We start from the raw sequence: 59,773 nt of genomic DNA on the forward strand, positions 1-59,773 counted from the left end.
GTCCTGCTTACTGGCTTGCTCCCCATGGCTTGATCAGCCTGCTTTTTCATAGAACCCAGGACCACCAGCCCAGAGATGGTACCACTTACAATGACCTGGGCCCTCCCCCACCAATCACTAATTAAGAAAATGCCCTACAGATGGATCTTAAGAAGCCATTTTCTTAATTGAGTTTCCCTCCTTTCAGATAACTCTAGCTTACGTCAAGTTGACATAAAACTACCTAGTACAGTGTCAAACTGCATTCTAAATTCTTTTTTTTAAATTTTTATTTTTACTTTAAAACGTTAATCAAGGCTTTATAAGTTTGGTAATGCTCAATAACAAGATGCCCATACAATCAGAAGTGTAACCCAATACCCAACCTAGATATACCAACTACCTTTGACTGGTGGAGACATGTGAACATCCGCCTCCATCTTCCCCTCCCTACCTCTCTCTCTCTCTCTCTCTCTCTCTCTCTCTCTCTCTCTCCCCCCCCTCAGATTTCCTAGCTCCTTCTCCTTACTCCTCTTCTCCTTACTACTCCCACCTTAGCTCCTCCTACATATCACCCTTCCTGTTAAGATAAAACTTTTCTCTCAAAATACAATTAGAGCATAACTATACCAATTTGTATAAGTAAGGTACAAGATAGACCTAATACCCAGTCCATCATTTTGTTGACTAACCAGAACCTCTGTCATCTCTCCTAACTAAATGACTTAGTTCTGAACCTGGCTTTTTTCTTGGCTTTAGAATGAATGTCAGCTGAGAACCATACTCTCAAGTCTTTTCTCTCAAGGTAAATAGCCGGGATTGGCTATGAGACCATAAGTCTTCAACCCCGTCAGAAATCCAGAATGATGGAATTAACTGAAATTATGGGAAGCACAAAGCATAGCTTCTTTTTTTTTTTTCAAAGCATAGCTTCTAAAACTTAGCCAATTTATAGAGACTGATGAACACCTGGACAGTCCCTATACTACAAAACGTTGGAGAATCCGCTCTTCAGCCTTCTGGCCCAGGATCATCTGACAGACCTAGTGATGCAGAATTATAAAGGGCAGATTACTCTGTCTTGGCAGATATAATCAGTCGACTATTCCACAAGTGTGTCCTTTTCAGGACAGTAATTTGTCTGTAGATGAAAGGAGGCAATTCTTGCCTATTGTCTGTCTCACCACAACTGGAGTAACTTCAAAGACGCTCAATTTCTTCTTAGAATCCAAGACAGGAAGCTGTCAGGAGCAGATAGGTCTCTAATCAAAATGAACCTTAATGCAGAAATGTTTGTAACGTCAATTCTGTGGACTTCTGACGTTTTGAAAGCCAACTATCCATATAAGGCAATCTGGACTGTTGTCTGTTAACTCCTCTCGGCTATTTCTAAATAAAATATAGAAAACACCTTAACAATAAACTCAGAGCCATGAATTTGCTATAGGCCCTTAACTTACAGGCTAACCATCTCAAATCAGTTAAAAAAGGACTAAAAGTTAAAGAAGGACTAAGCCTTGTATTCCTAAATGTGTTATATAGACACAATGCCTATGAGATTAACAATATTAATCTCACTTCTATATCAATTAGAAACTCGTACCAATGAAAACCTTAAATTTGAAATCAAAGTAAATTTTGTACCATTTAAGAAATTATAACTTCAGCTTAATAATAATTATACAGATTTCTACCAATAGGTTATGGCTATGCAATAAATCCTAGCTATTTCTCCCTGTTCTAACAAAACCACTACTTTTCCCTAGAAAGACAGCCCAATATTAACCACCTCAATCCCCAAGCCCAAGGAATAGGGGGGCTGACTCTTCATTAACTTCTTCAAGGTGATTACAGGCTTTGAGATATTAGAAGAGGGGCAGGGGGAAGAGTAAATTGATTAGCCTCTGACATCTGTATCTTCACTGCATTCAGCTGAGATTCCAGGACATCAGAGGTTTGAGCAGGTCTGCTCTGCTTGCTTGATGAGTAGATACACCAAGGCTGTGTATTCTGCAATATACAATTCCCAAAACAAATTTTAGAATCAAGATATTTTTTGTTTGAATTCTGGAATCTAGTCTTCTGGTGGCCTGTCTCTATCATATCTAATCTATATAATTCTGGGAGTTTCTATGAGGGTGTGCTCCCACCATCCTCCCGTTCCTTCCTCCCTGCTCTCAAATTCCCCAACACTAGGGAATCCAAACTATTGGGTACCAAGGCCCTCCACTTCCACGGATCCCTGACAAGGCCACCCTCAACTACCTATACAGGTGGAGCCATGAGTCCTTTCCTTTGTGTTCTCAGGCTGGAGGTTTTAGAATGGCTACTCCAGCTTGTTTCTTAGGACTATTTGCTTGAAAAATTGTTTTCCAGCCTTTTACTCTAAGGTAGCATCTGTCTTTGTCACTCAGGTGGGTTTCCTGTATGCAGCAAAATGCTGGGTCCTGTTTACATATCCAGTTTGTTAGCCTATGTCTTTTTATTGGGGAATTGAGTCCATTGGTGTTAAGAGATATTAAGGAACGATGATTGTTGCTTCCTGTTATTTTTGTTATTAAAGGTGGAATTAACTTTGTGTGACTATCTTCTTTTGGATTTGTTGGAAGAGGATTACGTTCTTGCTCTGTCTAGGGTAAAATTTCCCTCCTTGTATTGGAGCTTTCCCGCTAATATCCTTTGTAATGCTGGGTTTGTGGAAAGATATTGTGTAAATTTGGTTTTGTCATGGAATATCTTGGTTTCTCCATCTATGGTAATTGAGAGTTTTGCAGGGTATAGTAGCTTGGGCTGGCATTTGTGTTCTCTTAGGGTCTGTATGATGTCAGTCCAGAATCTTCTGGCTTTTATAGTCTCTGGTAAGAAGTCTGGTGTAATTCTTTTTTTTTTTTGTTTTTTTTTTGTTTTTGTTTTTTTGAGACAGAGTTTCTCTGTATAGCCCTGGCTGTTCTGGAACTCACTCTGTAGACCAGGCTGGCCTTGAACTCAGAAATCTGCCTGTCTCTGCCTCCCAAGTGCTGGGATTAAAGGCGTGCACCACCACCGCCTGGCGTCTGGTGTAATTCTGATAGGTCTGCCTTTTTATGTTACTTGGCCTTTTTCCCTTACTGCTTTTAATATTCTTTCTTTGTTTTGTGCATTTGGTGTTTTGATTATTATGTGACAGAAGGTATTTCTTTTCTGGTATAGTCTATTTGGCCTTCTTTAGGCTTCTTGTATGTTTATGGGCTTCTCGTTCTTTAGGTTAGGGAAGTTTTCTTCTATAATTTTGTTGCAGATATTCAAAAGGGGGCGTTGCTGTCTCCTTACCTAAGATACTGCCTGGGTTAGAGCTCCTGGGAGAGCCCGTTTCCTCTGAGTTTTGTTTATTGGCCCTTTAAGTTGGGAATCTTCACTCTCATCTATACCTATTATCCTTAGGTTTGGTATTCTTATTGTGTCCTGGATTTCCTGGATGTTTTGTGTTAAGAACTTTTTGCATTTTGCATTTTCTTTGACAGCTGTGTCAATATTTTCTATGGTATCTTCTGCACCTGAGATTCTCTCTTCTATCTCTTGTATTCTGTTGGTGATGCTTGCATCTATGACTCCTGATTTTTTCCCTAGGTTTTCTATCTCCAGGGTAGTCTCCCTTTGTGATTTCTTTATTGTTTCTACTTCCATTTTTATGTCCTGGATGGATTTGTTCAATTCCTTCACCTGTTTGGTTGTGTTCTCTTGTAATTCTTTAAGGAATTTTTGTGTTTCCTCTTTAAGGGCTTCTACCTGTTTACCTGTGTTCTCCTCAAATTCTTTGAGAGTGTTATTTATGTCCTCCTTAAAGTCCTCTGTCGTCATCATTAGAAGTGATTTTAAATCTGAATTTTGCTTTCCTGGTGATATGGGGGAATTCAGGACTTTCTAGTGTGGGAGAACTAGGTTCTAATGATGCCAAGTACCCTGGGTTGCTGATGATTATGTTCTTGCGCTTGCCTTTCACCATCTGGATCATCTTAGAGCTACCTGCCCTGTCTCTTACTGGAGTCTATCTTTCCTATTATCTTGGTTGTTTCAGAACTGTGTGGGGTGGGTGTTACTACTAGGGTTAGAGCTGGGGCCCAAGATCTGTTCAGTGCTCAGGCCCAGACCAGAAGGAACCAGTGCTCTGGGCCAGGAGTGAATTCCTGGGTCCTTGTGGGTCCCAGTTACTCCCTGTTTGGGGCAGGTGTTGCTGTCTCCTTACCTAAGATGCTGCCCGGGTTAGAGCTCCGGGGAGGCCCACTTCCTCTGGGTTTTGTGAGATTGGGTGCAGAACAGCCACCTGGGATCTGCTCAGTGCTTGGGCCCAGACCGGAAGGAACCAGTGCTCCTGGCCAGGAGTGCATTCTAAATTCTTATATTTATTCCTATCCATCCCTGTTGCATTCAGCCTTGGTCGGAGAAGCTTCTTTTTACAATGGACTCACAGCTGGTCAGACTAAGGAGAATGATTGTTGAGTGCTCTACCCTACAGGAGATGTCTATATCATCCCTCCAGAGGCTCAGGAAACGTGTGCAAGTGTGCTGCGAAGGATGTCTCCTACATATGACAAAGCCGCTGCACTCATGAAGTCACAGCTTTTGTGGGGACCTGTGCAGGGTGGAACCTGCTAACAAGCCTCCACGATGGAGAAGGGGCTTATGATGTCCCCCGTCATGCAGGACTGTTGGCAGTTAATAGTCTATTCTTGATTTTATATATATGTTTAAATTTTATATTTATATCTTATATTTATAGTTATATTTCATATAACTATATAACTATATAACTGTAATATATAATATATAAATATATAGATTATATATAAATTTTTAAAAAATGATTTATTTATTTTATATAAGTACACTGTGGCTGTCTTCAGACACACCAGAAGATTCCATTACAAACATTTGTGAGCCACCATGTGGTTGCTGGAAATTGAACTCAGGACTTTTGAGAGAGCAGTCAGTGTTCTTAAATGCTGAGTCATCTCTTTAGTCCCTCACATACCCTTTTTAATTAAAAATAACCCACTGGGTCCCGTTTGTACTTTCAATATACACACAGCTGCAGGGCCAACCTACCAGGGGCCAACTCCTAAGGAAAAATGTCTCCACCCTAACAGCCACCAGTTGTCAATGGCTTTACATAGGGGTGGGGGCTCCTTGGTCCTTCCTTGCTCCATGCCAGAATGTTGAGTGACTTGATCTTGTACAGGTGCCTTTTATTCTCTTTTTGAGGTTTTAATACAAACCGCCACTGCTGCGAGTTCATCAGCACAATGGCCTTGTCCTGTCTAGAAGACTTTGTCCAGTCGTCCCTAACTTCTGCCTCTTACAATCTTCCTGATGTAGATGTCCCATCTGTGGCTCGCCACAGACACTTATCCTCTGAAGTCTGATCAGTTGTGAGTTTCTGTATTGACCATCATTCACTGCAGAAGGAGACTGCTGGGGAGGAAGGCCTGAGAGCCGCACTAATCTAGGTGTCCATTAACAAATGGTAGTAGGTTCACTATGGGTTCCTCAGGTGGGTTCTCGGTCAGATTTATGCTACTAGATATGCAGTTTTCCTGTGGAGTACACCTTAGATCCAATCACAAGGCACTTAGTCACTCCTGCTTATGCCACTATTGCATATCTGTGGAGACATCTTGCTGGGATACTCATTGTTCCGGTTCACAGGGTTCACAAGCTGGAAAGATAAGACCGTTGATAACTTCTCACCCAGAGCTTACACAGCATGCCCTACTATTATGAAAACTAGCTGTCAGGGAAGAAGTATCCTGGTCAATACCAGGTTGATTTTTCTAAGTCCTGTGACCAAAGTGTATGGTGTCTTCAGTAATAGGGTCCCATCCTCAAGTTCTGGCAAGCACCCAGAAGCAATGGCAGTAGCCTGGAGCTTCAGGACATCTGTGACCAGCAACTGGAAGGAGATGTCCCACACCTGGCTTTGGGCATTTTATTTGACAACCTGTGGCTTTTTGCCCACTTCTTTTCTAAGAACAGGACATAAACTTCCTTTTGCAAAGTGACAAAAACTTCTCTTGTGATAGTGTCCCCTTCCTCCATCCTAGGAGGAAAATGATTCTTGTTACAGGAGAGTCAGGCCCAAGTTGCATATGCGTAGGCACAGCCCCATGGAAATAACCTCTCTATAGCTCCTAGTTACATACACTCCATGGTTACTTTGAAGCTCAGCTTTGTTAAATGGTATATATTACCTAATCTAACTGCTTGAGTTTACTTTTTTTGTGAATTCCCACGCACATAAACATGGCTAAGATGGTACATCTTTTCTCCTGTTAATGCTTAATGTAGGGTTTGTAGGCTTGTATTAGTTGAGCCCAGAAGAGACGAGGAAATCTTTTTCTTGTCTATCAATTTGCATCTCATCTGATCCCTGCCCTGCAGTGGGCCCTATGATTATGTTGTCTTTTTCTCACTGATGACGAAACAGGCATAGGTAGTATAAGAATACTATTTCAAGGCTGGGCGGTGGTGGCACACGCCTTTAATCCCAGCACTTGGGAGGCAGAGGCAGGTGGACTTCTGAGTTTGAGGCCAGCCTGGTTTACAGAGTGAGTTCCAGGACAGCCAGGGCTACACAGAGAAATCCTGTCTCAAAAAACCGGAAAAAAAATACTATTTCAAGTTTCACATTGATACACAAGACACAGTGACAGTCACACAGTGGTCCTCATGCAGTGCCAATCTCTCAATGGTCATCGCATAGAGAACAACACACAGTGGCCGTTACACTGTGACTATCAAACAATTATCACACACGGATGCCATTACCCAGTGACCATCACATAGAGGCTATCACAGAATGACCTTAAAACAGTTGGCCATCACACAGCGCCCATCACTCAGTGGTCATCACAAAGTGGCCATCATGAGGTGATCAACACAGAGTGGCCATCACACTGCGACTATCACACAGAGGCCATTACCCAGTGGCCATTCCACATTAGCTATAGCACAGTGGCCACTAATGGCCGTCATTACTCAAGGATCATTACACCGTGGCTAAAACTAATAAACAGTATCGTTAGGACATGATACATGTTAGCATATTTAAGTCAGATGAATTAAGAGGTTCTTTTCTAGTACTCTGGAGAAATTTTGGGAAAAAAAATCAAACCCAGGATCCCTATGCCCACACAGCTCTGTCTCCATCTTACATTTAACAGAGACTGAGGAAGTCGCTCTCCCAAGTCATTACAAACAGACAAAACCAAAACCAAACACATGTCCAAAACTTACAGGAGCCGGGTGTGGGAAGGCATGCCTTTAATCCCAGCACTCAGGAGTCAGAGGCAGATAGATCTCTGTGAGTTAGAAGCTAGCCCGGTGTACACAGGAAGTTCTGGTCCAGTCAGGGGTACCTGAGAGACTCTGTTTAAAAAGAAAAACAAAAAAAAAAAAAAAAACCAAACCAAAAAAAAACAACAACAGCAAAAACAAACTACAACAACAAAACTTTGTTTTGTTTTGTTTTTTGGAGACAGGGTTTCTCTGAATAGCCTTGGCTGTCCTGGAACTCACTCTGTAGACCAGGCTGGCCTCAAACTCAAGAGATTTGCCTGCCTCTGCTTCTCAAGAGCTGGGATTAAAGGTGTGTGCCTGTCAAGTTTTGTTTTGTTTTTTCTTTTTTTTTTCTTTTTTTTAAAGATTTATTTATTTATTTTATTTATGAGTACACTGTAGCTGTCTTCAGACACACCAGAAGAGGGCATCCAATCTCATTACGGATGGTTGTGAGCCACCATGTGGTTGCTGGGATTTGAACTCAGGACCTCTGGAAGAGCAGTTAGTGCTCTTAACCACTGAGCCATCTCTCCAGCCCATGTTTTGTTTTTTCTTATTAGACTTGAATTCTCATTTCACACATTTTTAGCAGTGGTTTCTATTGATACTTTTTGATTTTTCAGAGACAATCTATCGCAGGACACAAACCGGCATATAATCCTGTTGCCTTATGCCCATGTAAAGTAGAGAACTACTACTGCTAAGATTTCCCTACTTCCAGGGTCATAAAACCTCACACAGCACCTCAAAGCTCTGTCCAGGACATATGAGGGAACTATGGCCTGAGCGTCTGGTGCAGTTCGCCAGCATGGACAACAGAGGGCGCTTTACCCTTAGGAAGATGAGCTCTTGATTAGGCCAAGACATAACTCTCCCTCCAAGGGAACCAGTGTGCAGACGTGAGAACAAAGCACGCAGAAAGAAAAAACACTGGTAAACTTCCTCCTAGGAATGTCAATTTCATTATAATCTCAAGAAGGTCAAATGAAATTATAGGTGAAAACAAACCAAACCCACCAAACAAGCCATAGACTTCAGGGATGGGACACTGGAGATACATTTTAATAGTTGTATCTATCAAAGGCAATCCTTTGTTGAAAACTGAAAGTCAATCCTTGTTGAAAACTGAAAAACACCCCAAGCTCCAGACTGTGATCCTTCATATGTGCATGCTATGTGACCCTCAGTTACTAACGTCCTATTGACGTAACTAGGGTGTGCGTTGGTGTGGGAGGGTGACGTCTCTGCCTAGCAGCCCTTCACCTTTAGAGAGACAGCAGAGGGTATGATACCTTAATGGCATCTCTTGGGGAGATACGGACATTCCTGCAGTCATCAGCTGTTGGAGTGAACTCACAGGCAGCTGGAGAGCTTCTCAGCACCCTGACATTTTTTTTTTTTTTTTGGCCATAGTTCCAGGAAACCAGGCACAAGCACTGGCTGCGGAAAGCTCCCCAATGATGCTGGACAGACAGAAGGAATGTCTTTGCTGAGACAAGTCATGCTCCTTTCTGCTGATGATCCAGTCTTGGGGGGTTAGTGTGGTTGGAAGATGCTGTACTTGACCCGAGCAGACTACAATCTTGTCTCTCCCCCAAACACCCAGGGATTGGCTTACCAATATGGCTTTCCCAATGTTGAACATGTCTATGTATCTGGAGCACACTCGGCCTAATGGCACCTGGAGAATGGGGTTATCCCGAAGGCGGCCCATCTTAGCTCACTGTAGATCTGAGACACTGTGAGACTCCAGCTTTCTTTATGTATCTATGTATAAGGTCTTTCTGTTTGAGAGGACACGCCTATCATATGACTGACAGCATTCTCCCCCAATGGCATTGTACTTGCTACCTGGGAGCTCCTGCTTCTTATAAGCATTTCCCTGTCCCACGCCGCGCCTTTCCTCCCTCACCACCCGACGGCCTGCTCTGGGTCCACACCGAACCCCACTCACAGTTCCAAAGTCATCCACACGGTCACTATGAAGTCTGATGGGCTTGCCCGTGCTGTGTCCTTGTCCAGCTTTCCACCATGTCCAATGCCTCACTGGGTGCTGTGAGTCTGCAGACTCAGCGGCTGGCTCCTGGGGTTGTGGGCCCATGAGAAGTTGGTACACATCAGGAGCCACAAGCAGAACTTCCAACAACAAAAGGTTCCAGGTCAGGCCATACTTAGCATATCAAGCAGTATCCTAAACTTCCCCAAGGTGGGTCTGCATCAGTTCCATCTCCACTTTTCTTCAGACACTCACTCCGTTTGGACTTCAGGTTGAGATGCTCTTCGGTCCCCTCAGTGTTGAGATGACTAGACATGAGCTGCCACAGCAGCGACTGGGGTGTCTGTCCTGCGTCTTGGCTTGGAAACTGTGTGCTGTAGACCTTGTTTTAATTCCTTCTTTCTTTCCTTCCTGTTTTTGGTCTTTTAAGATGGGGTCTTACTATGTAACACTGGCTGCCCCAGAACTCACTATGTAGACCAGGGTGGCCTCCAACTCAGAGCCCCACCTGTCTCTGCCTCCTGAGTGCTGCAATTAAAGGTGACCCCCCCCCCCCACACACACACCTGCTTTCTAACCTTAACTCTCTCCCACGCCACCCCACCCCCGACCTATCTCACAACCTCCCTCATTCTGTTTCCCATCTGTCCTGGGGCAACTGCTGGCATGCATAGGTTGAGTGGTGCCAAGTGTTAGCCCAGGCAAACTGGACACACCATGGCCCTGTCTCCCCATGCTGGCTACATCATAGCCTTGACAGGCAGCTTTTCCAAGTGATTCTGCATCATCACTGTCTCAAGTTACTTTTCCACTGCTGTGATTAGACACGGTGACCAAGGCATTTTGTAGAAGAGTTTATTTGGGGTTTACAGTTTCAGAGGGTTAGACTCCATGACCATCGTTTGGGAAAAGCATGGCAGCAGGCATGGTGCTGGAGCAGTAACCGAGAGCTTACATCTTGATCCACAAAACAGTTAACTGGGAATGGCATGGGCTTTCAAAACCCCAAAGCCCACCCCTAGTGACACCTTCTAATTCCTCCCAAACAGTTCCGCCTAACTAGAGACCAGGCAAAAAACTGTCCCAATCTCGATCCCTTCAGATAGTCGGGAAAGTGATTTGTGGGGCTGAATTGGGAAGCCTGGGAGAGAAAGGTGTGAAGCAGCCAGGACAAGAAGCCCTGATTTTGGGGGTGGTTTCCACAGTGCCTGCCCTTCTTAGAAGTCTGTATTTGATGCACACACCTCTCCTGGTCCCTACTGGAGCACCATTTAATCTGCCTATAGAACCTCTGCTCCCAGCCAGGCAGTGGTGCACACCTTTAATCCCAGCACTTGGGAGGCAGAGGCAGGCGGATCTCTGAGTTCGAGGCCAGCCTGGTCTACAGAGTGAGTTCCAAGACAGCCAGGGCTACACAGAGAAACCCTGTCTCGAAAAAACAAAAACAAAAACAAAGAACCTCCGCTCCCAAGCCTATAACAGTGTAAGCACCATGGTTAAACTGTATCCTCACGCACAGCCCTGCCCATCCCATTGAAGTCTCTGAAGGATTCGGCTACAGACATTGGATCTTTTGATTGTGCACCCTGTGTGTGTACATGGAGGCCAGGGGTTGACAATGGGAATCTCCCTCAGTCACTCTCCACCTTAGTTTTTGGGACAGTCTCTCTCTGAACCAGAATGTCACCAGTTGGCTGGAATAGCTTGCCAGTGAGCCCCAGAGGTCCTCCTGATGTTCTTCTCCAGTGTGGCAACTCAAAGCAGGTCCTGATGCTGCAGGCAGAAACTTACCAACCGAGCTACCTCTCCAGGCCCTTCTTATACTTTTAAACATGGGCTCTAGTTACACTTTGTCTCCATAGGAGAAACAGAGATGAATGTTGTTTCCTGCTTAGGAGAGGCATGGGCAGTATATTATGAGCTATACCAAGAACCTGGAGTGCAGAGTGTAAATGGTTTTTTACCCAGTCTAAGCTGTGGGGCAGCCCAACAAGACATTTCTGGTTTCCTCTAATAGGTGAGGCACCCTATTGAGCCATGGGAGATGTTACAAACTTTGAACTTTTAAATAATAATAATAGCAAAAAAAATTAGTAATCAATTCTGCACAGTAAAGTGTCTGTCTATAATGATTAGTATCATATACTTTAAAATGCTAGAACAAATCGCTTGAATGTTTTCTCATAAAAGAAATGGCAAATCACTGGGTAGGCTTTACTGACTTAAACATTACAAAATGCACAGTGAAATATTACATATTTCATAAATATATAACTTTTACATTTTTATGTATCAGATTATTTTTAAAAGAACAGACAAGACAGCAACAGGCCATAACTTTGATAAAATGTGACAGACTGATGCCACTGTTCTTTACCACTGGATGGACCAGTGGCTTCCCCCTCAGCTTCACAGAAGTTGGTCATTCTGACACAGCACACCCCAGTGAGAATGGAACTACAGGTTTGAATTTGTGCAGGACACCTCACTGTAGTTGTTTGGAGAATTTTGGAGATAAATTCACTAAACACAAAGCAAACAGCAAATCCACCTGATGCTTTGCACTTGTTGGCATTCCCATAATGCCCAGTGATGTCCCTCGAGAGTTCTGATATAAGGGTAGGCCAGAGGCAAGAGGCCCATGGCTTTTCTCAGGACACAAACCAGAACACACAGCCTTACCTGACTGACCCTCTGCTATGGATGGCAGGGCATTTATCATTTGGTTAGTTGACAAAGGCAGATCTTTCCTTTATGGCAGTGGTTCTCAACCTTCCCAATGCTGTGACCCTTTAATACAGTTCCTCATGTTGACCATAAAATTACTTTTGTTGCCATTTTATAACTGTAATGTGGCTACTGTTACAAATCATAATATAAGTATGTTTTCTGATAGTCTCAGGTAACTCCTCTAAAAGGGTTGTCTGATTCCCAAAGGAGCCGAGACTCACAGGTTGAGAGATCCACTGCTTTACAGGATGCTACCACAAAGCCGTTGAGTTAGAGAGGGGAGTTATGGGAAAGTGTGTGGAAACTGATCAGAATCCTGAAGGGATAGACTCACTGACCACCAGACAAGATCGATGCTGTTTGGAACAGAAGAGTGTCCTGAGTGGGACATTGGGAGGGTAACCTGGGGCAGCACAGAAACAACCGACTGGCTTTGTTCCTGGAAAGTCCTTCAGGGAATGAGTGAAACAGCAAATAAGCAAGGGTCCCTGCCTGGCCCAACCTTGGGGGCTTCCCTGTTCCCCAGAGCTTTCTATTTCTCTTGAAGTGATGCAGACACAGCTTGTTTAAGGACCCAAGGACAGCTTGTTTCTGAGGACTTATTTATTTGAAAATAACCCTCACAACCATTCAATCCAGAACTTCATAATTAAGCACATCTTAAAATACACATTGAAGAGTCTGAGGAGTTTCTTGTGTATCTGTATATATGTTAGGTGCTGTTTTGAGTATATTCTGAGAAAAAAAAAAAGAGAAAGATAAAAATCTAGGCCTACTAGGGTAAATCAGAAAATATCTTCTTGCCAGGCAGGGTAGCACATGTCTGTAATCCCAGCAGCGGGGAGGTGGAGGCTGGAGTTCAAGGCCATTCTTGGCTATATAGATTCATGAAATCCCTTCTCATAGAAATAAAACAATTCACCTATGGAAAAGTGCTACCAGAATGAATATGTATAAACAATCACTCGGATAAAGCAGCTTCTGGAGATGAATCCAACAGCCATCTCAAAATGGCTTAGCTGCTTTTGAAAGTATTCAGTAGCTTGAAAAGACAATTGATCCCACGAAGATGATGGATGGAGAACTTTGTTTTGGCAGTGTGGCCACAGGTGATAGACAATTCCCTCAAAGAGAAAGGGTACTTGACAAAGCACGGAGCTCTACGTCATAGTCAAAACAAGGGAAACACACAAACTTCCCACTAATTAAGAAGGTATTTTCTGGCACAAAAGGGAAGTGCTGTATCTTTTTCCCTGACAGCAACTGTAGCAACTGTAGCCGATTGTAGAACTGACCAGGTTTACAAGATGGAAAAGCCCTTGAGGCCTTGTTAGTACAGGTATTTCAGAACCATCTGGGCCTGGTCTACAGTCACCTGGCTCAACAGTCTAGGACCCCAGCTTAACTTGGAGCCAGAATTCTGGTCCATAGTGCTGGGATCTAGCTCAGTGGTACAAAGTCTGTCTAATCTGCATGAGAGCCTGTGTTCTACCCCAGTGTCTTCCCCTGTCACCCCCCCCCCCAATCCTCCATTGTTTAAAAGGTTGCAACTCCTAAAAGATTTTATGTTTACAAAAATGTTTGCCACAAAATATTTTAGCATTGTTTTTCAGTTTCTCATTTTTTTTTCCCCTTTCAATACATGTGGGCTTCGATAAAGGTTCTGTATACAGCATTTTAATTTATACAGTCCACGTACTCCCTGAAAGTCAACTGAGGGCAGTATAAAAAATGGCTAAAGATTATCTATGTGTAGTTAAATAAAGCCTGAAGATCAGGAGACTGATGTTTAGGTAAAGTTTTCACCATTGCCATGGTCGGGGTGCCAGACGTCCAAGCTGAGCAGAGATGCCCTGTGGGGTAATAGCAGTAACCGCCTTGCCTGAGAACCAGAGGCTGGAGGAAGACCCAAAGCAGACCACTAGAATTCTGATTTATTGCATTCTGTATTACCATGGGCAGGGGAGCGGGCCTGAGAGCACGTTCTAAAGCTTTATTACCTGAGATTTGCATTCTGGACAGACAATCAGGATGGATGACTAACACGCACCTCACAAGATTTGGGTTTGGCTCTGGTGAAAGAACATGTACCGACCTGGAAAGGGGCTACAGGAGATTAGAGAGGATCAGCTAAGCACCGAGGCCCGGGTAGAGCTGTGGTAGACTGTCCCAGGGTTCAAGACACTGGGACAGCTCTTTCCCAGGCTGCTGCTGCATTTCAGCTTCTGAGCTGTGTGTGCGGCGAGCTGTGTGTGCGGCTCACTTCTCATCATCCCGGCCGTAGTTAATAGTTTGTAGGGCCTGAGCTATGAGCACTGCCATCTCTCTGGTGCCAGCAGCCACGACTCTGCATGACATGAGGTCAAGGGGTCCACCTGTGAACAGAGAGGGGGGCGGGCATCTGGGCTATGGGAGCCTGTACGTCGGTCTGTCAGTCTCGTACAGCATATGTTTCACATATGCGTGCAGAGGAAAAGAGCCCACAGGCCAAGGTGGAGTCCCTACAAGCAGCCAAGAAATGAAGCTGGCTGTGTGGGAGGTGTGGTAACTCTTGATACCTACCATGCCCTAGTGGGAACGTAGCCAGGGCTGCACAGCACTGAGCACCGGAGCTGCCCCATCTTAGAGTTACGATAGCTCTGTGAATGTAACACTGGGAGAGACTAGGATGGGAACGGAATATCCTGTATTTTGCCACACAGCAGGCTGCTGTGGCAGAGAGGGATGATGTACTTCCCTGACTCAGTCTGGGAGGGCCAAGCCTGCCTTCCCACATGTTCTATGGACCTTCCTGGGTGCATGATCAAAATGCAGATTCAGGCCTCAAGGTGCTTTTTAGTGTGAGACTGTCCTGTACAGCTCCCTGCCAAAGGGCCAGGACAACTTTACTTTTGTACATTGCTAGGAGATTCAAGTCTTGCAAAAGAGAAATAGGAGAGAAGTAGAAAAGCCAGACTACAGGAGATCCACTTCCTATACGCAATAGTTAAAAGTGGGACAGAATTTTCATGAGGGGGCTGGAGAGGTGGCTCAGGGGTTAAGAGCACTGCCTGCTTGCTCTTCCAGAGGTCCTGAGTTCAATTCCCAGCAACTATATGGTGGATCACAACCATCTGTAATGGAATCTGATGCCCTCTTCTGGTGTGTCTGAAGACAGCAACAATGTACTCATATACATTAAATAAATTTTAAAAAAGAAAGGAAAAATGAGTCTAACCATGTCTGTCAGAACTCAGGAGAGGGGTTTCGAGCACTAAGTGGATGAGCAGATGCAAGTAGGGCTCAGGTATGTCTATAAAGGAGGACCAGTGGCCAGGACTTGGAGGCGCAAAGGCAGAAGAACAGGGCAACTCCTGCTGGGTATTGGGCTGTCCCGGCTCTGGGCTGCGATGTTGGGGAAGTGTCTGCTCTGTCTAACTCATGGGACTGTTGCAGAAGCCACAGGAAGCTGTCAGTGGTGGTGAGTGTGGAATGTTGCTGCTTCTGTAATTAGCCGAGTGACCTTAACTTATGTGTGAGAAAGGGCAGGACCAAGGCCCACCATGGACAGCCACTGTTTGCCATGCACCCCAGTGTGGTCTCATCTGCAGAATCCAGAGGAAGTAGAGTAATCTAATGTGGCTCTGGCCTTGGGTACACTCTGTTCAGTGTCACCTGTTTTATTGTCTGCTGCTGGGTACAGCGAGGGGAGGGTGGCCAAAGGCCATAGAGCTTACCTGAGGTGTCAATCACAATGCCACCTGCTTCTCTGATGATGACTGTGGCAGCTGCCAGGTCCCAGCAGTGAAGGCCAAACTGGTAGTAGGCATCAGCAGCACCTGAGGCCAGGTAGCAGAGGGCCAGGGTAGAGCTGCCAATTACTCGGACCCTGGGGGGCGGGGGAGGAGGACAGATGTGGGTGAATGAGGGGACACCTGACATGGCATAACTGACCCTTACCCCTCACCCCTTGCTGGGCCCACTCAGCTCTCAGAAATGAAGTCACAGGATTCTACCAGCAGCTCAGGGTGCAGAGGACAGGCCTGGAGCGAGTGGCCCGAGCAGATGACTTTTCCATAATGATATTAGCATGCTGTACTAAGACGGGTCATGAGGGGCTCCTAAGTGAACTGTGCCCAGTGCAGCCAGAGGCCTGAAGTTGTTACTCTACTGAACACTAGAAGGTTACACGTAGAGCCTTCAAGTGGCTGGCGGTTACCACACAGATGAAGGGGAGGGAAGGGTGAAGTAATTTTGACTTAAGCACATAGAAGAAGTAATTAACCAACAGTTTATCTAACAGGCATGCTCAACCTGTGGCCAGCAGATCACATTTGTCCTAGGCTAGGTATGAATGTGACCCAACGTGTTTATAAATGAGGACACCTGGACGGAACATCAAATGGCTGGACATGACACTGATCTGAGTGAGTGAGGACAGCCCCTGTAGGTGCATCTATTTCTGTACGTGGTCCCCAGCTGGTGGGACTTTTGGAAAAGATCGGGAGGTGTGGCCTTGCTGGAGGGAATGTGTCATCAGGGGTGGGCTGTGAGGCTTCAAAAGCCCACCCCATTCTCAGTTCTCTCTCTCTTTGCCTGAGCTCTCAGCTGTTGCTCCAGCACCGTGCCTGCCTGCTGCCACGATTCCTTCCCATCATGAAAGTCGTGGACTCTAACCCTCTGAAACTGTAAGCTCCAAGTAAACTCTTTCTTCTGTAAGCTGCCTTGGTCACGGTTATCTGACCAGAGCAATAGAAAAGTAACTAAGACAGACACTCCTGGTCTAACGCGAGGCCACCGAGAAACTCTAAAGACCCATCAGGTTCACTGATGGAGGGAGCCACGCTTCGTTACTTGGCTTTCAAATATAGACTAGGACACGGGACCCATCCATTTCCTGACACCCGGCAGCCAGAGTGTTCCGTGGATGATGGCGCACGGTGTGCCTCAGCCTGGTGTCAGCAGCCTCCTGTCCTACCTCTCGGTGCCTCCTCTTCACATCCCTTGGGAGTGTTTAGCCAAGAGCACTTTTGGTTTTCAACCTACTGGCTACGGGACTGAGGACCTGTACCCGTGAGCCTTGGCGTGCAGCAGCCTCTCCATGTTGCTCAGGAATACTTTCAGAGTATCAGGGTCACGTTTGGGCCCGATTTCTGTCAGAACCAAGGCCTTTGCAAGATCTGCAAGAGAGAAGTTCCCATCAACCAACATGAAGACCGAGCCCTGGTTCTAATGGCATCATCTTGAGTTCCCTCAAGAGCGGCTGATTCTATGAGGTCTTTCTGCTGGGATAGGCCCTGGGGAGCTGATTTTGTTCGGGACTGCCTGCTGAAGAACCCTCTCCAGTCTCCTCTCAGAGACACTCCACATACATAGGAACACAAAGACCTCAGGAGAATCCAGTAGTCTATAAAAATAACTGTCAAACAATCCCATACTGGCAGTGTACCATGATTGAAGATGAGAAAACACCTTACCAGATATATCTTTCTATTAGGGTTTGAAAACTTGTCTGTCTGCACTGATCATGGGGATGGGATCTTCCCATGCAGAAGGTGAATGTGATCTGTTGTGATCTGGATGAAGAGGGGTTAAGACCTGGAAACTCATGGCTACCTTCACCAGGGGCCAATCATGCTCACACCAATGGCCCAGATATATGAGAGGTGACAACACCTGAGCTGGAAACCTGGCTTGTGGGTCAGGAACATGACTGAGGCTCACTGTGGCAGGGTCAGGAGCAGTTTGTCCTTCCTTTGCTACAGATGCGAAACTGGTCCTGCCTCAGCAGGTCACACCACGGGCAGGATGGAGCCACAGCTATCCAATGGTAGCTGGGGGGAACCAGCGCCTACTATGGTATTTTATCTGGCAGCCCTTATTCGGTGTAACACCTCCAAAAGAATCTTCCACATTCCAGATCCTCTTGCCTGCCCCTTTCTATACAAGCAAATACTTGTTTTATACTATAATGAATCATGGTGAAGTCTATACACAACGGTACAGGGGTAGACAAAACAGGCAGAATTACATCTCAACAGTCACTGGACACTTGAAGACCTGCCCATGAAACAGAAAGAGCATGAAAAACAGCAAAACTCAAACTAGAGGGCAAAAATCATAGGAAAAAAAATTGAAAATATTTCAGATATTAAATAAAAGGAACATAAACTAGGGGGTGGAGGGAAGGATGGCTCAGTGGTTACACATCTTGCTCTTCCAGGGCTACCGTTTGCTTCCTGGTACCCATGCTGGATGGCTCCTAATGCCGGACTCTGAGGGCATCTGCAGATAACAGATTTAAGTAGAACACCAATTTCCTATTATAGATGTCCCAAAAGACAGAGCACAAGCCAATGAGCTACGAAAAAAACCATACTATGGATTATAATTCAAAATTACTTTTTTGAAGTGAGAAAAGATAGGAAACAGTCAAAGAACTATGTCCCTAGGAGAACTGACTTGGCTGTGGAGTCTGGAGACAAAACAAACAAAAAACATCCCACAACAAAATCAAAAACAAAAACCCCTAAAACAAAACACCAAAAGGTCCATGTGCATCCAGGAAGAATAAGAAAGTCCCTTACATGTGGAAGAAAAACAAACTGTCTCAGGAACGGTTGCTCTTTTGTAATCCCAACTCTCAGAAGGTGAGGCAGGAAGACTGGGTTTAAGGCCAGAATGGGCTACACAGTGAGACCCTGTCTGAAAAAGAAAATCCGATTTAAACTGTTTACCAACTCTGCCAGCACACAACAGGGACATTTTAGAGATTCTACACAAGAAGAGGTGAGTCTTGGATTATTGCTAGAAAAACAAACTTACAAATAGCAAGGACAATGCTAAGCCGTAAAGAACACAGGAATCGGGGGCACCAATCCCACTAACCTGCCCTGAGATGTCAACTAGGACTCTACTCTCAAAGTGTGGTCCTCATCACTTCCCGTGGGCTGCTCCATTAGGAACACTTCCCAAATTAATCAAGATACTTATATCAGCCTTCACTATGCTGCCCTGTGTGCCCAGATGACAATAGCAACCACAGGAGGTGGGTGTCTCCAGCAAGGTAACCTGTGCCTCACTATCCCAGCTGGTGGTAGTAGGCATAACGTTCCTGTTCTAAATCACACACAGTAGGAACCAGCAGCTGTCCTTCACAACTATAAAGCTGTGAACATCAAATGCAATAAACCTTGAATGGTGAGTAGATCTTTCTTTGGAAATAACCTTTACAGTAAGGAAACAGGTAGCCAGAGGATTTTGATGAATTAAGGTTGTTAGGACTTGAGTATTTGGATGTGAGAAAGGAAAAGTGAGCCGACCACTTCCGTTACCAATGCCGCCAAAACTCAAGTGCAGCTTGGGACCTGGGAGAACTCGTGTCAGGGGAAGTAGTGCATGCCTGTGGTCCAACACGGAAAAGGCAGAGGGAGAAGATGCTGCCGCTCAAGGCAAGCCTGGTCTCCATCAGTGAGAATCCATTTCAAAAGTCAAAACAAAAGAGGAAAACTTTGGACAGCTTGTATGTTTTCCAACAGTTAAAGACTTGAGGTCTCCTGGTTCCGTCTCCCATGTGCTGGAATTATAGACATACACCATCACACCCCTGCTACCTACAGTCAGAACCCTGACCATCCTGGACTCACTTTGTAGACCAGGCTGACCTCAAATTCACAGAGCCACCTGCTTCTGCCTCCTGAGTGCTGGAATTAGAGGCATGCACCAACACTCCCAGCTAATGGTTTTTTGAGACATGGTCTCTCTAGTATATAGCTCTGGCAGTCCTGGTATTCACCATGCAGACTGGGATGGCCTTGAACTCACAGAGATTACCTACCTCTGCCTTCCAAGTATTGAATTACAGCCCTATAAGACCATGTCCAGCCTCTACAACTAACTCCGTCTTCCACCAGATTCTGCTTTTGAACATGTCAGCTTGAGTTCTGAGAGGTCAATCTAACTTGCACTAGGCACTGCCTCAGAAGTCAGAATAGGGACCTGAAGCCAGTCGGCACACGGCCTGAACCGCTCTGACGTCTGTGAGCAGAGGTTAAAACAGCTCACTGGACTCCAAGTCACGATCGTGCTTTGCTGAGGTGAGGACATATGTGGCAATGTGTAGAGGCAGAAGGGAGGCAGGTGACCAGCAGGGGCGGGAGCTTTAGAGACGGCAGCAGCTTCTTTCTACCCTGTTCCCTGGGTGCTTCCTGGGTCCCAGCAGAGTGGAAATCAGACTGAGTCCTGGGCCCAGAGCAAGGGTGGGTGGAGCTATCAGGGCGGGCAGTCACCACCTGACTGAACGGTGAAGGTGGCCAACCAGGAAGCGGGTGTGTGAATACTTTCTCGCAGTCATATCAAATGAAAACTGGAGCAAAGTTCACCCCAGCATGTTTAATGGCTGGCTTCCTCACACTGCCTTTCCCAGCTAGGTTTGGATGGATGCCTTTTGCCAGCATGGCTGGAATTAACATCACTCCACAGCCAAACTAAACACTCCAGCAGAAGGAGAAACGGGGCAAGGTGCTTTTCCTGGCCTGCTCCGGGTCCAAAGCACTGACTTGCCAATTGTCCTGTGGGGCTGTCTTACAGGGCTCTTGTGAGTTCCCTGATCTGGGCCCGTGCGGACTCTCACAAGCAACCTCTCTTCCCCAAAGGCCTATGAGAGCATCCACACAGTGCTTTCACACAGTAGGTCAGCTGCTCACAGGCTGGCTCAGCACACCAGCATTAACCAAGGAGGACTACACAGTGGGGAAATGAGAGGAAGGAACTGCAAAAAGATAAACCAACAACAGGCACAGGAGAGGCTGTTTGTTAAAGAAGGTAGACCGGCTAGGAGCCAAGCGCTGACATCTTGGGACTGCGGCCAGTGTCAGCAAACAGAAAGCAGGGACTGAGGCTGGGACACTTGATGATGTGCAGCTTCTGACACGTAAGAGCTGCGGTTGCCATCCCCGTCCTGCCCAGAGCTGCAGAAAGAACTAAGGCAGGCTCGGTGAGCACCCCACAACCAGCTCCATCCCCGGCCCTCACTGCCTTTCCAAACTCAATTATGCGGCCATCCAGGGCCTTTTAAAGTCTTCCTCTTCGACAGCTGCTGCTCTTCTAGGATCTCTTTCCTTCTCCTGACTGCACACTGCCATGTCTCCATCTTGCCAACATACACAAAAATCCTGGTGTTTCTCTGTTGCCTACCACACCTATCCTATACACAATAAAAACTACTAGTTTAACCACTGTAGGACAAAGGGCGGAGGAGAGAGAACACCCAGCCAGCACATCGTCAGTGGCGGGCAGTTCCATGGTTTACCCCCTGCAAGCAAACAATGAACAACCTCTACATTTAAGGCAAACAAAGGACAGTCATAATCCTGGTGGCAGGCCTGGGACACGTGCAAACTCTGCTTGTCTCCACCCTTGCAACATCCAGGTCAGAGGCCAGATTACATGGCTGTGGTCATGGGTACAACCAAGTTGTGCCTGGATGCTCTGCCAGCCCTTGTCTAAGCTGCTCTCTTAGTCCCAGCAGACTGAACTGCAACCAGTAACTGCCATTTTAAAGATGATAGATACATACAAGAGGATGTAATGATGCATTCAAACCTCCTGACCACACAGTGGTATTGCCACCTATACAGAATAAATGTTGTCCATTTCGACAAGGGACACTGCATCCCTAAAAAGAGCTAGAACTCCCTGAAGAAGATGACCACCACTATGTGTAATAGTCACCCTGGGCATCTATCTATGTCTAGCTGAAACAACCCAAGAAGAGCTGAATGAACCCCACCTGTCTCCCTGGAGACCTGGAGCCGCTGGCCATTGCAAAAGGCACCCTGGCCCCTCCTGCCGGTGTACAGCCGCTCCTCTGTGCAGTGGTGAATCACTCCGAATTCCAGCTAAGGGGGGCAGGAAGAAAGCAGACAACGTCATTCCTTGACACAGAAGCAACAGCGTTCTAAAGATGAACACTCCTCTTAGAGCCGGAACCAGAACCATGACAAAGGGACTGAACTGCCTTCCAAAGAGGAGTCAAGAAAAGCTGGCTTCAAACTACATGTGGACATGAATCTGGCAAGCCATTTCTTTTTTTTGTTTGTTTGTTTTTTTGTTGTTCAAGACAGGGTTTCTTTGTATAGCTCTAGCTGTCCTGGAACTCACTCTGTAGACCAGGCTGGCCTTGAACTCAGAAATCCTCCTGCCTTTGCTTCCCAAGTGCTGGGATTAAAGGTGTGTGCCACCACTGCCCGGCCTGGCAAGCTGTTTCTTAAATGACCGTATCAAAACTATATAAATAATAATAAAAATATTAAAATTATCATAACAAACTCTCTCCCCTCTCCACCTGTTCTCTGGTAAAAAAGTAATTATGACTGAAAAAAACAAAAAACAAAAAAACAAAAAAAACACCTAAAGGATCCTCCAGGTTACTGGTGTGTGAAGAGCTGGGTGCACATCCACAGAGCCAACAGACCAGGAACCCAGGGACATCCCCAGGAAGCATGACCACTACCCAGCAGGAGGAGGAAGAAGTCAACATGTCCAGCACATCCTGTCTCTTTCTGCCTGCTCACCTGGGGTTAATACGTGCCTGTGCCTGGTACCATATGCCCACCTTCAGGGTGGTCAGGTGCCTTAGCAGAGACTTAGGTAACCCTTATAAACGTAGACACTCAACCTATAGAACAGGTTTTATATCTGGAAGGACTTCCCAACAGTATGTGGCTCTCTAGCAATACTTACCTGCCCCACCCCCACCCTCGACCCTGGCCACAACATGATACCCAAATTTAGGCATCACTGAATTGTGTAGCCACCTGTGATGAGACCCCAAGATGAAGGGAAATGTCCTGTGGGCTGCAGGAAAGGGAGAGTTGCTTCCTAGATTGGGGGGAAACTGAAAGCAGTATTCCCATGCTCTGGAACTAGAAATACAGGACAGAATAGGATGGCCCAGTCTGGCCAAGGACCCGTCTGAGCTCTGTGGTCCCCAGTTTTCTTTCCTGGCAGCCCTGACTCTTGTTATGATAACCTGGTGGCTAGGAGAGAATTAATGCTCACTGGTCTCCATGACAACACTGAACAGAGAAACCAGTGGATCATCAATTCCTTACCCAACTGGCAAGATTGAAAAGTTTTACCAATATACACCAAAAGTGCTTTGAGATCTGTGCAAACTCTTGTTCCCATGAGGGGGATATTGACATTGCTATGCTGTTCTCAATGGGGGCAGTTGTAGAAGACATGGTACCCCAACTCTGCTCATGCTACAAGACATGAAGGCTCTTGTTGTCTTCCTGCATAAGGCTCCACCCTCTGCCTTTCCTTTAGGTCTCATGTGACGGCTTAGTTCAGAAGGTCCCTGGGAATCCTGATAGGGCCACATTCTCATACTAATAGCCAGGAGGAAAAGAAGAAGAATTAATAAAATATTGAGATGAAAAAGTCATCCAAAAATAGGAGTTCTTTTGTTTGTGACTAGGTCACACGCTCTAGGGGTCAGATGGAGACTCATTCGGACCATCTGCTCAGAACACTGCTGTCCACAGCAGCTGTGACTAGACCACAGCCAAAAAAGAGCCAGCCCACCCCAGGAGATATAAGCCCCAAACCCACACCTCTACAAAATTCCATCTGTGGTTCTTGACTTTCTTGGATTTGAAAAATACATACTTGGACATACTAGTCATGGTTATGGTACATGTCAAAGAGCAAACGCAGAGGCTGAATGAAACCGGGCAAGGAGGGCCGCATTACCTCCTGGTGAACAGCAAATCCGATGCTAACTGCCACAGTTGGGAATCTGTGAGGGAAGACAGGAAGGGTTACACTTAACACTGGCTCTCAAAAGCTTCCCTCCCCCACACCAGGACCTTTCTGCACTCTGGCTGGGCTTGATTCTCAAAATGACTTCCCAGTTTCACTCACTGCTTCCAATATAAACAGGCTCGGCTAGCCATACTGTTAAGTAGCTAACTTAAAGCAGCAACAGCACTCTGGAAGACTGGTGCTTACATGGTAAGACTGAGGCAATTTAACAGCGACCATATAAAAGTAATCAAGATGAATGTAATAACCACAATCTAAGCAGGTAGAGAATCCGCAAAAGGCCAACCTCAAATTCAGAATGTATGTGGAGGACCCAGCTGATGATGTCACAGCCCCGCCCCCGACTGTAGCCACACCCCTTTCAGCAATGCTAATATCCCCATCCTGTTTCCTGCTTGAGCTCTCAGCAGGCAACAGCAGGGTGAGCCAGTGGTAGAGGGATGGTTTTGATGCCACAGTCCGACCGTGGTTTTAATTTCGTCAGTTTGTTGCTGTGTTTCAAAATAGTCTCTCCTTTGTGAGAAGATCATAAGAGCTTAAAAAACAGGAAGGGACAAGGAAAGACCGAGTACTGTGAACTGGCCGGGGGAAAATACCAACCCAGACCACGAGCGGGCAGAGCCCTGCGCAGAAACCCTCAAAGGCAAGGTCAAGTCTCCCTGCTTCAGTCAGGCGCTTCACAGCCTTCCCTCAGACATGTTAGCTATGGCCCAGGACTGCAGGCTTTCTTATGGCTCAGGTCTCAGGCACAGCTGTAGCCTGGACACACTGGAACTGTCAGGTCAACATTAGAGCCTGTTTCTCAGAGGGCATTCTTTCCAGCCCGAGATTCCCCTGAGGGCTGCAGATCAGGAAGTACTGGCGATCGCAAGGACACCAGAGTCATAGGACAACTTAACATGAACATGTGGCCTCTGGCTGGAATGTGGTGTAGTCACTACGTCCCCTTTATGAATACCTTGGATGAGAAATGGCCCAGAAGTGAGAGGTGTCTCACTTAGCAAAGCATACCGAGACGAGTGGTTATACTTTAGTGAAGTGACAGCCTAGTGGCAGCAGATGGCACTACTCCACAGCATCAGAAGGGTCCCCTTGTTCACATATGACTGGATTCTCAAGGTAACAGTCACTACAGTGGTCATGCTTACTGTGTACCTCTTAGCATGTCAGCATAGCATGGAGACCAGAGAGCTAGGTCATACCTGGCTCTGCTCAGCATGGTGTATACGTAACCATAAGTCTGGGGCTGGGGGAGTACTTGCAGCATAGAAACATCTATAGGGAATGGCAAGTTAAAATATCTGCCCTCCAGGGAAGCCACGTGGCCTACTGTGCCTCTGGGTCTTTGGTTCCGTCTACATGGCTGTTGGCAAGTATACACAGCTCCCATACCTGTCCCTGTCAGGGACCACTAACCCTTCAGCTTCACTCCTCTAAGCCCTGGCTGCAGTCACAAGGTTGGCTTCTGAAGGAGTGACTCTCAAATCTCACTGGCACATCTTGTTTCTGTACCTCAGCCCCAGGCTTCCTGTCCAAATTCTACCTCTTTTCCAGGGGCAACTTCTTAAAGGAGCCGCAATTCAATTCAATTTAATTTAACTCAATTCAATGTCTTAGAGCTGTAAACAATCCCCTAAATTAGTTTCATCTATAGGCAATTATGTTTTTAATTTTTAAAGTACAGTAAAATATTTAAGTATAGGGAAAGCTGATCTCAAATTTGTGATCCTATCTTGGCTTTTGTGTTATAAGTCAGTAGTAACCAAAAACATACTTAGTCACCCCCCAAACACGCACGCACGCACGCACGCACACACACACAGGATCCTACTGTATGGACCTAGCTGACCTGGAACTCAGAGATCTACCTACCTCTGTCTCCTGAGTACTAAAATTAAAATTAAAAGCCATGTGCCAACACGTCTTGCCAAAAATATTTTCTTTACATATTCTTTAGAGTCATAAATGGAAAACCTTTTAAGAATGTCAAGATTTGATTTTCTCTTACAAGACTAGAAATCTACCATACATGTATGTTTACAATATTTAGGCTATTGAAAAGAAAACCTAGGGGCCACATGGAGCCCCATAACTACATGCTTCCAATTCCTGCTCACCTGTGCACGAAGTTGCAGGTGCCGTCGATGGGGTCGATGATCCAGGTCGGGCTGTGGGTGAGCACACACTTGGCCCCGGAGGCTGTGGCCTCTTCTGCAATGAACCTGCTGGGGCAGGGGGCTCAGCCTGAGTCAAGTCCAACACTCAGCAGACGAGTGTATGTAGCAGGCACAAGGGTCTGGGTTTCAGTCCCAGTACCAAAACACCCCCCAAACCAGACTGACTGCTGCAGTTTTGGAGGCACACAAGGGAAATGGAGCAGGCCAGGCAGAGATGCAGGAGTGCAGAGCACCTGAAAGAGCACAGAGGCAAGCAAAACTTGGTTCCCAATTCCGCATGGAGCTACAGATGGATGAGAGGCAGCAGAGGCCCAAGAGGTCTTGCTAGCATGCAGATCAGAACCTGGGCTATAGAAGGGAAACTGCCATCTACAGCTCCCTTCTCCACCTGGACCCTGGACCCTTCCCTCCCTGGTTTCTGCTTCACTTTGGGAGAAAAGAAGGGCTGGACCAGGAAGCAGTGCAGTTAGCAGGATGCTTCATCTCCCCCTGTCCTGGGTGTCAAAGCAGACTCCTGTTCTCATAGTCTCTCCTTGACTTCAGGGCCACACTGGCTGTCTCCAGATTAGAGATTTTTGGTAGGAGGCTCTGGGTCTGCCCCTCCCTTGTAACAAGGCTCTGTGTAAAAAAGGCTCCTTAACTCTCCTCAAGAGTGTGTTCTCTGGCCGACTAGGAGCCAAAGCCGAAAGCTGAACATGTACAGGTGTCTTAGTTAGGGTTTTCGTTGCTGAAGACACCATGACCAAGGCAACTCTTGTAAAGAACACCGTTTAATTGGAGCTGGCTTATAGTTTCAGAAGTTCAGTCCATAGTCATCATGGCCGGAACCAGGCAGATAAGGTACTGGAGAAGGAGCTGAGAGTTCTACATCTTGAATCGAACGCAGCCAGGAGAAGGCTCTCTTGTCAGTACTGGGTGGAGCTTGAGCACTAGAAGCCCTCGAAAACCTGCCTACACAGTGACACACTTCCTCCAACAAGGCCACACCTCCTAATAGTGCCACTTCCCACAGGCCAAGCATATTCAAACCACCACAGAAGGGAATGCCATTTGTAAAAATGGGGCCAACAAGCACCAGCTGCCCAGGCCAAAGGCAGGGAAACTCCTTCCATTTCTTTCCACTTACATCTGGGCTCAGAGAGAACTGGCCCTCTCAGGTAACACTAAATATGCAAATGCCCAGCCAGTTTTCTAGGATAAAGACTTAAGAGTCATACCATTTCCAGAACTGTTTTCTGAAGTTACTTGATACTCCTAAAACACACCATACTTTTACTTTTTAAAGATTTATTTATTTTATATGCATTGGTGTTTTGCCTACATGTATATCTACGTAAGGGTGTTGGGTCCCCTGGAGCTAGAGTTACAGACAGTTGTGAGCTGCCATGTGGGTTCTGAGAATTGAACCCAGGTCTTCTGGAAGTGGAGCCAGTGTTGTTCTTAACCAATGAACCATCTCTCCAGCCCCCAGAAAACACACTGTACTCTTGAAAACACAAGGAATGGGTGCCAAAACTTGAATGTAGGACCAAGCAGATAAAAATGGTGAAAAGATACACCTTAAGTCAAGAGGTAACAAGCTCTCCATGTGATTTTGACTGTCAGCTGTTTCTGAGACTTTCTTCTCTTCTAGCTATTGAGTGTGATGTTAAGTCAGTCATAATTGTCTCTCCAGACCATGAAGGAGCTGACTAAAGCCATCAAGTCTTTTCTTCCAAAGCTCTGTGTCCACTAGCTGGCCCATAGGGGCATCCAGGGTAAAGCATAGTGGGAAGAGACTAGACACAAATTGTAGGAGGAGCTAAGGTGGGAGGAGTTAGGAGAGGAAGAGGAAAAGGAAGAGGAGGAGCTAGAGAGAGCAGAGATGTAGGAGGATGGAGAACCACACAGGTATGGAGAGCACTCGTGGGGCACAACTTATAATTAGGTTAGCTAATTGGGATACAACTCTCTTTGTATGGGCATCTTGCTATTAATCATTACCAAACATATAAAGCCTTTGATTAATCTATAAGAATTAGAGTCTCATTCTCTTACTGGGCCCGCGTGGATGGCGGAATGGTCTGGGCAATGCCCTGCCTTTCGGAGACAGAGTGGAAGATTGGCAGAGCCATCTCCTACGCTGGTGTCTCGTGGGTGGCAGGGCTGGTGTTTCTGGCGGGCTGGTTCTAGCTGCTGCACGCACGTGGCCTCTGGCCACAGAACATGGCGGCTGAGCTAGACAGAGCTGCCACAGCTTAGATAGTCGGCTTGAGCCAGAGGCCGATTTTAAATAATTACAACAACAACAAATGCCCAGCTTTGGTGGCAGGAAAGGGCTTTCCTATGTCAAGGATGCTGCTTTGTGTTCTGATTGACTTAAGCATCCAACAGACATTGCTCTGTACTGAGCACACTACAAGACACAGGTTACAATGACCTCAAAAGGGCAGAAGGCAGCAGGGCACACTGAGTGACTTTTCCCCAGCTTGAGACAATCTCACAGTCTTGGATGCATTACTCAGGAGGACATATATGACTACAAGTCACCAGAGTGAATAAAAGAGATGAAGAGAACAGAATCAAACAAATAGCTAGTTCTTTAAAACGATTAACAAAACTGACAAGCACCTATCCAAGCATAAAGAAGAAATGGAAATTATTATGATTAGAGATGAAAAAGAAGTTATTAGAATAGACTCCAGTAAAATCCAGGAGATCACAGACTATTTCAGATTTAGATCTAAAAGAAATGCACATATTTTCTAATTATATACTTGCCCAAACTAAACCCAGAAGATATAGACAGGCAGGCAATGAGATCGAAGCAGTAATATAGTCTTTCCACAAATCTGGGATTGGCCGGATCCACTACTGAATCCCACTAAACCTTTAAGGAAGACCTAAGGACAACACTTTTCAACTGTTCTACAGAGCAGAGAAAGACTACCACCAAATCCATTCTACCAAGTCAGTATTATCTAAATACAGTAGTATCTAAAAACTGAAACTGGATAAAGGCTTAAAAAACAAACAAACACTACAAGATGCAAAAATTCACAGCAAAGTATTGGGAGATAGTTCAAGAACACATTAGGAAGATCTACCCCACCACCATGTTGGTTTCATCCTAAGGATGTAAAATTGGACCAATACTGCAAGTCATGTACTACTCCATATAACTAGTTCTTAGGACACAAGCGTTACACATTATAGAGACAGACTTAAGGATGGAAACCATCTTGATAGGTGAAAAAGAGGCATCTGACAAAGTTCAGCATAACTTCATGATAAAAGTCCCGAAGAAACTAGGAATAGATGATATACATGATAAACCTATAGGCAGAGTTACATGCAGTACTGAAAACTGAGCTTTTCCCTCTAAAACCTCGAACAAGACAAGCACAGTGCCAACACTTTCCATTCTTACTCAATGAAGTGTTCAGAGTCACACATATAGGATGAGAGCAGGATATAAAGGTTGAAAACAGGAGAGAAGAAATAAAAGTCTGATTTGCATGAGAATAGTCCCTATAGGCTCATATATTTGAATGCTGAGTCATCAGAGAGCAGCACTTCTTTGAAGGATTGGGAGGTGCAGCCTTGTTGGAGGAAGTATGTCACTGGGGTGGGGTGGGCTTTGAGGTTTCCAAAGCTCAAGCCCAGTATCTCTCTTCCTGTTGTCTATGGATCCCTAGGTAGATCTCTCAGCTCTGTCCAGCACCATGTCCGCCATGTTCCCACTATGATAACGGACTATGCTTCTGAAACTGTAAGCCAGTCTTAACTAAATGCTTTCTTTTAAGAATGGCCATGGTCTTGGTGTCTCTTCATGGTTGGCTGTTTGCTGTATCTTTTTTCTTTTTTTCTTTTTTTCTTTTTTTTTTTTTGCTGGGGATTTAGCTCGGTGGTTGAAAACTTTCTTAGGCCATGGGTTCAACTGATTCCCTCCACCCCCACCAGAAAGCATTAAAAAGCAATAGGAAATGTATATATTTTAACTAAAACTTGTTCTTTAATTCATGTATTTATCCACAGGGGGGAAAATGGATGACACCTCTCATGTTCCGAATAGACTCTGAGGAGACTACCATGTGACACTCATGGCCACACAGATACACATCCAGACTAGAATAACCAATACCCAGAATTCCCAGGAACTGCCCTCCCAGTTTTAGAAGTTTAGCATCTTTATGAGACATTACACGAGGAACAAAAGGGAGGCTCTGAATCCAAAGCCCGGATCTCCAAGATCTGTCATATAGAAACCAGGGTCTAGGGAGCAGCTGCTCTATGGTCCTACTCTAGTGCCTAGGGAACTTCTAGAGTTATGTGCAAAATGCTGAGCAAATATTTTAATTTTTCTAGGGAAAAGATGAATGTCTTATAGTCAGTCTTGCACAAGATGGCCCAAGAAGACAAAAGAACTCTGGCCTTTGGTGAAAAGGGACACCCTTGTGAAGGCCTGTGTCTCACCATCTACTCTGTCCCCAGTAAGAGGTGTCTGTGTTACTGGACACTGGCAGTGAACAGTCTGACAGCTCACATTTTAACCCTTGCTCTTAACATATGACCCTGGGTGGCAAGGGAGGCACCACTAAGTTTTAGAAGTAGGACAAACTTTTACAGATCCCTCTGGAGTCAGAGGCAGGGAGTGTTTCTGAGCATATGCTATTGAGAGTAGAACCTTGGACATACATAAACAATGTGGTGGTTTGAATATGATTGGTCCACAGGAAGTGGCACTATTAGGAGGTGTGGCCTTGTTGGAGAAAGTGTATCACTGTATAGGCAGGCTTTTGAGGGCTCCTAGTGCTCAAGCTCCACCCAGTGCGAAGAGTCTCCTCCTGGCTGCCTTCAGATCAAGTTGTAGACAACTTGGCTCCTCTTGCACCATGTCTGCTGCATGCTGCCATGCTTCCCACCATGATGACAATGGACTGAACCTCTGAAACTGTAAGCCAGCCCCAATTAAATGTTGTCCTTTATAAGAGTTGCCTTGGATGCTGGGCAGTGGTGGGGCATGCCTTTAGTCCCAGCACTTGGGAGGCAGAGGCAGGCGGATTTCTGAGTTCGAGGCCAGCCTGGTCTACAGAGTGAGTTCCAGGATAGCCAGGGCTATACAAAGAAACCCTGTCTCAAAAAACAAAACAAAACAAAACAAAACAAAACAAAACAAAACAAAAAGTTGCCTTGGTCATGGTGTCTGTTCATAGCAATAAAACCCTAACCAAGAGACACACATACAAATACACACATTTTAAAAAACTAAGTAAGATTATTAAATAAAAAACCCAGTGCTGGGATGGGTTACCTCCTTACAAGGTGTGGACAAGGAGGTCTCTGATGCCTCCAAAACAATCCAGGCTATTGCCACTGTTGCTGGTTGCCCACCAGATCTAGATGGCAAACCCCTAAGGCTGGAGATACCACATGATTTGGTTGAAGGACTTAAGAGAAGCCAAGTTGAAACTGAGCTGGAAGCTGCCCCGCTGCTACTAGCTTTCATAGTGCTGGAATGTGCAATGGAGGCTTCTGATGGGAGAAATGATGTCAGTGATCTAATTTGGCTGTAGCACTATAAGCGTATTACCAATCTAGCAGGCAAGATGTGTACACTTTCTGATTGAACTTAAGGCCCATTTAATAGGAGGGAAGTCACGTATGGTATTTAAAGTTTATGGCTTGGTGACATTGCAAATCCCAGTAGATAAGTTACTATTGTTTTGGTAAATGGACATGATGTAGCCTTTCAAATGTTTACATTTAAGTCCATAGAACTTTGAGGAGAGTAACTTCTTGTTGTAGTGGATGATAGTTACTGAGTGTCTTATAACAAGTCTAAACGCTATTCTAAGTAAGAATAAGTGACCATTGAACGTTTAGCCCTAATGAGGTTTATCATCCCCTCTAAGGCTCAGGAACAGAGGAAGAGGGAGCAGAATGAATTTCAAGGTCAGAGGAAAGTAAAATGTCATCTTCTAGGTATGACCTGGCTGTTACACTCCTGAACTCTTAGCAGCTATAATTACCTGCACAAGATATATATATGTATATAATATATATAATATATATATATGTATATATATATATATATATAAATTATATATATTATATATTATATATACACATATATATATTCTCTCTCTATATATTCTATATATATATCTTTGTTACATACTATTGTATATAATAAAAATCTCATATTTACCGACTGTTCATAAAAAGTATTCCTAGAAAAGAAGGCCACAGAACAGTCTAATAAAATGATTGTTATATACATTTTAAAAAGGTAGAGGTTCTTCCTAAGGAGACACAAGGGCTGAACGGTTGTTACATCACAGTAAAAGAATCGAAGTGATCAATTATCTTCCCTAAAAATGGAAGGCTCTGGGGCTTGGCAGCTTGGGGTTTCCCATGTACCCTTGGTGACAGATACCAGTGCCTCCCAGCAGGTCTGTGACCTCCTTCCTGGCCTCCTCCTGGTGAGTTACTGGGGTGTCTTCCTGAAGAGAGTGCTCACCTGTGTGAAGGAAACCGCTTTCGTAGCTCAGAAACAATTAAATCTTCTACTCGGTGATCTGTTTCTGTCACAAGATCTGCGGCTGATGTTTTTGTCGAGACGCGTTTTTCCTCAGTTAGGGCCTTTCTGATGATCTGAAATAAACCATGGGAGGCAGTGAGGTCTGCGGGCCCCCTCACTGATCCCAGCCTTCTTTGGGGACTGGCTGGCCTTGACCAGGGCCTGGGGTTTCCTCACTTCCTTCTTCACTGACTCATGACATCTCACCCGCTTCCCAGGGTTCTTCTAGGAACCTTAACCACCAGACCTTACTCTGACTCTCCCCGCTCCTGAAACTTTACATTCAAATTCCACTCAAAGCTCTACCTTTGAAGCAAGTTTTCTATGGAAGACAAAAAGATTTGAAAAAGACTAGGGTACCATCAACAGGAGCTCCCCAAAATAAGACGATAGAACACAGGTTTGCCCCCAAGAATACCGCAATTTCAAATTTTTGAGATCTGTACGTAAGAGCTTTATGAATTGCGCACACATGTGACCTATCTGTGAATACAGGCTACAAACATCCCCATGAGAGCTGAGCCATCCCATAGGAACCCAGGCTGACACTTGCTGCTGTATGCAGAAGAGCACCAGCCTCCTACAGGGACACAGCAAAGGTACTAGAGGAGTCTCAGGAACCACAAGCGTAGTCTTTATAGCTGGGCAAGCTGCCAGAACATCTGGATTGAACCCACTATGACTAAACAAAAGGGTAAGGCCTAGGTTGGCACTATTTTTTGCTGTTCTGGTGTTGTTCCAGGAACCCCTAGAGACCCAAACAGGAAACCAGAACATAGTTAGGCCCCCACTGAATGCTGCAGGAGGATCAATGACAGCTTGTGGAAGAAAATGACATCTCCAGTTCTATCTGGGGATGTTTTCTTCATGTCTGTCTGTCGTCTGTCTGTCCATCTGTCCAAACCCGGATAAAAGTGGTGAAGTCAGGATACCTAAATAGACTTGATATATTCTCTCTAGAACCAGCTATCTCCCCAAATCATGTATTTCTCTTTAAAGCACCATCTGTGGCTGGCAAGTTGGCTCAGGGGATAAAGTGCTCGCCATGCCGGCTTGATGACTTGAGTCCAGTCTCCAGAATCTTCGTAAAAGTGGAAGGAGAAAAAGTGACACACGAAGTTGTTCTCTGTCTCTACATGTGCATCATGGGACATATGTCTGCCCCCACCAAAACACACATACATACTAAATTCATAAAAAAGTACCACCCAAACTGGCTACTCAGATGTGACACCCTTTGCCCATTGTGACATTTGGCTGTCATCAGACCAGCACTACTTGGCCCATGCTATGTACTAAGGATGCCAAGGTGAAGAGGTCTTCAGTGGGAATGAGAGTTGTAAATAGAATCCTCTAAGTTACATTTTACTTCCATGTTCTGTGTTTGTCTGTCTGTCTGTGTGGGCACACATGAGCCCCAAAGTATGTAGGAAAGTCAGAGGACAATCTTGCAGGCGTTAGTGTGTCCCAGATATAAACGAACCCAGGTCCTCAGGCTCGGTGGCAGGTATCTTTACCTGCTGACCCATCTATATGATCTACAAATGGAATCTTAAAAAACAAACAGAAACAAGACATCCAGTGGTCCTACACTCAGCATTCCCTGCAACAGCTCCCTCCTGCTCTGCCTCAATGCCCTTCTCAGATGAGCCTACCTACGAGGTGCTGTTTTAATCTGGGCTGCAAAAATAACAGATAAGCATGACAGAAGATTTGGAAATGACAGGCCGGGAGAGATCACCCACAGGGAGAGGTCACCTACAGCTCGCCACTACCGTTCACATCCTGCCTGCCTCAGTCCTGCACTGCAGAGTTTCCTGTCTTGAACATGCAATATCCTGCCCATTATCACCACACTAATTCTCTTACAACACCGATTTACACACAGCATCGCTTGCCAAAGCCATCTCCACAGGTGCTCATAAATTCAACACTCTTCAATGCTCCCACGAAGCCTGACATCCTCCAGGAATTTCAAACTCTGGGCCAGTCCAGGCAGGCTACTTGGCACTGTGTATATATCTTATACAGGGAGGGAGGTTCAGTTCGTGAGTGCAGCAAATGTAGCTGGGTAAGGTGCATGTTGTGGTGGGGGAGGCAGGGGAGAGTAAGAGGAGGCAGGGGAGAGTATCGATCCATCAAGAGTCTAACAGGATGACACAGCTGCAGAGCCTTTGGAATCCAGTTGAAAGAAGACTGGCCTCTAGGTTGGGGTTGGGGTCTGAGATCAACATTTCTGGCAAACTCCATTGTGGTAAAGAAGCCAGGGCAGTCTTCATACCTTGGAGCAAGGAGGAGCACCAGGAGGCTGGGACAGTCTTCCTTGACAGGTTGTGTGTGTGTGTGTGTGTGTGTGTGTGTGTGTGTGCAAGCGTGTGTGCACATAAAGAAATCTCCATTTTGTACCAGTGCCTTCCTGGGACCTGCTTAAGAGGAAGCAGACCTGAAACCAGTTGATTATCCCAGTTACACACCCATGTGGCCTCCACATAGAACCTGGACTGAGGACTTAAGATAAAGATTAGAAAACTTCTGAAAACTCCCCAATGGCTTCCTACTGCTGCCTAAACCTCCAAATGCTGTACGGCTCACCCTCCACAGTCCAACATATCAAATTGCTCTCCTTCATCTGTTTCAGACTTCCCTGATGATCATAGCAGGATCTGTTTCTATCCAGGGCCTTTATATAGCCCAGCCCTCCATCCATCCCTCCTTCCCACCTGTTGCTGTCTTACACGGTTAGTACTTGGCTGTGTCGCTCATTCCATTGCAGTATGAGCTCTATGACAGCAGATGTTCCCTGACCCTTTGTCCAGCTGCCTGTGTGGAGCTGAGCCTGGAGTACAGTGACTGCTAGGGAATGTAAGGACATGGACTGCCGGAGTGGTTCCTGGGAGATTTCTTCCAACAGGACCACCGATGTCTGTGTGAACACTAGCTACCCTATGTCTGTTCTCTTAGCTCTTCCTCTGGTTGTGCTAGCAAAGGTACCAATGTACCCAGAACCTACCTTTCCTCTGGACTTTCCTAGAACATGGCCTCATCTACTATTCTGCTTTCAAAGCCAAGCTCAGTCTGCCTTAGGTACTCACCCCACTGTAACTGGCCAGCTATACCTCCATAACCACACACTTCTCCAGCATGAAGCACAGATGCCCTCTCTACCTTGGGTGGTCAAGGTTCCGAGGGAGGCGTGTGGCATCTTTCTGGACTTGGCCTTAGCATCTATCTCCCCTTCTTCCTTTTAGGAACAAAGCTCTCATGTTTCAGGAAGGTCCAGAGCTGCCTCCAGAGATTTCCCCTGATTTCCCCCTTACTCCTGGGCTTGGCAACCTTTGTTTTCACAGTGTGGATGGAGACCTCTGCAGCTTCAGAGCCATGTCCTCAAAGACACTGAACTCTCACCTCAGTGGGTTTCTTCCTTTCCAGGGCTCGTGATCCTTGCTAATGACAGCCAGGGTGGTCCCAGGAAGAGGGCCTTGGCATAGGACAGAGAACCTTAGCTCCTGGGGGTGGGTAGGTGCCACAAGCAGAGCCCCTCTCTGGGCCATGTACTAACCGCACATCACCCTGTTCTTGCTGTGGGGGTCTGAAGAGCTTCAAGACCAGCAAGAGCCTCGTCTCTCATGTGCATCCTCAATCCCATGATGCCACTCTAACGGTGGTATCCTTCAAGGAGGCTTCTGTTGCCAGATATTCCCGTTTGTGGTGGTTTGAATGAGAATGGCCACAATAGGCTCATATATTTGAATGCTTGGTTGCCAAGGAGTGGAACTGTTTGAGAGGATTAAGAAACAGTAGGTGTGACCTTTTGGGAGTAGGCGGGTTTCAAAAGTCCAACAGTCCCAGTGTTTCTCTCTGTGGATCAGGCTGTAGCTATTGGCTACTGCTCCAGTGTTACCGGTGCTGCCTATGCCTCTGATACTGTATGCAAGCCCCCAGTTAAATGCTTTCTTTCCTAAGAGTTGCCTTGGTCAAGACGTCTCTTCACAGCCATAGGACAGTGACTAAGACATCATTCTTCGCTCTGACTCAGCCAGAGAAGCACCTCCTCCACAAGGGGCCTCACAGAGACCAGCACTTGTTCTCCAGCACCTGGTGACTGGTGAGGACCCCTTCATTCTATGTCCACCTCCTACAAGCAGGTGTGAGCCTCTGCAGGGGCTGCCACACCCGAAGGTCCCCAAGAACACTGACCGATGGAACGGATAAAGATGTCTCGCTGTTGTACACTGAGCTGCCTACTAACCACACTGGAAGGCTTTAGTAAGCATGCTTGTGATGCCATGTCCGACCTCGGGGATAGTTTACAAGCTTGGGTTTTCAATTTAAAAGTCCTACCGCTGAGTGAAGCTGGGGGGGGGGGGGGATTTGGGGTTGGTCACTATGACTCCAAAGCCTCTGTCCACACCAGGCCTCACCTCACCACAGGTTCTATAAGAGGGGTAGAGGGGTATAATTTGGTTTGGGGGTGACGTGTTACACTGTGCTCTTTTTAAAAAATGACTGTTCGGGGATGGAGAGATGGCTCAGCAGTTAAGAGCAGTGGCTGCTCTTCCAGGTCATGAGTTCAATTCCCAGCAACCACATGGTGGCTCACAACCATCTACAGGGGGATATGATCCCCTCTTCAGGCAGGCGGATGTACATGCAGCAGAGCACTCATACATTAAATAAAAAATAAAGTTTTTTTTTCTTTTTAAAAAAAGACTGACCACTTGTAGCCCTTGTTGTGTTATTGTGGCTTGCATAGTGAACAGAATGTGCCTGTGCCCTCCAATAGTGGGACAGGTACGTCCCCTTACCTAGTACACAACCCCTCTTCCATCAGGTCCTGGCCTCATACTAAGCTTTGTATATGATTTCTCCCCGCCCGCCCTTGTTTTTGGAGACAGGGTCTTACTGTGCAGGCCGGACTAGCACTGAACCATGGTCCTTCTGCCTCAACGTCTGGAGTATGGGGATCAAACAAATTCAGTGAGGTAACTAGCCTGTTGTTTCCTGTGTGGCAGGCCCTTCATATCCAGCCTGAACTACATTAGGCCATGAGGCCACTCCGGGGCCATCCCATCTCAGGTTCAGTCCCTCACTGGTCTCTCCTGCATGCCTCCTCTCATCTCTGTCTCTCTGGACACAATGTCCCTTTTATTATAATGACACTCCTAGCTACCCTGACCACAGGTCTGCTCTCCCAGTCACACCTCAGCACATCTAGGTCTTGGCTGAGCCTCCTTCCCCTGGGTCAGTGGCTAGTAGCCATAGCATTTGACTAGTGGGGGTTGAGGGGACTGACTGTCTCTCTCCTCCCTGGACTGTGTGCTTTTCAAGGCAGCGAGCCTTTCATCATAGTAGCTTCAGGATAAGCTCACCCTCCACAGGCAAGCAGGTAAGCCTCAGCAGCATGTCCTGGACAGCGCCAGCCCTGTGGACCCACATGTGGGGAAGCTGTACAAATTCACAAACCTCAGCCAGTGAGTTCACAACTCATCTATCTTCCCGCTTTTACCCATTTCCTATCAGTAGAGATAAGCTACCATTCACAAACAGAGATAGTCACCTGGAACCCAGAGCCAAAGTGTCCTTGTCTATAGCAACAATGGCATCTAAGACACGGAGTCCAAGCCAGGTGCCCATGCCGACTGATAATACTCTCAGACTCCCACTACTCTGGCTTTTGTTAGAGCATATATCTGACAAAATTTAAAGGCTTATGACCAGTCATTTCACACACGCACCATATGCAAATGTCAAACAGGAACCTAAAATCCAAGGTTGAAAAAAGTTTAATATATATAACTCATAAATTTACAAATAAATTAAATATGTAACAACTAAATATATAAAAGCTAGCTGGGGCTGGTTCTATATGTTAAAAGAAAAAGGAAGCAAAAGAAGTTTAACTCTTAAGTCTTAATTTTCAAACACCAAGAGGAGAGGTGATAGATTTACCAAGCGGTAAGATTTAAAAGCCTACCACCCTGTGCCATAGCCAGAGCTAAGCTGCAGAGGGAGATGGGGGTGCATGCTGAGTACCCTCTAAAGCCCTTTCTCATGACTCATTCCCCCTTAATCTTAGAGATTTTAATCTTTCTGCCAGCAACAAGTTAGTGTGTACTGTTATTTTTTTAAGCTCTTTTCCATGAGTCTCTTCCCTTTACTCTTAAGAGATTTTAATAATTCTACCAGCAACAAGGTAGTGTGTGCTTAAAAAAAATTTTTTTTTTTTACAGGTAGTATCTGCAGCACGTGCTTTAGAGACCTTCTGGTATGACTTTCTCCCCTCTCCAAAGAGACCTGGGTTAATGTTTAACATATAAAATGTGTACCTAAGTCACTGAAGCCTGAATTCCAAACTCCAAAAAAGAAAGGTATGCATCTCCTCCAATGTCAGACAACCTAAGCCGAGAGCCTATTCTAGTCAACTGCACATCTCCCTTTCTCACGCCCGGTGGCTGGCTGACACCCCTCCCCCCACCCCAGTCTCATCTCAGGCTTAGGCTAAGGCTCTTGCAGCTCCTGGATTCTGTATTTATTTCAGCCGCTCCACCTTCATATGCACCTTTGCCTGACCTTTTGTGTCTTCTCCTCCACCCCTCTGAGCCCACCACCTCGCTTTTCTTGAAGACACAAATTAACTGTGACAATCTTTCAGGAAGCTGTCCCCACCTCTCAGGCTCTCTTATGACCCTCCTTTGTGGTCTTATGGTATGCTTCTGTGACTAGTCCCCATCCACAGCAGAGGGACATCAGGCAGTGCTCTCCAGAGGCTAAGAGCAAGAAGAGACAGCAACACAGGGATTGCTGGGATCTTGAGACTGACTCAGCCTGGGGAAACCAAAGCTTCCCCTCAGCTGAAGTCTCCTCTTGACTTCCAGGAGAAGCCAGAAGCAATCCAGGCTAGCCTAAGAGTCAGGCCAGCTAAGGCTGGGAGTGAGGGCTGGCCAGGATCCCCTCTCTTCTGCACCCCATTTTGTTCCAGTATTGGGGTGAACTTTAAGGGGAATGCCTGGAACTGGTTATCAACTTTTGATTCTTCCGGCTACACAGCCACACCCTCCCCTAGCCCCAAGGATTTATCATCATCACAAGGCAGAGCTTCTCTTAGGTTGGCAAAGGACCACCTCAGGGACTCAGATATCAGAACCGGCTCTCCACCAGCTTTTCCCCAGGTGAGACCAAAGAGAAATTCCACAAGCCTCCCTACTTGCCAGATACAGATGCAAAGTCTTTCCCTTCTTAAAGCACTCCATTCTCATTATTCTCAGACAGCTTTAGTTAGCAAAAGGAATATGGGGAATACAAAGAGGGGGACCCAAAGTTCCTGAGTGAGTTCCTTCATCACTGGGGGAAAAAGACAAAACTAAAGTTAAATAAAATTTGGGGTTGGCGTGAAGGGTCAGTCAATTAAGTTTTTGTTATACAAATATGATAACCTGAGTCTGGGTTCCCACCACCAACATAAAAGCCAAGCATGATGACACACATGTGTGATCCAAGAACCAGGGAGACAAAAGTGGGGGTGGTGATGTTGTTATGTGTTGTGTGTGGTCCCTGAGGCTTGCTGGCCAGTCAGTCTAGCTTAGTGTGAGAAACTGTCTCAAAAATACAAAGGTGGTAGGGTGGGATGGAGAGATGGCTCAGTGGTTTATAGCACTAACTGGTACTCTTGCATAGGACCCAGGTTCGATTCCCAGCTTCTACATGCAGTTAACCCCTGTAACTCCAGGTCCAGGAGATCCAGCACCCTCTTCTGGCCTTCTTCAGCACTGCACTCATGTGGTGCACACACATAACATGCAGACAAGGCACCCACATACAGAAACAGAAAATCTTAAAAAAGGACACCATTTTTTTTTTTCATTTAAAGAAAAATGTGAGCCAGGCGGTGGTGGCGCACACCTTTAGTCCCAGCACTTGGGAGGCAGAGGCAGGTGGATTTCTGAATTTGAGGCCAGCCTGGTCTACAGAGTGAGTTCTAGGACAGCCAGGGCTATACAGAGAAACCCTGTCTCAAAAAAACCAAAAAAAAAAACCAAAAAAAAAAAAAAGAAAAAAAAAAGAAAAATCTGAGTAAAGGAAATGAAACAGAAGGAAAAGGAGGAGGAAGATGAGGAGAAATAACAGTAATATGCTGAGTGTAGGCTCAGTACTCAGGACACCAAAGGAGAAAGATCCTGAGGTCAAGACCAGCCAGGGCTACCAAGTAAGACCCTGTCTCAAAAAAATCAAAGCAAAGAAACTAAAAGAAACACATCCCCTTTATCATGACTTCGTATAAGGAAAGCAGTTGGCTTCTCGGGTGGGGTCAGGATACTGGAAAACCAGCACAGCCTCCAAAGGGAGCCTGCCTCTCAGTCCTGCTGACCTGTCGCTTCACAGGGACCCTTACCTACTGATGGCTCTGTGTGTGCTGTGCTGGAATACTTGCTTGAAACCTTGGGCTTCATCCACAGCACTCGGGTGGCAGGGAAAGGACTAAATGCTGGCAAAGGTTTCAGAGTTGCCCTCACAGGCTGGCTCCTGAGGTAGCAGGGGTGGGGACAGTTGTAGGTTACTCAGGGTCTGACTATAGAAGTGTGAGATTACCCCCCTCTTTCTCCACACTTCCTTCAGTGGTAGATATCTCAGCCCAGCCTAGGGTGATGGAATCCTGTGGGCAGCCAGCTGACCAGCCTCTCCATACTCTACCTCTCCTGCAATCTAGATCCAGTCAATCTCTCTCTGCTAGGAGATCCACTGGCTGTCCACGTGCTGTACGCTCAGAACACCCCCACGCCTGCCTCACCGGCAGCTTGCTCTCTCAGGACACTGTCCATCCTGTGTGACACCTGACTTTCAGGCCCAAATCCCTGATATCATCCTAGCGCCTTTCCCTCACACATCTAACCCTAACTGTCATCTCGGCCTTGGAAATCAATCCTTTATCATCTTCTCTTTGTTTACACAATTCAGTCATTGGGTAGGATCTACACAACAGCCAGATGGACTGAGGCTGTTGAGTCTCACACAGGACTCTACATAACACCTCACATCACATTCAGAGCCAAGGTGACGCACAGTCTCAGAGTTGCTCAACACATATTGCCTGGTGAACGAATTTCACTGTTTTAGTGTCACAGTTTATAAACAAATAGTACCAAAGAAGCAATTAAACATGCAAAAGATGTTTAAAACTAGTGAAAGACAGTCTCATCTCCCCAGAATCCCTCTTTCTTGCAAGTGGGCAGAAGTCAGCTATACATCTGACCCTGTCTCCTGGATTCGCAAGCAACCCCATCAGACCCAGCATCAGCTGGTACTGAAGTGGGTATGAACAATTTGGGCAAGAATCTGAGTAGATATTTAGGTTTCATGAGACCTATCTGTGGGGCATGCAGGCATAGCTGTCTGTAAATTATTATTAGCTAGTCTATAAAGGGACAGCTCTCAGAAGTGTTCTTCCTGTCCACCATACCATTTGGCTTGTCCGGCTGCCATCAGCACTCGATATAGAGAAAGGAATATACCTGTAAGGGACAGTTGGTATGAGAAAGGTACTGATAGGCTAGGAGAGAGGTTTGAAATGCATGCAGCTGGAATCAAAGCCTGCTCAACAGTCTTCATGTTACAAGGAATATACAAAACATATGCAGCATTAAAGGAAATGTAAAGCTCTTAGCCGATGACAACGGTAAAAATTTTAATTGTAGTAGCACAATTCTTCTAAACTATCAAAAATAAACTTCAGTTTTGCAATAGGAAAAACTGTTTACCTTTCTATTCTCTCATGGGCAACACTACAACAAACCAGCATTATGCTGTACAGCTATAATCCCAGTACTTGGGAGGAAGAGTCAAGGGGGTCATGAGGCCAACCTGGGCTAAATATGGAGGACTAAAGGTGTAGCTCTGTGGTAGAGCATGTGCTAGAGGCCCTGGCTGGGGTCCCCTGCAAAACACACACACACACACACACACACACACACACACACACACACACACAGAGGCATGTGGGCAGGACTTCTGAAGGGCAGGGATGACTCCAGCAGGCTGAGGATAAAGGGATAGGGTTAAAAAGAAGGTAAGGTGGGAGAACAGGGGGATTGCAAGGCAAGGAGGCATCCCTGAAACAGGAAGCTCTCTCAGGATGGAGCAAAGAAAACTTGGGAGCAGATAGTACGATCTGAGGACACTGGGCATATATATCTTGGGAGCTCCCTGACCTTTTAGCAGTCAGCACCCAGAGCCTCAACTGGTAATTGTGAGCAGCCCACAAAGAAATAGTGGAGCATTGGCACAGGTGGAGCCTGTGGCTAAGGAGGACCCAGAGAGGCCACTCACGGTCACAGGGTCACACGTTATGCGAGCTGCCTTGCTAAAGGCTGTTTTGTCCAGTCAGGACCGGATTACTACAGATCATCATCATTTAAAGAATCTTTCCCTCTTCTCACAGGTTACCATGACCTTGTGCGCCTTTGCTGTCTCTCAGCCTTTCCCTCACTCAATGCCAGGCAGGCAGGAAGCTGCATAATTCTCTAGAGGGAGCCTAGAGTCCTGAGCTTCCTGACCAGACTCCTAATGTCAGAATCTTTATTTGACTGCCTCTTTTTTTTTTTTTTTGAAGCTTTTTTGTTGTTGGGAAATTGCAAAAACAATCTCTTTAAGTTATAATTTAGAAAATCCTTAGGAACTGTGCCTGTGGCACCTCAAGCTTCCAATGAGTGTCATGAGTGTCACTGAATACTAAAAATCACTTGAGCCTCTATTTCTTTAAAGATTTAAATCTGAGAGGCCACAGGACCTGTAACTTCACTCACCAGATTTTTTACATAGAAGTGCCTGAGTCCTAAATGTGCTTTTCAAAGTCACCAGGAGGAAAAAAAAAACAAAACACCAACAAAACATTGTAGTGGAACCTTAAAGTTTCTGCATACACTAACAAAGCTCTCTAGAAGGATGCTCCTGAAGTGCAGAGATGGCAAAGAGGGCTGTCAGTTCTGGCTTACAGAGGATCTACTTTCAAGGAAGACTGTCTGCCCTGAGCTACAAGAAAGCTGTCAGAGAATGGCCTTTTTACTGCATATTGCACAGGGTAGTTTCAAAGCATTGATTCTTCTGCTTTTTCCTGTGTTGGAGATGTGCACGTCTTCATGCATGCTAGCTACCACTATACCACTGGGCTCCATCGCCAGCACCGTGACAACATTTTTTTTAAATACAGGCATTCCTTTATAGTCTTTTCAGATACACTTGAATATAATGCTTTTTGGATATAAGCCTTTCTGCCCACAGCACTACTCCTGCCCCCCCCTCCCCCCAAGTCAGCAGAGCACAGCCACATGTTCTAAGGAGCAGAGCACGGAACAAGCCCTCACTTAAACGGGGCCTGCTCTGACGTCTTAGGGACCGCTGCACGGTCACTCCACCAATACTGTAAATTGGGCGCTGCTTTAAAGACTGAGGAATAGTTAGAGAGCGAACACAAAAATGAAAGAGAAAAAAAAAAAAAAAAAACAGAGGCGCCACAGTTAGTTTTCAAACCCAGTCTGGTTTTTTTCAGCTTTGCGCTGGTTTCCATCCTTCCGGCAGTCTAACGAGTTCCTCCTGAACTCGGGTCTGTGCCAGTCACTCCCTGGAGGCTGTCTCAGGCTGTGAGCCTAGGCTGTCTGGGCTCAGGATGCCGGGAGAAGGACAAATCAGCTGCAACCCAGCCAGAGCTCCACGCGCCTGGGGTTGAAACAGGGAAGCACCCACAACTTGGCTGCAGGATTGATCCTTAAAAAAAGAAACTGCGGTATTCTAGCCTCGCAGGGTCGTTTGTGTTCCAGGTGACTCAAACGCCAAGGTCAAGTACCCAGCGCTTGACCATTCCATCGCCCAATGAGGAGTGGGTCCCTCATGCTTTTCCGATGGCTGCGCCCTTCTCCCCGTGGTGCTGACCCCCATGCTCCCCATGCAAGCCTCCTCCCGCCGGTGTGTGTGTGAAGGGCCAGAGAAAGGTGAGCCCAGAAACAACACAGGCCCTGTCCTTGCAACTCACTCCGCTCCCGCCCACGTGCCCGCAGCACGTCCACGCCGCCCATCTCGGGTGTTTCTTGGAGCTCTGATAGGCTGGACGCTGCCACCGCACTCACTTGTCCCGCACGCAGCGCCAACTGCACCGCCACCTCGAAGCACTCGTCCCAGGGGCCCACGCCCTGCACCAACTCCTCCTCTTCCTCGCTGCTCGGCTTCATCGTGGCTTCGCCGGGCCCCGCCACCTTCTGTTCTGTTCCGCGTGCTGCGGCCGGACCCCGGCTCCCACTCGTGACCACCGCCAGCACCGGAGGCTCCGCACGGTCCCCTCGCCTTCCCGCCAAGCCGTGCGTCCTCCAGCGCGCCTTGCAGCAGGAAGGCCCGCAAGGGGCTGCAGCCCAAGTAGGCGCGCCTCGCGCCCCGCCCCGCCCCCGTCTCCCAATTCAAGCCCTTGCCCCGCCTCCCTCCCCTGACCACGCCCTTCAGCATTAGCCCCGCCTTCCACAACAGGCCCCGCCCTGCGCTCTTTATCCCACCCCCACTGCCTTCCTAACACAGGCTCCGCCCCATCTCTCGCCCAGTACAGCGCTCGCCCCGCCCTCTCCCCGCCCCTACTTCACGCCCCGCCTCGCCTCCCCTCATTTCCATGCTCGCCCCGCCCAGCCACGCGCCAATCCAGGCGCACTTTCCAGCCTGTCCTGGCCAGGTGGCTATTGGGAAGGCAAGGTGGGCACTTCCAGCCCTTGGTGGCTGGTGATGGGCGGGCCTCGGAACTCATTCCTTCGGGCTTGTAGAACTGCCGCGTCCCCAGGTGTGAGGTGGGTGGGACCTGCAAGCCAAGCCACAGGACCATCACTGGGTTTTGTAAACTGTCTAAACTCAAAACTGGTTTGGAGTACTAGCTATGACTGTGATTAGAATTTCTATAGGGAGGAGTGACCTTTTTAACCTTGAAAACTGTCCCACGCCTATTGTGAAAATGCAAATACTAGAAAGGCTTTTCCCGCGTGTTCAAGAGTTTAACTTCATGAGTCCCTCTATTCACCGCTTTTATAATAATCAGCCCATATAAAATTATTCTGGAGTGTCACTTCTCATTCTGAGAGGACTTTTGTGTAAAAACTTTGACAGGACTTTTTTTTTTTTTCTAAGTTAACCTAAAGATGGAAGTAAGCCCTTTTAGCTAGGGTCAGCTATAAGGACTCTGTTTCACCTGCCTCATCCTATAACACAGAAAGGGGGACCACGGATCGCTGAGATCAGTATATGGCCGCTAAAGGCATTTTCTCCTCCATCTTTTTGATTTTTCTTTCATAATATTCAAGATAAGAATGTTGAACTACTGAAAACGCTTGAAACTGCTCTTACTGTTTCTTTTACAAACGAACCGTGAGGCAAGTGACTTGGCTCCGAAGGTGTTTCCAGTATAACCCGATAAGCTGAGCTCCATCCTTGGGATACAGGGAGGGAGGAGAGAACCCACCCTGAAAATTGTCCTCTGACCGCATGCTCAGGGGTGTGCCATGTACACAGGTGTGTACAGAAATAAGTATGTGTAATTTTAAAAATTGAATAAAAAATGAGGACATGACCACCCCGAAGTATGGTTGAGGAGGTTTATTGTAAAAATGAGGGAGAGCATAGCCAGACATCTAAAAGAATCCAGACTGAACGAGGCGGGCAGACTGAACCAGGACTTGGTGAGGGTGGGAGTGAGAGCAATGGGCTCCCAGAAGAGCCAGCCAGGAGCAAAAAGAAGCAGGGGGCATGTAGCCAAAATGACTGAGCTGTATAGGGAAGAGAAGCTGGGGGAGGGGAAACAGAAGCCCAGCCCCTGGGAGGGAGAGGTTTAGGGTAGGTGGTGGGGTGAGGAGTGCTGGTTTGGAGTCAGAGGTACTTAGTGAGACTTGTCCCAGGTTTATTTGAAAACTTACAAAAATCTAAAAAGTGGTAGGTCTTGAATTGCTATTTGTTATTGGAGATTAAAACAAGGGATAAGATTTGACTTTGGCTCTTTCTAGCCCCCCTTCCCCACCCCATCCACACTATGGTTCAATCTGGAAGCTCAATTATAACAGTATAAAATTTTTATTATAGATATTAACCCACCTGCAGAAAATATTGATAACGTCTTCATCTAACTGACCAAAAAAAAAAAAAATCTCCTAAGGTATAATAGTGTGTTTTTGACAGGTATAAAGATTGCAGCCAGCCAGGTCTCTCTTTTTTCTTACCTCCATTCAAACACAGAATGGTCTCTGTGACTATGATTTGAGGTAGTGGCCGAGCTCATGCTTAGCCTGTGATCGGTGCTAGATTCTGTCCTCAGCACCAAGTCCAAAAAAAAAAAAAAAAAAGATATTCATTTATACATAGCCTCAAGAGACTAACATGCTGTGTGCCATATAATTGATATTTAATAAATCTAAGTTACATGCCTTGAATGCTTGAGGCCCTACGTTCAATCCCTGGCATTACAAAAGTTAAATAAATTAGTAAATAAATTTGTTACTCACTGAATACTAATATCAGCCTTTTATAACAAATAACATACCTCCTCTGGGCCAGGCATTGGTAGTACATGTCTTTAAGGAGGATCTTGGTGAATTGAGGCCAGCCTGGTCTACAGTACGAGTTCTAGGACAGCCTGGGCTACACAGAGAAACCCTGTCTTGAAAAACTAAAAACCAACCAACCAACCAACCAACCAACAACCAACCAAACAAACAAAAGACCACACCCCTTCCATGTCTAATGACAAGTCTCAGTGGACCTGTGAGAGCTCTCCACATAGCCTGGTTCCCGTTCCTATGTGGCTGCATCCAGAGGCTGGAAGCCTTACTAATGTCAGCAGCCACAAGTGCTTGTCATATGCTCTGGCTTGAAAACCTTTTCAACTTCTCCTTCCTTCGATGTCCCCAGAGCACACCCTCAAACTTCACCTCAAACTCCTGGTGCTTCAGTCACCAGGAGGCCTCATGTAAAGTGCATGGGCGAGAGCCCAAAAGCTGGGGGTGGCTACGTGCAAGGGTTCCCCTTTTGTCCTTTCTGGAGCAGAATAAAGGCCAAAGAAGTAAAATGCTAGGCAAAGGTTTCTTCTATCTGCTTCTCTGACAGATTACATTGAAATTAGATATCTTCCAGGGTTAAATAAATCAAAGAAACTGGCCTGGCCATTCTATTCATTTTTTTAGTTGCTTTCATCTTCTTAACACATACCTAGAAGTGGGCTCTTGGTAATGTCTGACTATTAATAACCTTATGTGTACAAAGCTGCCATCTGGGGCTGAATTGAATGTTGTCTCCCCACACCTGCCCATCTCCCCCACTCCCACCTTTCCACCCCACCCCCTAAATCAGCCAGGCAGTGGTGGCGCTTGCCTTTAAGCCCAGCACTCAGGAGGCAGAGGCAGGCAGATCTTTGAGTTCCAGGCCAGTCTGATCTACAGAGTGAGTTCCAGGACAGCCAGGGCTACACAGGGCATCCTGTCTCATCCTCCCTCTGCCTCCCAGAGTACTGGTATCAATGATGTGCACCACCACCAGCCAGCTGGAAACAGCTTTAAAGAGGTAGTTCACTTGAATTGGAACTAACCAGGTGGGTCTGCAACAGGAACAAATCTTGGAGCCCCTTGGCAGCTCTCCTCTAGAAGAGCCACGAGTTAAATAACTCTCTGGAGGGCTAGTCCATTTCTCACTTATTTCCACTAAAAAACTAGAAGTATTTTTCTTCCGGGGAAAATCTCCCATATTGCTCTCCCCCAAAACACCCAATACAGGAGAAGGCTGATGTGGTCGTCGGTCTCCTTCCTGCTGAGTGTAACCTCATCCAGGATTCTCCCTGAGAACTCAGTACAAAGCTTTCCTGGACTTGTCTTCCATCTTTGCTTTGCCCTGCAGTCAGTTGCTCCTCAGTCTTTGAAATCTATAGATCTTGGGTGCTGTGAGATGACCCTTCAATTATGGTCACACCCACTTTCTATTAAACATGAACTATGAGGCCTGAGTCCTCTAATAACAAGCTGTAATTGTTCTTGGTGACGTTAATAGAAATTAACAATGCTAACATAGCACTTGACACTCTGTGGTCCACAGAGTCTGTTGTATGGCATGTAGTTCTCTCTGTTTCCCCACACTGAAGTTGACTTTCTTGTCTCCCTCCCTTCCTCCTGGCAGGATGGAAACAACCTGCTTGCTCTCAAACAACTCAGACATGTTAGTGGAAAGCAAGAACTCTGTTTTAAAAAAAAGGTAGAAAGTAGATTATTCTGGCTAAATATGAATGACTAGACACAGGAACACAGATTCAAGCTACCCTGTGTGCTGGTTAGTTTTTTGTTTTTTGTTTTTGTTTTTTGTTTTTTTGGAAAATGCCCCACAGGACTGGCCTGCAGGCAAAGCTGTGAAGCTTTCTCTTGATTGATGATTGATGTGCATATTCTCTAGAGGGTTCTCTAGAGCAGTGCTTCTCAAGCTATAGGATGCAACCCCTTTGGGGTCGAACAACCCTTTCACAGGGGTCACCTAAGATCAGTGGAAAGCATAGATATCTACATTAATGACTTACACCAGTAGCAAAATTATAGTTATAAGGTAGCAAACGAGAATAGTTTTATGGTTGGGGGTCACCACAGCATGAGGAACTGTATCAAAGGGCTGCAGCATTAGGAAGGTTGTGATCTATATGACTCTGGTCCCTTCTCCTGCCCGTCGAGCACCTGGGATGCCTGCCACACTCCTTGGGTGGGATATTCTGTTTTGTTCTTCACCCTTTTCTCATGCTGAAGTCCTGTTGATGGAAGCTAGGAACTTGCTTCCTTGGTTTCACAGACAGTCTGGAGACCTAAATATTTCCAGAAGACCTATCTTGCAGTTCAACACCTCTTTGCCTCTTGTAAGGAAGGGCAGGTTGCCTGGTTAGAATCTCACCCCTCAGCTTCTCTGGTTGTGTGATGGTCCTGTATCTACATCTTCTGACTCAGGTCCACTGGAGGAGAGGTCAGGTTGTGTCAGTACATCTCTCTCTGTTATTCCAAAGATGGGAGGAGAAAGACCACTGAACCAAATTATCATGGCCAAATTAATTAAAGCAAGCTTTTTTTTTTTTTTTTTAAATTGGTGCCCATGGGCTGTCCTGTCCTGGGTTTGAGATGCCGAAATTGCATGTAAGGAAGACGACTTTTCTAGAGTTCAGGGGTAGAGGGGTTGACAGGTAAAATAAGCAGGTTCATAGGAACATTATAACAAGTTAGTCCTAAGGACCTCCTGAAACAAAGACATGGCTGCAAGGTGGGCTTGGCAACAGGTAGTCATAATAAGGCAACCATAACAACCCTTTTGAAACAAAGGTAGGGTTGTAAGATGATTATTAACTTTTAAAAACAAAGACATGATTGCCATTCCTGGAAGAAGCAGTATAGACCATTTGTTGTTAAGGTTACAGCTGGGGCATAGCCCTATTCTTGAGAAACAGAGGTTTAATCATAAACAAAAATGAACCTAGTTTGTCTTTACTATACAATGGCTTTTAGACTAGAGTAGAGGCAGTCTGGTTCTTCACTTCCATCCCAAATATGTCTTAGTTTCCTGTGGTGTTGGGAACTAAAGCCAGGATCTCATGTATGCAAGGAAGATGCCTTCCCACTGGATACTTGTTGTTCTTTTCTTTTTCTTTCTTTCTTTTTTTTTTTTTTTAGGTTTACAGCAAAATGAAGAGGAAGGTTCAGAGAGCTCCCATGTAATTTCCCACACAGTCTCTTATCTGTGTCAGTTTGTTTATTATTTTCTTTATCAGCATTGTACTATTATGGCTTGGCTCTGTTTTGAGTTCTTCCTGAAACCAAAGCCTGCTCCACCCTGCAGGGAGGGTATGATGGCTAATTTTGGTTGTTAACTTGACCAGGTCTGGAATCAACTAAAACCTAAGCTATAGGGAATTTCTTCCTTTCTCCCTTCCTCCTCCTCCTTTTCTTCCTTCCTTCCTTCCTTCCTTCCTTCCTTTCTTTCTTTCTTTCTTTCTTTCTTTCTTTCTTTCTTTCTTTCTTTCTTTCTATCTTTCTCTCATTCTTTCTGTTTTTTTTTTTTCTCAAGACAATATTTCTCTGTGTAACAGAGCCCTGGCTGTCCTGGAACTCAATTTGTAGACCAGGCTAGCCTTGAACTTACAGATATCTGCCTGCCTCTACTTCCCAAGTGATAGGATCAAAGGTGTGTGATCATGCTCAACTGAGGAATTTTCTTGATTTGATCATTCATAAATTGGGGGCACACCTTCTGGTGGCAGCCTACATAAAAGGTCGTGGAAGAAGAAAGCGTTTTCTTTTGGTCTGCTTGCCCTCAGTCTGGCTGGCAAAGCATTCTGCTGCTGAAGCATTCTCTTGCTGGTTTTAGAGCCTACTTCTTAAGACTAGCTGAGATATCTAGCTCTATGGACTGAGTAACTACTGATTTCTTGGACTTCCTGTTGGTAGACAGTTATTGTTGGACTAGCTGGACCACACCACAGCCTGTGAGTCTCTCTAATAACCTTCTCCTCTTTTTTCTTTTTTTGATAGAGAGTTTCTCTGTGTAACTGCCCTGGCTGTCCTAGAACTCACTTTGTAGACGAAGGTGGCCCGGATATCACAGAGATCTTCCTCCCAAGTGCTGGAATTAAAAGTATGCACCACCATGCCAGGCTATAAATCCCTTTTAATATAATGTATATTTTGCAGCTAAAATGACTCCATTTTTGACTAAGGCAATCATCCTAAAAGTCTGAGACTGGCCTGTCAGCAACTTGAGTCTGTTAAAAATACTCCAGGAATTCTAGGAATGCAAAAGACCCAGGGTGCATGTCCATAAGAATTGAAATCTGTGAAATGCACAAATTTGACTTTTGCCTTTAGCACTCACCCCCCCCACCTCCACACCCACTTGGCTCTAGCCAGGGCTGCAGTCTCAAATGTGACCAAGGGATGATTAAAATCTCCATAGAGTCTTTCAGTGTTCTCAAACTCTATAACATATACATACATACATACATACATACATACATATGTGTATGTACACACGGATGTGGGGTGTGGGGTGTGTGTGTTCATTCTATCAGTTCTGTTCCTCCAGAGAACCCTAACTAGTATAGTTGATAAACCTTCAGATTTTTACCCTCATGGAAAAGACTGAAGTCTGAGGATGAGAATTAACAGAGATGGGAACGCACTGACAAATTCTCCACCTTGTCTGCATTTTAAAACTAAATTGTTGAGGCCAGCCTGGTCTACAGAGTGAGTTCCAGGACAGCCAGGGCTACACAGAGAAACCCTGTCTCAAAAAAAAAAAAAAAAAACCCAAAAAAAACCAAAAAATAAAAAACAAACAAAACAAAACCTAAATTGTTCTTGGACAGTTTATCTGAAATTTTTATTAAAAGATTGTGCTCCATTTGTGTGTATGAAAGTTTTTTTTCCCTCTTGATCTAAAAAATACTATTATGTGACTCCATTCAGATTTGGAATATTTTCCTACAGGTAAGAGGAGGAAATGATCGTTATTAGCCCAGGAAAGTTTGTACGCTGGATCCGTACAAAAATGCTTCAAAGAAATTCCTGATTGAGAAGAAGATGGCATGGACTGCCCTGCTTTTGATGCAGGCCACTGAGCCTTGACTTTAGGTAAGTGGGAAATGTCAGCACCAAAGCCAAGACATCTGTGGTGACTGAATAAGAATGGTCTCCATTGTGCTGTAGAGATGGCTCAGTGGTTAAGAGCATTGACTGCTCTTCCTGAGTTCAATTCCCAGCAACCACATGGTGGCTCACAACCATCTGTAATGGGGATCCTATGTTCTCTTCTGGTGTGTCTCAAGACAGTGACAGTGTACTCACATTTTTAAAATAAATAAATAAATCTTTAAAAAAATAATTAAAAAAAAAAAGAATCGTCCCCATAGACTCATATATTCAAGTGCTTAGTCACCAGGGAGTGGCACTACTTGAGATGAATTAGGAGGTGTGGCCTTACTGGAAAAACTGTGTCACTGTGGGTGGGCTCATCATGTCATTGAGAGGCAGAAGAGTACAAAAAAAGTAATGGAGAATCTTGTGTTCAAAGGCCTTGGGCAGGAACCTCAGTTTCTGAAGGATGCTCAATGGTAGAGCAAGCATGTGTCAGGCACTGGCCTCCCTGCAAATTCTGTTTAAAAAAGAGATACTAAAGAAACATTCAGCCAGCCAGTGGTGGTGCATGCCTTTAATCCCAGCACTTGGGAGGCAGAAGCAGGCAGATTTCTGAGTTCGAGGCCAGCCTGGTCTACAGACTGAGTTCCAGGACAGCCAGGGCTACACAGAGAAACCCTGTCTCAAAAAACCAAAAAGGAAGAGAGAAAGAAAGAAAGAAAGAAAGAAAGAAAGAAAGAAAGAAAGAAAGGAAGGAAGGAAGGAAGGAAGGAAGGAAGAAAGAAAGAAAGAAAGAAAGAAAGAAAGAAAGATTGAGTCAGACAGTGAACAGCTCCTAATGAAGAAGTTACCTGTGTACAGTTGGTAGAAGCCTGCTCATCAAGGCTTCTCACAGACCAGTGTTGCAACCTGAGTTTGCCCCTTTGCTTTTGTGCTGCTGGAGTTTCCCTCATGCAAGGTAAACAAGCTTCTCCTGAGCTACACTTCCAGTCTTGCGTTTTAAGATTAAAAAAAATGTATTCAGGGCCAGTACAGTGACTGCCATTAATCCCAATCCCAGTTGGAAGGCAGAGTCAGGTGGATTTCTGTGAGTTTAAGTCCAGTCTGATTAACACTGCCAAACTAGCAAAACAAGCCTAGTTTGTTTTAAATGAGTAAAAAAAAAAAAAAAAAAAAAGTCAGGTAAAAAAGTTTTTAAAATTTTTAAAAAGATTCATTTACTCTTATGTGTATGGGTGGATTGTTGGCTTCTGTATCTATACACCATGTACATTCAGTGACTAGGGAAGCCAAAGAAGGCATAAGAGCCCCTAGAACTGGAGTTACAGGCGCTTGAGAGTTGACTTGTGAGAGTTAGGAATTGAACCTCTGTCCTCTGGAAGAGGAGCTAGTGTTCTTAACTCATGAGTTATCCTCCCAGCACATCAAGTGAAAAAAAAAAAAAAAAGAAATGGTAGTAGAAGATACATTTGTTCGTACATAGTTTGTTGTTTAAAATACTATTTTCAATCAAGTTGTCTGAATGGTTTTGGGTCAAATTGTGTGCCTCATGGAATGTAGATGAAGAAATATACAAGGCAGAACATTTCTTTAGACTAAATAAATCAATAAACCAAACCTTGTGGAACCTGGAGCACTGGTGAGAATCTTCGTTTTTAACATACCATTTCCCTCCTTCACCACCTGTACCTCCAGGAGACCGGGATGGGAGTGGGGAAGGGGAATGGGGTAGATGTTAGATTTTGGTGTGCAGCTTAGAACAGACAACACCAGACCAAATGGTTCCAAAGGGGAGGGGGTTTATTCAGGGCAGAGGGCAAAGGTGGGGAAAGAAACAGAAGAAACGGGAGAAGACGGTGGAGAAAGAGGAGAGAGGAGAGAAGTGGAGGCCAGGCATGACCAGGTGGAGAGAGGGGGAAGGGAAGTGGAGAGAGGCTAGGGAACAGAGAGAAGCTAAAGACAAGAGAGTAAGAGAGTAAGAGAGAGAGGAGGGGGCAAGCAGCCCCTTTTATAGTGGGCAGGCCTACCTGGCTGTTGCCAGGTAACTGTGGGGAGGAGCATACCTGGGTGTTGCCAGATAACTGTGGGGGTGGAGTTTAGACAGAATACTAACAGTGGATATGAGTCTGTCATAAACAGAGCAGCCTGTCCAGCATGTAGCACCTCCTGCAGTCAGCAAAACCTGCACAGCTTCAGGCTGAGACTGAGGACCTAAAGGAAACCACTGACCGGCCAACCATCAGTTACTGTAGAAAACACTATGAGGAAAGACATTTTAATACAAAGTGGCAAAGGCCAAGAGGCTCCAATGCACTTGCCTAGGACCTCAGAAGATACACACAGTAACCCAATAACCTCAGAAGACTGCTACTGTTACCCACATCGTACAGAGGAAGACCTGAGCTTAAGTAACTTGCTGGGTAATTTGTTGCCGTGTGACATGTGTGAACAAAGAGGGGCGGGTTTAAACCTGAGCAAATTCTTGAGTTCTCATTCAAAGTTACAAAGTGTGTGCTGGGCTGGGAATGTAAGAGGGAGAGTGGAGGATCATGGAAGGGAGAGTAACTCGGTTGGCAGTACTGGGCTAACACACAAAACCGAGGGTTCAGCCTCCAGCACCACAAAAGCCAAGCGTGGTGGCCTCCAGAACTTGAGGTGACCAGTTTGTGATCTGACCCTTCATAAAGGAGCTGAGACAAATAGATGAAGTTATTGATTCTGTCCCTTCTCTATCTTCTCAGTGACCTACAAGTACCATTCTAATGTCACCAACCACCATGAAACAATCTCCCTCACAGAGCAGGCAGTAAGACCACGGGTACCTGTCACCCTCAGTGGCTTCATGACACATTCACTAAACCACTACCTGCACAAAGGCAGATGTGACATAAGCCACCTCAGGCCACCTGACAGCATAGCACTGAGAAACAGAGTTGCACAATGCAGGTTGGGTGACAGTATTCCTTACTCTGGTAAAGTGGCATCCAATGGGCTATAATGTAATGTAAGTCTCTTACCACTGGTGAGCCTGCCAACTATTGGACTATGCCTTTGGTAATCCTACAGTGCTGCTCATGTAATCAACACTGCAACCCAGAGCCTTGGGGCCCGGCCCATTAAAAAACTAGGGCTGGCCTGGGGATGTCACTCAATGATAGATCTGCTTAGCATAGGCGAGGACCTGGCTCAGTGACCAGGACCACCAATAACAAAAGGCCTGACTTTTTAAAAGATCTGATTTACATTTCCCAAAAAGGACACCACTGGACACCAATAGGAGTCAAACATTGTGCTAAACGTCAGTCATGGTACTTATGAAACAGGAGGCTGCGTGTGGAGGTCACAGGGCAGCTTTGTGGACTCTTCCCCCTACCTTTATGGTGGGTCCCAAGGATTTTGTTCTGACTGTCAGGCTTGCGTTCCAAGCTCCTCCATTTACTGAGCCATCTTCCTGACTCCAGACTGTTAAATTTCTTGTTCCTTTTGTTTTCTGTAACTAGCATAAGAATCATTGATGAATCCAGTATCATGAAAGTTTTGTGCTTTATTTTCTTCTGACAGTCAAATAGTCTTAGGTCTTTGATTTGAGTTAATTTTCCATACAGTTACATAAGGGGATGAATATGATAAAATATATTTTATATATGAATGAAATTGTCAAAGAATTAATAAAAATGCTATAATATTTTTTATTTCATTATTCATTGTGTGTGTGTGTGTGTGTGCGTGCGCGCGCGCATGTTGGAGGGTAGGTCCGAGAATAACTTTTGGGTGTTAGTTCTTCCTATTACGGGTTGAACTCTGGACATCAGACTTACCTTCACCAGCTGAGTCTTTCTGTACTGAGCAGAACGCTATAACCTATGTGGGAGCCGGTTCTCAGGGCCTGTGGGGAGGTGGGTGGCAGCCAGCAACCTGCTGCTTCAGTTTGGGGATTTTCAGGAGCAGTTTAAAAATAGCCTGGCGTATGCACGAAGAGCTCTAGAAAGGCTGTCTGGTGAGTGATGAGTGCGCATTCAAGTTCAAGCGTGAGAACTGAGCGGACAGGTCCCCAAGTGACCGGGCTGCCACATAGCCTGCCAACCAGGTCATTACAAGTAGGACAAAGGTCTCAAGAAGTGCTGCGCCCTGCAGCTCAGCTCCAGGCTCCTCTTCAGTGTCCAACCAGGGGCTTTCCTAGAGACACCAGAGGCTGGATTTACAACCAGGTGATTTGCCCCAGCGTCACCCTCTGGTTTTCCTCCAGGCAATAACCCTAAGGGTGCTCTTTTCCAACAACCAGGAGTAGAGAGGCCACTTATACTCCGGCCAGGATGCTGACCCTCAGATAACATATTTCTGTAGACCATCAAGGTCCAGCCCCAGGCTATGCTTCTTTGGAGGGCTGGGTTCTGTGAGAAAGGCCACTGGTAGAGCTAGTTCTGCGTTCATTGGGGTCTTCTGTGAAGTCGGATGATACTAGGTCTCAGGAGGTGGGAGAGAAGCCATCCATCCCTCTATGGTGTTTACTTGGGGATCCCTGTGCACCAGTCGGGTCAAACAGCAGAGCAGCCATGTTGCCATCAAGTCTCTGTTCACATATCCTCTGCCCACCGCCGGGGTACACTATTACTGACACCCGGCTTCTGCTACAGCCGCTGCCTTCTCCGTTTGCCAGGTTATCCTGTATCTTTGCAGTAACACCAGCTCTTCATTTTTCATTTGAGATTCACATAAACAACCAGTGCCAACTCAAGCTACTGCTACAAGGACACTTTCTCCTCTAGCACCAGTCCAGTCCCCTTCCTCAGCGCCCCCAGGTGTCTGTGGTAGGGAACAGCAGTTCTAGAAGCAGGAGAGAAGCAAGCTTCTTCCTTTCACCCAACGCTTTCTGTTGTGCCCTGCGGTGCCTCTTCTGTCCTAGGAACTGGAGTCTCCTTGGAGATTTTTTTCCCCAATACTACTAGCAGAACCTGCCTCAGTGTATCAAGACTTCACACTTACATAACGTTTTAGCAATCCCAACTGTTTCCTTTAGTTTCGAATCTGGCAGTGTGGTAGGGACATCTTTTTAATTTTTAAAGTTCTTTTATCAATATGTACTTAATAATTAATTAATAATATACTTAACGATTGGTCACATAGCACTCTGCATGGTGTGGTTTCTCTCCTTTTTGGACCTTGACTATAGAAACACTTGATATTCATTTTTTTTTTCAGCTTCTTTGACTCAATTAGTGAGACTCGGAGATACTATTTTCGTAGATATGGTTCATTAAAGCTCATGACTGTTTTGTAGTCCACCACACTCCTTACCTTTCTACTTACTGTGGGTAAGCAGTGCTTCAAACACATGCGTTGCTGCTTCAAATACTTTTGCAGTGCGTGGACTTTGGGACTTTGGATTAGGAAAGCAGCTGAATGTTTTAAGTGGGGCTTAATGAGCCATACAAGTAGGTTCGGGGAAGACAGTGATGCTGAAAACAATGTGGATTGTGATGGTTCAGCTCAAGAGGTTCCGAGGGGGAAAATATTAGTAAGTGCCCTAGAGACCATTCTTGTGATATTTTGTAAGGAATCTGGCTGCTTTTTGTCCTCATCCAAAAAAGTCTGCCTGAGGCTAAATTGAAGAGTTTTGGATTGGCAGAGGAGATTTGAAGAGAGCCTAGTATTGACTTGGTTGTGTGGTTATTAGTGGTCACTCTTATTCATTTTATAATAAGAAGGAACAAGCTGAGAAAAAAAAAATGTACAGTTTGATGAGATAAGGAGCAATGCAAAAAAAAAAAAAAGGTTAAAGAAAAGCCCAATGCTAAATGTAATCAAGGGAGTGGTGACCTCAGGGTGAGACCCCACCCAGCTAAGTTTTCCACTCAGGAAAGGGGAGTAAAGTTTAAGCAGTGAAGGAAACCATCAAAACCAGAGAGCTGATGAAAATAACAAGGGGGACATGTTCCAAGCAGGCAGAAGAACTTGGCTGCTCTGGCCATGTGGTTCTTGCTTTAGGGTCAAGGATACAGGGAAAGGGTTGTGGAGTCTCCCTCCATGGGCAAGGATAACCGCTGAGGCCAGGCTGTGTCAGGGGTGTCGCTGCACAGAGGTCCAAAGAGGCCACTGACGCTGTGAAGGTGAAACCTGGATTGCCTTGGAGACCCCAAGATGTTAGAGATGCCAGAGTTGTGGGATACTTGTCAAGAAAAGCTGCTATCAGGGCGTAGAGGCAGCCCAAGAGAGGGAAATTGTTATAGGCAACAAAGCTGAAAGGAGTTGGAGATCAGAAGAGTATTTTGACTTCAGACATGGAGACGCAGAGGTCGGAGTTTGTCCAGCTGGACTTTGGTCCAGTCTTTCCTCACTGTGCTCCCCTTTTCCCTTTTGGAATAGCGATGTATATCCTGTGCCATTGTACATTGGCAGTATGTGATCTGCCTTTTTGTTTTTGTTTTTTTGTTTGTTTTGTTTTTTTTGAGACAGGGTTTCTCTGTGTAGCCCTGGCTGTCCTGGAACTCACTCTGTAGACCAGGCAGGCTGGCCTCAAACTCAGAAATCTGCCTGTCTCTGCCTCCCAAGTGCTGGGATTAAAGGCATGCGCCACCACTGCCCGGCCGCCTTTTGGTTTTAATTTTACAGGGGATTACAGTTAAGAGATTACCTTGAGTGTCTAAAGAGACTTTGAACTTTTGACTTTTAAACAGTGTTGAGATCGTTGTAGACTAACTATGGAGAGCTTTGAAGTTGGACTGAATGCATTTTTGTATTATGATATGTAGAGTAAAAAATTATAGATACTAGGTATATAGAATTCTTTTTAGACATATAAAATATTCTTTAGGCTTTCTTTATAAAGACATGGAGAAACCGAGCCATGAAGCAAGTTAAGAATGTGGACAGACTAGTTACGGGAACTGGCTAGAATGCAATTTAGCCAGGTGGAACCAAGTTGAGAACCACAGTGACAGGGCAAGGCCGAAGTAACAGGGCAGGACCACATTCTTGAGAAAGATAAGCGTACAGAGAGTTTTCACCTGATCCTGACTCATGTAGGTTGGATTCCTTTGGAATGTTCCGCTATTTTTATGTTATGCCACCTTAACAACCATGAGCCCCCTCCCCATTCCTTGGTTTGTGGTTTTTCCCCTTAAAAACCCCTCTCAAACTGGCTGTCGGGGTCAATTCAGCTCCTGCATGGGCATACCAATTGACCGGCAGCTAGTTGTCACGCCCTAATAAATCTCGCAATTGCTCTGGTACACGGTGTCTCGAGCAGATTACTGGGTGGCCGCGACTTTCCTGAGACTTGAGTGAGGGTCTCCTCTCTGCGGAGGTCTTCAGATACAGCTACAAGCCTATGGGGTCCCGGGAGTGGAGTGTAGCTCCTTGAATAGGAATGATCTCCATAGGTTCTGATGTCTGAATGCTTGGCGGCACTGTTTGAAAGGATTACAAGGTTTGACCTTGTTGGAGGAAGTGTGGCACTGGGAGTAGGGGTGGAGGTGGGGCCTTGAGATTTCAAATACTTAAGCCAGGCCCAGTCTCTCTCTCTCTCTCTCTCTCTCTCTCTCTCTCTCTCTCTCTCTCT

At 45.8% G+C, this 59,773-nt stretch overlaps 1 protein-coding gene across 1 annotated transcript; it reads right to left on the reverse strand.

The window, feature by feature from the left end:
- Window positions 1–13,935: 13,935 nt before the first annotated feature.
- On the reverse strand, window positions 13,936–44,957 carry Impa2 (inositol monophosphatase 2). The gene is made up of 8 exons (XM_028774217.1): window positions 44,680–44,957; window positions 32,507–32,640; window positions 25,945–26,049; window positions 23,756–23,801; window positions 21,789–21,897; window positions 17,070–17,178; window positions 15,736–15,887; window positions 13,936–14,394 (listed from the first exon to the last, which is right to left on the reverse strand). Exons 1-8 carry the CDS (start codon window positions 44,779–44,781, stop codon window positions 14,279–14,281), a joined length of 873 nt encoding a protein of 290 aa, XP_028630050.1. The 5' UTR covers window positions 44,782–44,957; the 3' UTR covers window positions 13,936–14,278.
- Window positions 44,958–59,773: the final 14,816 nt, after the last annotated feature.

This window comes from Grammomys surdaster, unplaced genomic scaffold, assembly GCF_004785775.1.
Source record: "Grammomys surdaster isolate TR1022 unplaced genomic scaffold, NIH_TR_1.0 239, whole genome shotgun sequence".
In the NCBI taxonomy this organism is placed as follows: Eukaryota; Metazoa; Chordata; class Mammalia; order Rodentia; family Muridae; genus Grammomys; species Grammomys surdaster.

Excerpts from the sequence above, each read along its gene's own strand:
- Impa2 (XM_028774217.1), bottom strand. The coding sequence starts at position 44,781 with ATGAAGCCGAGCAGCGAGGAAGAGGAGGAGTTGGTGCAGGGCGTGGGC. Across the intron at positions 21,898-23,755 it reads GATTTGCTGTTCACCAGGAG|CTGGAATTCGGAGTGATTCA; the intron begins GTAATGCGGCCC and ends TGCCCCCCTTAG. Across the intron at positions 14,395-15,735 it reads CATTGTGATTGACACCTCAG|GTGGACCCCTTGACCTCATG; the intron begins GTAAGCTCTATG and ends CTCTGTTCACAG.